The 71,681-nt window shown below is 46.3% G+C and overlaps 2 protein-coding genes across 2 annotated transcripts in view; one reads left to right on the top strand and one right to left on the bottom strand.

Moving 5' to 3' along the window:
* The window catches only part of DNAJA2 (DnaJ heat shock protein family (Hsp40) member A2), a 13,981-nt gene extending 5,540 nt beyond the window's left edge, over positions 1–8,441 (top strand). The window contains exons 6-9 of the mRNA XM_060130372.1: positions 1,573–1,769; positions 5,628–5,772; positions 5,895–6,022; positions 6,592–8,441. Coding sequence (XP_059986355.1) covers positions 1,573–1,769; positions 5,628–5,772; positions 5,895–6,022; positions 6,592–6,783 — 662 coding nt within the window. The 3' untranslated portion in view covers positions 6,784–8,441. The remainder of the gene's footprint in view (positions 1–1,572; positions 1,770–5,627; positions 5,773–5,894; positions 6,023–6,591) is intronic.
* A 22,520-nt stretch (positions 8,442–30,961) lies between these two features.
* GPT2 (glutamic--pyruvic transaminase 2) lies at positions 30,962–65,662 on the bottom strand. Its single transcript, XM_060129854.1, has 12 exons — positions 65,508–65,662; positions 65,010–65,273; positions 57,549–57,638; positions 55,373–55,481; positions 50,940–51,073; positions 48,563–48,806; positions 44,578–44,657; positions 42,613–42,749; positions 37,885–38,059; positions 36,003–36,158; positions 34,704–34,816; positions 30,962–33,429 (listed from the first exon to the last, which is right to left on the bottom strand). Exons 2-12 carry the CDS (start codon positions 65,250–65,252, stop codon positions 33,339–33,341), a joined length of 1,572 nt encoding a protein of 523 aa, XP_059985837.1. The 5' UTR covers positions 65,253–65,273; positions 65,508–65,662; the 3' UTR covers positions 30,962–33,338.
* Positions 65,663–71,681: the final 6,019 nt, after the last annotated feature.

Here is a 71,681-nt window from a genome sequence, read left to right as displayed (position 1 = left end):
AAAAGATGGGGCAAAGTTTTTTGTCCCTTTATATTTTAAAAAGTTATATTTGGTAAAAGAGAGCAAATTGTTTAGTTCTCATTCTGATAAGTGGAGAATTTTACTGTAAGCTTTAGTTAGCTTTTGAGGATAGATTATTGCAATTGAAGCTCTTTTTACAGAAGTAAATATTTTAGGCTTTGTGGGCGCATGTTTTCTGAAACTGCTATTCACTTCTGCCCTTTTAGCACTTTTATAGCCACAGACAATATGTAAACAAGTGGGCATGACTGTCTTCTAGATAAACATTACTTATAGAAACAAGGGCATGCCCATTTTGGCCTGTGAGCCTTAGTTTGCCAGCCCTTGTTCTAGAGCAGTGCTATCCAAAAGAATTTTTCTGTGATGATGGGAAAGTTCTGTGTATGTAATGTCTAGTATAGTAGCCACTAGCCACCTGTGTATGACTGAGGAACTGAACCTTTTTTTTTTTTTTTTTTTTTTTGCGGTACGTGGGCCTCTCACTGTTGTGGCCTCTCCCGTTGCGGAGCACAGGCTCCAGACGCGCAGGCTCAGCAGCCATGGCTCATGGGCCCAGCCGCTCCACGGCATGTGGGATCTTCCCGGACCAGGGCACGAACCCGTGTCCCCTGCATCGGCAGGCGGACTCTAAACCACTGTGCCACCAGGGAAGCCCTGAACTTTTAATTTTAATTATTTTTAAATTAAATAGCCACATTGGCTAGTGGCTACCACATTGGGCAGTTCTAGAACATCCTTTTCCAAATTGCTTCTGGCAGAGACAAGATAATTTGGAGAAGCTGCATATCATATTCCCCTTCTGGAGCGTCTCAGGGCATTTTACCTTATTAAAGTTGCTAACAATTCCCACTCTCAAGAAATCAGAATTGACTGAAATCTTTTCCCATGTGCCATTACCATTTTAAGGAACTGGTGCTTTGCAGAACATGCTTTGCAGAACATACTTTCCAGAAGCAGTGTTCCTGAAGTCACTTATACATGTCATCTGAGCATTAAAGTGTGCCACTAATCAGCCATCAGAAATTGATGGTATTTTTTTTCACAGTATACTATATGTACAGCTTTTGTTTTATTTTATTATAGCACTGATCAAATATTTCAGAAGAATACATAGAAGAAAAAACTGTTAGAGTTATAAAGGATGTTTAAATCTTTATTTGGGTTGTCTCTCTCCATTGTTAAATTTAAATGAAACTAAGACAAAAAAATGAAAAAGCAGTTGTAGAAGTTCCAGCATCCGACCACCCATTTTGTTTGCTTGATCATTAGGCTTTGTTTTAACTTAGGAAGTAGAGTCAGGAGTTAAGAAAATATTGTTTAAGATACTTTATACTCTGGAATAGAGGAGACTAGGTAGCTGGGTCCTTTAGGTAACCTGCAGTAAGATGTGAGTTTTTGTTATTAAGAATGATATTTCAATCAAAAGTTCAGGTAGCAGTTTAAAGACATTCAGGAAATTTATTTAGTGAATAAAGGCATTATCAAGACCTATCTTACTTAAGAGTGCGGTAGAGTACCCTTGCTGGAAGTTTGAATGACCTCTTTTTCCAGGGGAGGTAATTAATGAAAAGGACCGCTGTAAAAAATGTGAAGGGAAGAAGGTGATTAAAGAAGTCAAGATTCTTGAAGTCCACGTAGACAAAGGCATGAAACATGGACAGAGAATTACATTTACTGGGGAAGCAGACCAGGCCCCAGGAGTGGAACCAGGAGACATTGTTCTTTTGCTACAAGAAAAAGAACATGAGGTAATTTCCTTTTTGTTTGTTTTATTTTTGCCTCAGAAGACCAGAAATGGGTCTTGTATGCAAGATATAGGTTAGATCAGTTTGAGTTTCCTGAAGCAACACTGAACATAGGTGAAGTTGTTAAGTCCTTAGGCTGAGTTCATAAGAACTGACTTCTTTAGTAGACCAACAAGACAGGTGCTGTCAGAAGCACTGTAGAAGGAGTTGGTCTGGGTCCCAGCTCTGCCATTGACTGGCAGTATAACCTTAAGTAATCCTGTTGTGTCTGTACCTCGGTTTCCTTATTTATGAAAATAAGGGCATTGGACCAGATAATCTAGGCAGCCTAGGTTTCACTGTGAAACTCCTTGGATGGTTGGTGAGGGCTTCAGTCCTCAGTACTGCTCTGTTGACTTGTTTTACATATTGGGTATCTATGTGAGCTTTCTTGAAAGAAAAGGTTCTGCGGTTTTTTAAAAACATTTTATTTTTAAATTTCTTTTTTTTTTTTTTTTTTTGGCTGTGCTGCACAGCTTGTGGGATCTTAGTTCCCCAGCCAGGGATTGAACCTGGGCGCATGGCAGTGAAAGCACCGAGTCCTAACCACTGGACTGCCAGGGAACACCCTATTTTTAAATTGCTCATTGACTCTGTATTGTATCCATTAATGTACATGGCAAAATGTACTGGGCTGATGATGTGGCCTGGTATATGTTATTTTGATTATACCATTGTATCTGTATTTTTTAAATGTGCGATGGAGTATATTTTAAGTTTTTTGTTTGTTTTTTGATTTGGACCATTTTTAAAGTCTTTGTTGAATTTGTTACAATATTGCTTCTGTTTTATGTTTTGGTTTCTTTGGCCACGAGGCATATGGGATCTTAGCTCCCCGACCAGGGATTGAACCCGCAACCCCTGCATTGGAAGATGAAGTCTTAACCATTGGGCCACCAGGGAAGTTCCCTAAATTCTTGGATGTAGAAGCATTTGACAGGATTCTGGCTTTGTACTTGATCGCACTGCCATTTTGAGTTCCTTTGGAAGCATTTAGATTACAAGTCAGCCGCCTTTTTTAGTTCACACCAGAATTTTCTCCCATTTGATGGTGATTTCTACAAATGAAGTAAATTTTAAAAATCACTTCAAGAATCCAATAGAGATTAAAGCCATATTGAGATGCAGATTCTGGGAATTTGATTTGATTCATTCCCTCATTAGATTGTGGCTTGCTCTCCTAGACAAGCCTTTCTCAAGGTATACTAGTCGAATTCATTGCCTCAGCAAAGCTGTAAATTGCTATATATCTTGGCCTTTTGTGAATATTGCCAAACCTACCAGTGGCAAGGGTCCCTAGATTGCTTTTGTTGTTGTTTTTTTTAAGGAGTAATTTCTAGAATTCTGCCTTAGAGTGTTATGGATTAAAATATTCTGTAAGAATTTGGGATTTTAAAAAATAGAAATCACTGACCTTGGAGACAAGGGACTTAAGTTCTGGCTCCCATTTATTAGCTTTAGCTTCCCTGGGCTTGGCTTTGCATACTAAAAAAAAAAAAGTCATCCCTCAGAAAGATGGTATAGAATCAAATGAGATAATGAATAAGCTGCTCTTCTTTCTTGGGGCTGTGAGGAGGAGGCATTTGGAAGTAAATCACCTCCAAAATTATTGGCAGCAGTGGAATTGCATGGAATTTCCAACAGACAGCAGATGTTACTGGTTGTCTAAAGTAGAAAGTAGAAGATGATAAAGGTTAGAATGGAAGTTCATCTAGTAAGAGGTCAAAGATTGTTCCTTCTTGGTTTTATTGTGACCGGTAAAGTAAATTTGAGCCCAAAATGAGATTTAGGTATCTTGTTTTGTTTATACCACTGAGAATATTCTTAACCTTCTTAAGAAAAATTGATTAGTTTGACTAGTTCATGAACATACTCGTATTTTGTTTGAAGCCCCAAACACTTGTGCTGAAGGAATTGTGAGGCCGTGAGATCAGGGTGGGTACTGTAGCTGAAACAGTGTAATCTTCTGATCAAAAAACAATTCAATTTTGAGAGTGCTGTGTATGCATGTGTATCATCTTTCAGTACTGGTGTGTGTGTATTTTGGTAATCTTGCTATCATGGTGCATTTGTACAGCAAAGAAGCACAGTGGTGGGTAAGATATGGTGATGTTAGTCTCTCTTCTATACTCTTTATTTTTCAGAAATTATTACAGCTTTTATGTGTTTTACTGTCTGGTTCTTGGTAATTTCTCCTCATTAGTCTGTTTTTTCAAAATATCCTGGCCATTCTTGCCTGTTTATTCTCTGTTTGAATTTTAGCATCAAATTGTCTAATATAACCATCCTTCCTGCTGGTCCCCTGCCCCACCCAAAAAAAACCCTAATACCATTTTTTATTGGAATTACTTTAAGTTGAGCTCTCCTATACAAGAACATAGTATCCCTTCATGCTTCCTACTTTTTTTTTTTTTTTTAATTTATTTATTTGGTCTCACTGTGCAGCATGTGGAACTTCCCCAACCAGGGATGGAACCCGTGTCCCCTGCATTGGGAATGCGGAGTATTAACCACTGGACAACCAGGGAAGTCCACTCCCTACTGCTAATATAGCTTTAACCAAAGGATATTTGGTTAAAGATAGTTTTTGGAACAGTAATGTAATGATATGTTCAGAAACACTTTCATTTTATGAACGTGCAAAAGCATTGAAAAGTGCTGCATGAAAGAAACCGTATTGAAGTTAATTTTTCCACCCATTGTGAGAAACAGCTGAGTAAACTCTCATAGGAAATATACATTCAGTGGTTCTCAAACTTTAGCATACATTAGAATCCCCTGGAGGGTTTATTAAAACTACAGATTGCAGGTCCTCACCTTTATAGATTCTGATGCAGTGGTTATGGGATGAGGCCCAATAATGTGCATTCCTAACCAGTTTACTGGTGCTGCTGAGGCTGCTGGTCCAGGACCACTGGTCAAGATAATGGTTTGAGATTAACTTTTCTTCATAGGTAAATTTAGGAGGATAATTTAGGAAAAGAGGATATCTTTCAGATTTCCTCTCTTCTCTGACTGAACCAGCCAGGATGATTCTTTAGAAGAGATAACTATTGTATTGAAAAAAAATTAGGTGACTTTTCACTGCAGTTAATTTTATTTCAGCTTAAATTTCAAAAGTTAACTATAGATATTTGTGAATTCTAATAAGCAAACGTTTTAAGTTGGGCATGTGTGAAATTGGATGTATTTTTCCCTACACATTGAACGCTCATTTTTTAATGTTTATTGAATAACCTTTGCATTACCTAGTCCATAGGCTTATGGTGTAATAATAAGCCAACTTTAGCATTTGTTTTACATTCACCTAAGCAAGTTTTGAATTTTAGGTGAGGTAAAATTTGTTTGTATTTGTATGAAGCATGGGGTTTGAGCCCCTTTACTGGCTGAGCATTACTGGTTGAGCTTTTTTAGTTGAACTTGGGCTTTCACCTTTCCCTGTTAGAATCACATCTGGAGGAAACTCCAAGTGAACCTGTTCTCCAGAATCCCACTGGGCCTTGTACACCTTTTCACTCACAGGCAGTGTTTCGAAATGGTCCATAATTGTAAAATATACCTGGTTCTGTTTTTGAAGTTTCAGTTGTACCTTATGAGTCATTGTTTTCCCAATTCCAATTCTTTCGTGATAGAAGCTTTTAGCATATTACTTGAGAATAGCTAGGTTTCCTTATATAAATTTAGGAAACCTAGGGATGGTGGCAGTTTGGCTTTTGCAGTAAATGGTAGAACTAAGGTTTTGAAATTGATTCAAGGAGCACAGAACAACAGTATGCCTCCATAATTTTTTAAAAAGATGTTTCTGGTGTGCTTTATTTGTAGGTGTTCCAGAGAGACGGAAATGATTTGCACATGACATATAAGATAGGACTTGTTGAAGCTCTATGTGGATTTCAGTTCACATTTAAGCACCTTGATGGACGTCAGATTGTGGTGAAATACCCCCCTGGCAAAGTAATTGAGCCAGGTAAATCTTGATTTTTGCCTGATCCAAGATTCTTTCTACAGTAGGTGACTCAAAAAAATATTGTTGTGCACCTTCTTGGGTAAAATTCTTAATATTTTCCCCTTTATTTACTCAAATAATAGGATGTGTCCGTGTAGTTCGAGGTGAAGGAATGCCACAGTATCGTAATCCCTTTGAAAAAGGTGATCTTTACATAAAATTTGATGTGCAGTTTCCTGAAAACAACTGGATCAACCCAGACAAGCTTTCTGTAAGTGTTCTCTAAATTTAGGCAACAGATGAGTTAAGTTTAATAATAGTTGTATTTCTGTGTCACCTTCCCTTTGTTTTGGGTGCTAAGATTAGATTACACAGTTTATTAATTTGAGTGATTGATGGGCTGTCCTGGTTGTTTTTTAAGTGAGGATACCTGATGTAAAAGTTTATGGGGCCGAGTAGGGAATAGTGAAGGAGTAAAGCAGACTGCGTGTGAGGTGGTGGTGGGAGGATTGGGGCTCCCTGGAGAACAGATATCTCACCTGAAGAGGGCAACCCCCCAGCTTAGCGTCTACTGGTTGTTCATGCAGGAAGGCATGTCTAGTGTGAAATTTTCCAGTGTTTAAATGTTAGCAACTAATTCTGGTTTTTGTTTTCTAAGCAATAGATGGGTTGTCCAAAAGATGTCTACAGATTTGGTCTGTGGATCATCCATTTGTGATCTCTGGCTTAAAGTGCAAAGACTAACTGTCAAACATATACCTTGGATTGTATCAAAAGGGAACTTGATAGTGGATGAAGATAATCTTCCAGCTAACCTTATTTTTCTTTATTTTAATGAAGGAATTAGAAGATCTTCTGCCATCTAGACCAGAAGTTCCGAACATTATTGGAGACACAGAGGAGGTAGAGCTTCAAGAGTTTGATAGCACTCGGGGCTCAGGAGGTGGTCAGAGGCGTGAAGCCTATAATGATAGCTCTGATGAAGAAAGCAGTAGCCATCATGGACCAGGAGTGCAATGTGCCCATCAGTAAACTCTGCAAACAAATTGCACAGGTGGATTTTCTTTCCACACTTGCCTGGTTTGTTTTCAGCGATCCAGCTGGTCAACCCAGATGAACTGATGGACATCTGTTGGTCTATGTGTAACTTTTAAAATTGGTATAGTATCTACAGAGTGTATAATTTAAACTAACCACAAAGCTTTACATCTTCATTTCGACTGTTCTGTAGCAGAATAAAGCACTTGAAAGGAAACAAGACTCCCTTTCACATGTGGGTTATAAGTTTCAGTCCTGGTATCTGTGCTTGATTTTTATCAGTTTTGTGTAGATTTTATGTTTCATATTTTAAATTCAAATCCCACATTGTAAAGTTTGTGTACAATTTGTCCTGAAGCTTTGTGTTTGGCTGCACCTGCATAAGCTGCTACAAATAGAATAAAGAATTTCATAGCCTGTATCTATCATTTAGATGCATGGAAAAATGGGCTTTGCACACAATGGGTTTGGAGCTGACTGGGAACAATGGAAAAAATAACATTAGCTGAGCTGTGGTTGTAAAGTTTGGGGTTTCTCCCCCGGCCCTTTTTTTTTCCTTTTTTTTTCCTTTTTTTTCTTTCTTTCTTTTTTTTTTTTTTTTTTTACCATCTTGTGAAAGGTTTCTGAAACTCAATAATAAAAAGCAGTTGGTGTAAATTACTCTTTGTCTCACATTTTTAGAAGGAAGAAGTATTTTGAACTGTAAAATCTATCCTTAAACTGGAGAATGTACCCTTAGTTCTGGTTCTTAAACAGCCCTTAAAAACCCATTGGCCTGAAGCTTATGCCTCAGGCACATGCCCATTTTATAGTTTCAAAAGATAAAAGAGAGTTTGATATGTTGGTAGAAACAGGCTTTATTGGCTTCAATTAATGCTTTGTAGAGTCAAGGATATCTGAGTTATGTAACTTCTAAGTTATGATCCTGAGCACTGGGGCCAGGTTAACCTGGCCTGTATTTCCTCACCTCACCCCCTTTTTAAAAAAATAAGGTAACAGTAAATCAATATTAGAACCATGTCTGCATAGAACCTGTTAAAATGCTCTGTTTTCATTAAATGTTAAGTTAAAGATTCTCTTGTGTCCATTAAGTTGAATATTTGAGATTGGGGGGGAAGCATTGATTACTATTGTTTTATAGAAAAGTAAGACTCTTAGGCTGGTATGAGAAAAATCAGGTAAAACTACTATGAAAAGGATGTTGTATTGCTCTTCTTTCATCTTCTACTACCTTCTTTTCATTCCCAGAGTAGGTATTTTTAGAACACACTTTAATTTTAGGGAAAAGAGACATCATTTATAGATTTTACATTTGTAAAAGGACAAATGGGAGAAAGCCGAAAACTAAAAATTTTCAATGTATTATGCCATCCCTGAGCCTAATTGTAGTACTTGTAGTTTATTTCTAGGTCTACTAGAACCTGAATGAAAAAAAAAAGGTGTCCTGGCATTAATCAAGGCCTTGAGGTTTAAATTATTGCCCTATCCACTCTACCTCCATTGTACAAAAACTATTTTACAACCAGCCTGGGCACGATGCAACAGCATAGTAGTTTTGTATCCAAGGTTACTTCCCCACAACAACTTTAAGTAAGAAATGCAGTGGCAATACAAAGTTTGTAGCCTTTCCAATAAAGGTTTATAAAACATTAGAGCTGTTCAGTGTAGTCTTTCTTTCAGTTCTACCCAGGTTTTTGGACTACAGTAGAGAACCATATGGAAGGGGAATAAAACCTTGTTAAGGTCTGTTATTTCACTGAGTCTACTGGCTCTACGTTGTAGAGCATCTGTCTAAAGAATAAGCATATATCATCAGTACAAAGAACCTTTTATAACAGCTTTATTGAAATATAATTCATATATCATTAAATCTACTTTTTAAGGAATGTGTGCAGGGAATTCCCTGGTAGTCCAGTGGTTAGAACTTTGCTTCCACTGCTGGGGCCCTGGGTTCTATCTGTGGTCTGGGAACTAAGATTCTGCAAGCTGCGCAGCCAAAAAAAAAAAAAAGTGTGCAATTCAGTGGTTTTTAGTGTATTCACAGTGTTTTGCAACCATCACCACTGATTCCAGAATATTTTCATCACGCCAGAAAAGAAAAATCCGTTAGTATTTACTTGCAATCTCTAGTTTCTAAGTATTTGCCTATTTCAGATATTTTCTATAAAATGGAATCATGACAATATGTAGCTGTTTGTGACGTGTTCATTTAGTATGTTTTCAAGGTTCATTCCTGTCATAGCATGTATTGGTATTTCATTTTTATGGCAAAATAATACTCCATTGTATAGAAATACCATGTTTGTTTACTCATCCATCAGTTGGTGGACATTTGAGTTTTTTCCATTTGGAATAATGCTGCTGTGAACATTCATGTACAAATTTGTGTGTGGACATGTTTAAAATTCTTTTCGATAAACCTAGGAGTGGAATTGCTGGGTCACATGGTAACTGTTTAATCTTTTGAAGAACTGCCAAACTTCCAAAAAGGCTGCACCATTTTACAATACCACAATATATGAGGGTTTCAGTTTTTCCATGTAACTGCCAACACTTGCTGTCTTTTAGTATAGCTATCCTAGTGGGTATGAAGTGATTTTGATTTGCATTTCCTACTACTAATGATGTTAAGCATCTTTTCATGTACTTACTGGCCATCTGTGTGTTTCTGGAGAAATGTCTATTTCAGATTCTTTTCCCATACTTTATTCAATAGATTTTCTTACTTTATAACCTTTTTCTGTTCTAGGACACCATCTTACACTTAGTCATATCTGCATAGGTTCCTCTTGGCTGTAACAGTTCTGATTTTATTTGGTTTTGATTGGTGACCTAGACAATTTTGAGCAATAGTAGTCAGGTATTTTGTAGAATGAACAATGTAATATTAGTATTAACATGTAAAAGTTGATTCTGATAGTACTAGTTGCAGGAATGTATCAGTATGATGTTTAAAAGAAAAACCTGTTTTCTCTACTCATAACACTTGATACTACCTGGAGTTAGACCCCACAGGTTAAGGGCTCAGTCCCATAAGACTGGCTGGTCTTCAGACACCAATCACAAGTCCCAGATTGTCACCTGTACTTTTGACCAACTGGTTATAAATGCAGGGTACCCACAACCCCCTCCTCCGTTTCAGTAATTTGCTAGAATGGCTCATAGAACTCAGGAACACTTTTCTTACTAGATTGATTACCAGGTTATTATAAGAGATACAACTCAGGAACAGCCAAATGGAATAGGGTCTAGGGGTCTCCCCTTCCCAGTGGTCTAGGGGTGGGACCGAAAGTTCCAACCTTCTTACCATATGGTTGGTTCACTCTGGTAAGCAGCACCCCTCATTAATATAAACTCAGGAATAGCTGAAAGTGGCTTGTTATAAATTTAAAGACACATCACTAACCCCTATCAGGAAGTTCTATGGGTTTGGGGAGCTCTCTGCCAGGAACCAGGGATGAAAACCAAATTATTTTTCTTATTCTATCACAGTGTCACAGTGTTATTGATATTTCAGTGAAACGGCTGCATATTATAAACTCTGTCAAGGCACGTGTAAAAGTTATTTCTAATAGTCTTACTTGCATGAGTGAATCATTGTGTACTTTGGGAGAAACATGGGAAACTTTGCTCCCACCATCTGCCAACTTTTTGCTTAGTTGTTCAATTCCAGTATACACGTATGGTAGTATCAGAATTGTTAACCCATACCCACATGGGAAAAAAAAAAAACCTAATCAACTAGAGTACAGTGCTAAGCATAGTTCCTTTTATCTTTAATTTCACAGACTCCATTTCCAAAGTTACTTAGGAAAGGAGCCTTTCCCCCCACCCCCTTCCATGAGATTGTTTCATACGTTTGTAATATAGTTAAATTGTGTGATTGCATTCTACATTCTATCCTAGGAACCACCCCACCAACACCTCCTAAATGATTTTTTGAAATCTGCGTACAGGGAATTCCCTGGTGGTCCAGTGGTTAGGACTCCACGCTTTCACTGCTGAGGGCACAGGTTCAATCCCTGGTTGGGGAAGTAAAATCCCACAAGCTGTGCAGAGTGGCCAAAAATAAATAAAATCTGCATACATTGAGGGTCACTCTTTGTGTTGTGAAGTTCACAATGTCTTGACAAATGCGTAGTGTCATGTATTTACTAGTATGTCATACACAATAAAAAAATCCCCTGAACTTGACCTATTCAACTCCTCTCCCACTTCTGATTCTGTGGCAAGTACTTACTGTTTTGCCTTTTCCAAAATTTCATATAGAGTAATATAGTATGTAGCCTTTTCAGTCTTTCACTTAGCAATATGCACTTAAGATGTGTTCATGTCTTGGGGACTTCCCTGGTGGCCCAGTGGTTAAGACTTCACCTTCCAATGCAGGGGGTGTGGGTTCAATCCCTGGTTGGGGAGCTAGGATTCCACATGCCTCATGGCCAAAAAGCCAAAACATAAAACAGAAGCAATATTGTAACAAAAATTCAATAAAGACGTTAAAAAAAAATGGTCCAAATAAAAAAAAAATCTTAAAAAAAAAGATGCGTTCTTGTCTTTTTGTGGCTTGATAGCTCATTTCTTATTATTGCTGAAAAAGATTCCATTGTATGGCTATACCACAGTTTATCCCTTATCAGATTTATTTATTTGTTTATTTTTGGCTGTGTCGGGTCTGAGTTGCGGCACGTAGGCTCAGTAGTTGCGGTGCTCAGGCTTAGTTGCCCCTCAGCATGTGGGATCTTAGTTCCCTGACCAGGGATCGGACCCACGTCTCCTGCATTGGAAGGGGGATTCTTAACCACTGGACTACCAGGGAAGTCCCACCTTATCAGATATTAGATTTGCAAATATTTTTTCCCATTCCATGGGTTGTCTTCACTTTCTTGATAGTGTCCTTTGAAGCACAAAGTTTTTAAAATTTTCATTAAGTCCAATTTATTTCTTTTATTACTTATATAAAATTTTTAACCAAAGGGTATAACACCGGAAATGACCTTCAGTGTTCATTGAGGTATAGTAGCTGGTTTTTTACATACAGCAGTCATCTGGCTCTGGGAGTACGTAGGACATTGTAGACCTTGCTTGGTTATTAATAATTTACTTGGGAAGCCTACATGAAGTTACTGTTCAACAGTTACATCAATTAAGTCTTGGGTATTTTGCCCCAAGTACTGATTATATTATAAAGAAATATATTTCTTTCAGTTTTATTGAAATACAATTGACATACAGCACTGTATAAGTTTAAGGTGTGACAGCATAATGATTTGACTTTCATAATCATGAAATGATTATCAATAAGTTTAGTGAACATCCATCATCTCATATAGATAACAGTAAAGAAATAGAAAAATATACTTTGTGTGTGTAACGGGAACTCAGGATTTGCTGCCTAAACTTTTATATAATATATAGCAGTGTTAATGACATTTATTACGTTGTACATTACATCCCTAGTACTTATAACTGGAAGTGTGTGCCTTTTGACTGTCTTCATCCAATCCCCCACACACACACCTCTGCCTCTGGTAACCACAAATCTGATCTCTTTGGTATGAGTTTTTGAGTTATAATTGACCTACAACTTTATGTTAATTCCTGGTACACAACATAGTGATTTGATATTTCCATACATTTCAAAATGATCCTTTGATAAATCTAGTTGTCATGTGTCATTATACAAAGATAGTATTATTGATTGTATTCCCCACACTGTACATTTCATACCTGTACTCATTTATTTTGTAACTTAAAGTTCATTACCTCTTAATCTCTCTCATGTATTTCTCTCATCCCCCCATTCCTCGTCCCTTGGCAACCACCTGTATGTTCTCTATATCTATGACTCTGTATCTGTTTAGTTATGTTTGTTCATTTGTTTTGTTTTTTAGATTCCACAGGTAAGTGGATTCATACACTATTTGTCTTTGTCTGACTTATTTCACTTAGCATAATATCCTCCAGGTCCACCCATGTTGTCGCAAATGGCAAGATTTTCATTCTTTCTTGTGGCTAATATTCCACTATATATATATATATATATATATATTTATCCATTCATCTATTGATGGGCACTTGGGTTGCTTCCATATCTTAGCTATTTTAAATAATGTTACAAGAACACAGACGTGCATACATCTTTTCAAATTAGTGTTTTCGTTTTGTTTGGGAAAATGAATTGCTGGATCGTACGTATGGTAGTTATAGTTTTATTTTTTTGAGAGCTCTTCATACTGTTTTCCACAGTGGCTGCTACACCCACTCATTTTCTTGCTTTTCCTTGCTAACCTATTTACTTATGCCACACTTAGTAAGTTAGATCCATAAACCTAGTCTTCCTTTTCTGGCTTACTAGCTTGGAAGTTTTTATAGTATTTCATTAAGTAAACACATTTTATATTAATATAAATAGCTGGAGTTTGATTACAAAGGGATGCACGTAATCTAATAATAAAGACTCCAGGGAATTCCCTGGCAGTCCAGTGGTTAGGACTCGGTGCTTTCGTTGCCAGGGCCCTGGTTGGATCCCTTGTCAGGGAACTAACATCTCGCAAGCCAAGTGGCTCAGCCAAAATAATAATAATAATAATAAAGATTCCCAAAGTCTTGTGATTAAGTCAGCTCCAGTTGCAAGGGATTTGATAAAATTCTGAAGCCCACGTAATCTGGCACAGACTTCTAGAGCATATTGTTAGTGTGATTCTTGTTTTTAATTTCTGAAATTTCAGTTAAGTCTCTAGTCAAAGTGGGCCAAATGAGTCAAGCTAAAGATGCTAGAAGACCTGACTTCTCAGCTATAGGAAGAAAAGGGCCTGAGAAATCTCTTTAGCAGGGATAGGTTGAGAACTTTCTATCAGTTGGTGTACTTTTAATAGTCTATGTGTTAACAGCTAATCCCCTCTTGTGAGCCACAAATTATTTTTTCTGTTAAGAATGCAGTACATAGCCATTAAAAAATCAAACATTGGGCTTCCCTGGTGGCGCAGTGGTTGAGAGTCCGCCTGCCGATGCAGGGGACGCGGGTTCGAGCCTCGGTCCGGGAGGATCCCGCATGCCGCAGAGCGGCTGGGCCCGTGAGCCGTGGCCGCTGGGCCTGCGCGTCCGGAGCCTGTGCTCCGCAACGGGAGAGGCCACGGCAGTGAGAGGCCCGCGTACCGGAAAAAAACAACAACCAAGTATTAAAGGACTATGTGCTTGGAAATATGAGTAATCCACTGCCCCCATCAAATCCCATGCTCATGAGACTATCAATACAAATAGATTTGTCTTTATTCTTCAAGATTTTTTTTAATGCATATAGAACCAAATCTCCCATCTTTAGTCCTCCTCCCACAGGCAACCACTTTTATCAATTTCTTGTGTGTGTAAAAATGGGATACAACTTACTTTATAACTTTTCTTTGGTCTTATTATTCCTTTGCCATATTTGCATACTAATACATAAATATCTATGTCTTCTTTTTAGTGATCTCAAAGTTCTATTGTTTGAATGAACCATTATTCATTCTAACCATTATTCATTCTTCTATTGATAGATATTGGGATCGTTTCCAATTATTTCTTATTACAATGATATGCATAATATCTTCATAAATATGTTTGTGCATTTGTGCACAATGCACAGATTACAAAGTTAAGCTTCTAATGCAAAGAACACTGGCACATAGTAGAACCTAAATAAATATTTATTGAATGAAGGAAGTGACTTGATCTTCCCATATGGGCAATTGGTTTCAGCTGGACTCAAGTCTCTGCGGTTCTGACCTGGCTCAGGCATCTAAAAGGTGGATTCTACAGAGCTCACCAGGAGGGTTGAGCCACTTCCTTGAAGGCATAGCTGATCCTTTGTTCTCAATGCTCTTGATGACCAGGCTCTCCAAAGAAACCTATCAATATGGATGGCAGTGGCATGACAGGACAACATGGTGATACCCTAGCCCATTCTCCTTTCATCCCGTTGATCCAGGAGTGTCTTATTTAAAGCTCCTTTGGTTCTAAATCCTCTCTTGTTTGATCCTAGACCTAGGTACCCAGAATGATCATCCTAGGAAAGACAGGCAGTGTTGGATATTCCCTGTGTATCCCAACAGTCTAGAGACATCCACAATAATGGCCCCACTATAGAAATTTATGCTTTGAATACTTCATTTCTTGCTATCAAAACAAAACAACAACAAAAAAGAGAGATTCAGCTACTGGCTAGGCTCTTGCCATAGCTGATCCTTCAGAGGTGGGAAAGTTCAAAGACCAAGGATGAAGAAGCAGTGCTCCACTGGCCATCAGTCCTTTAGAAACCCTCTGACTCATTTTTAGGACGGCTTTGACTTCAAAGAGTTTGTCCAGAGTTTCCTTGTCCTTTGTATTTACTCACAGAGGACTATTGACTACATTTTTTTTTTTGCCATACGCGGGCCTCTCACTGTTGTGGCCTCTTCCGTTGCGGAGCACAGGCTCCGGACGTGCAGGCCCAGCAGCCATGGCTCACGGGCCCAGCCGCTCCGTGGCCTGTGGGATCTTCCTGGACCGGGCCACGAACCCATGTCCCCTGCATTGGCAGGCAGACTCTCAACCACTGCGCCACCAGGGAGGCCCAATGGTATTCATTTTTATCTGACCAAGACATTTCAAAGGAAATAATGGCTGATTACATTTCTGCTTATACTGATTAGTATGTATTTGCATCTAAGACATCTTGTGATTACAATGAACAAAAACATACCAGTCTTAAGAAGCAGTGAGGCACATCTGGAGGAGGAAGAGTCCATAATACATTGTATTGTTGAAAGTCCAAGAGTCTTAATCCATGGACAATCATGGGCCCAGGGGTCTGTCTGTTAAGAGTTGACACAAAAGAGATCAGCTTATAAAGAAGTAAAACCTCAGCACACAAGCTCCCCAGCATGAACTATTACACTTTTTTAAGGTCCTGAATTTGAACTCCTGATTTAGTAGATCCACAAACAGAAAGAACCTCTCCTTGTTCCATCCACATAGACTGGATCCCAGGCTAGTCACTTTTTTCTCTTTGTTTGCTTAAAGAGGACAAAAAAACCAGACTATGTCAGGAGTATTAAGGGCTTATAAAGGGCATTTAAAAAAATTTTAGCTACCTTCATTCAATCCCCTCTCTCTGGGTGCTTATACTCTGGTTTTCCTCTAAAGCCAGGGGTCTGCAAACTATAGCCCATGGGTCAAATCACCTACCACCTATTTTTGTAAATAAAGTTGTATTGGAACACAGCCATGCTCATTCTTTTACATATTTTCTATGCTGCTCTTGTGCTACAATAGCAGGGTTGAGCACTTACAACAGGGACCATGTGGCCTGTAAAGTCTAAAATATTTACTGTCTTCCCCTTTATAGGTAAAATTTGCTTACTTCTGCTCTAAGGGACAAGTACCTTCCTCACTCTCAGTTCTTGTGAATTAGAGGCAGTTAAAGTTGGGTTTTCTGTCACTTGGCAACCAACTGAGTCCTTCCTGACACAAGGGTGGCCCAGCCCAAATCACTCTGTCTCCTAGAATGGCCTAAATCACATGCCCAGAGCAATGGCGCTGGTCCATCCCCATCATAGATGGACAGGAAGTATGTTCCTCTGACCAGAAGCTGCAACTTGTTTTCTGTCCACAGGATCAAATATTTGAAATTGGGAGTTCCCAGAAAATCCCAGGTGCATGGTCACCATATGATGATGCCTCATTTATATATATATATGTTGACAGTGGAAAAAGACGTATATATCTATTTTTTTTTTTTTTTTGCGGTACGCAGGCCTCTCACTGTTGTGGCCTCTCCCGCTGCGGAGCACAGGCTCCGGATGCGCAGGCCCAGCGTCCATGGCTCACAGGCCCAGCCGCTCCGCGACATGTGGGATCTTCCCGGACTGGGGCACGAACCCGTGTCCCCTGCATTGGCAGGCGGACTCTCAACCACTGCGCCACCAGGGAAACCCAGATGTATATATCTTTGATGAGAGGGCAATAGTGTTGTGGACTAAGAGGCTTAGCAGGATGGAAGCTTGCTGTCTTCTTCTATATCTCAGGGTGCGGACAGTGTCATAACAGCCATCCAACAGCATGGAATGACTGACATGTGCCAGGCTCAGGGCTTAGTATTTTACATATGTTACATCACACAACAACGCTGTAAGGTAGAAATTACTGTCGCTCCAGTTTATAGGTAAGGAAGCCAAATCTCAGAGATATGAAGAAATTTCAGAAAGGTCACGTGGCCAAAAAGTGATGAAGGGAGGAGTCCAATTCAAGTCCAAACTCCAAGGCCCAGGCTCTTTAATACAGTGCTAGACAACCAAGTCAGCAAGCCTGTAGAAGCAGCACCTCTTTTTCCACCCTCCTAGCACAAATCCTGTGTGGGGCGCCCATTGGCCTGGTGTTGGTCATGTGCCATCCTCGAACCAATCACTGGGGTCAGGGGCACCAGGCTGGGTCCCGTGTCCAACTGTGAGCCTGAGGTGGGGCCATTCTCACCTAAATGACATGACCTGGGCAGTGGCAGTGCCAGCATTTTCATATAGAAGTGTTCGGGACTGGAAGGTGAGAGCATTTTGCGTGTTTGAGAAACATCAATTGTCCACATTTGTCAGGGGGTGGGCAGGGAGAGGCCGGGAGTTGGTGTGTTACCTCCACTCCTGGCTGTTGTGCTCTGTCCTTTGTCATCTTTGACCAGCTGGAATGTTCAGAGGTCATCCCTAGAGGACCCTTTCTGACAAAGAGATGTGTATCTACCAGGGAATAGAGCCTGGGGGACAGCACCTGAATTAGTATCTTGACAACCTCTGAGGCAAGTCAGTTGTTAAATATCTTGGTTTCCTTCCCTGCAACCTGGTGAAAGAGTCTGATCTGGCTCTCAAAGCCAGTCAGAGGGTCTAAATAACTACAAGATGGCCTACAAAATGAGAATGTAGCAGAGAGAATCACCTGTAGGCTAAAACCTGCCCAGTGGATGTTCACACCTGACTAGAGTCTGGTGTGCACATCCACCCACCCACCCAGAACCCATCCTGCCTGCCACTGCACAGAATCTCTACATTGACACATGTCCATAATGTCTATTTAATCCATTGTTTTCTGTCTTGGTAAGAGTGTTTCAAAGACTGGGGGCTCTGTTAAGTGTTCCTGAGTATCAGGCATTCTTTAGGGGCTGTGTGCCCAGGTGTTTTGCACTTTCATCTCATAAAGCTGAAATATGACACAAGAGATGGGCTCAGCTACTAAGTTCAAGGGCGAGGGTTTGCTTTTAAACACACACACACACACACACACACACACACACACACACACAGAGCCTCTGGGTATCGGATAGGTGACCAGCTCCCTCTGGTGCTTAAACATTTTTTCATCTGGGAATTCCCTTTCTAGTCCTTTATCTTGGGAAAATTATGACTGTGCAACAAGATGCAATACAAGAATGTTTATTGAAAGATTATGATTGTAAGGAATTGAAAATTACCTGAACATCCTCCCATTAAACTTTGTTACATCCATTCAATGCATAGTATGTAGTTGTTAAAAAACAATGTTGTAAAGGATGTTTTATGGCATGTCAATTATATACTAGAAAATGCATTCAATATGTTGCTGTTTTTAAAATATATGCCTGCATAACTGTTCTGATAGGATGTACGTGAAGTTGAAAATAATGATTTTTCTCTGCATTTGAAGGTTACAGGTGTTTAAAAATGCTTTTTATTATGAAAATATACACAAAAGTCAAATAATAAAATGAATCTCTATAATCTATTGCCCCTATTCATTAATTATCATCAATATTTGGCCACACTTGCTTCACCTATTTTTTTTCCAATAAAGAAATCCATTTAATCTTAAAACTTACACTACTTTTTTGAACAGTAACATTTCACACCTATTTTTAAAAACAGACCTCTCTCTCCTGAAGTATTTTAAAGCAAATATCAGACATCATTGAATGTTATCCCTATATAATTCAACATGCATCTTTGAAAAGGACATTTCTTATGTGTTTACAATGCCATTATCACACCTAACATATTAACAATAAACCCTTCAGTTTCTGCACTACCCAGATTATATTTGCATTTCCATGAGTGATTTTCTCTTATTTTTTCTTATCTGTGTTTGCTATTTTTTTTTACAAATAAACATAACAACTACTATTAAAAAGCCACAGTTTAAACAATTAAAAATCCTTTGAGCAGAAGCAAGAAGAACTACAATCCTGCAGCCTGTGGAATGAAAACCACATTCATTGAAAGACAGACAAAATGAAAAGGCAGAGGAATGAACCAGATGAAGGAACAAGATAAAACCCTAGAAAAACAATTCAATGAAGTAGAGATAGGCAACCTTCCAGAAAAAGAATTCACAATAGTGAGAGTGAAGATGATCCAAGACCTCAGAAAAAGAATGGAGGCAAAGATCGAGAAGATGCAAGAAATGTTTAACAAAGACCTAGAAGAATTAAATAAAAAATGCCTAGAAGAATTAAAGAACAAACAAACAGAGATGAACAGTACAATAACTGAAATGAAAACTACACCAGAAGGAATCCATAGCAGAATAACTGAGACAGAAGAATAACCTGGAAGACAGAATAGTGGAATTCACTGCCATGGAACAGAATAAAGAAAAAAGAATGAAAAGAAAGGAAAACACCCTAAGAGACCTCTAGGACAACATTAAATGCACCAACATTCACATTATAGGGGTCCCAGAAGGAGAAGAGAGGGAGAAAGGACCCGAGAACATATTTGAAGAGATTATAGTCGAAAACTTCCCTAACATGGGAAAGGAAAGAGCCACCCAAGTCCAGGAAGCACAGAGAGTCCCAGGCAGGATAAACCCAAGGAGAAACATGCCAAGACACATAGTAATCAAACTGACAAAAATTAAAAGCAAAGAAAAATTATTAAAAGCAACAAGGGAAAAATGACAAATAACATACAACAGAACTCCCATAAGGTTAACAGCTGATTTCTCAGCAGAAATCAAGTCAGAAGGGAGTGGCACAATATATTTAAAGTGATGAAATGGAAGAAACTGCAACCAAGATTACTATACCAAGCAAGGATCTCATTCAGATTCGACAGACAAATCAAAAGCTTTACAGACAAGCAAATCTAAGAGAAATCAGCATCACCAAACGAGCTCTACAACAAATGCTAAAGGAACTTCTCTAAGTGGGAAACACAAGAGAAGAAAAGGACCTACAAAAACAACCTCACACCAGTTAGAATGGGCAGCATCAGGAAATCTACAAACAACAAATGCTGGAGAGGGTGTGGAGAAAAGGGAAGCCTCTTGCACTGTTGGTGGGAATGTAAATTGCTACAGCCACTATGGAGAACAGTATGGAGGTTCCTTAAAAAACCAAAAATAGAATTACCATATGATCCAGCAATCCCACTACTGGGCATATACCCAGAGAAAACCATAATTCAAAAAGACGCATGCACCCCAATGTTCATTGCAGCACTATTTACAATAGCCAGGTCATGGAAGCAACCTAAATGCACATCAACAGACAAATGGATAAAGAAGTTGTGGTACATATATACAATGGAATATTACTCAGCCATAAAAAGCCAATGAAATTGGGTCATTTGTTGAGACGTGGATGGATCTAGGGACTGTCATACAGAGTGAAGTAAATCAGAAAGAGAAAAACAAATATCATATATTAACGCATGTATGTGGAACCTAGAAAAATGGTACAGATGAACTGGTTTGCAGGGCAGAAGTTGAGACACAGATGTAGAGGACAAATGTATGAACACCAATGGAGGGAAAGTGGGGGGGGCAGTGGCAGTGGTGGGATGAATTGGGAGATTGGGATTGACATATATAACTCTAAAATGTATAAAATAGATAACTAATAAGAACTTGCTGTATAAAAAATAAAATAAATAAAATTCAAACAGAAATTTAAAATCCTTTGATAGGGGCTTCCCTGGTGGCGCTGTGGTTGAGAGTCCGCCTGCCGATGCAAGAGACACGGGTTCGTGCCCCGGTCTGGGAAGATCCCACATGCTGTGGAGCGGCTGGGCCCGTGAGCCTTGGCCGTTGAGCCTGCACGTCCAGAGCCTGTGCTCCGCAGCGGGAGAGGCCACAACAGTGAGAGGCCCGCGTACTGAAAAAAAAAAAAAAAATCCTTTGATTTACACATTTTTTTCCCCAGGAACACAGATTACATTAAGCGATTAAATACTAAATCTGATGAATCCAGCAAAGCTCTAAAGACAAGTAAGGGCTTGCAACTTTTTAGCTGCTTAATGTTTCTTAAGAATTCTTCTTAAGGATTTGTCAGCTTAAGTATTTTAAGGCAGAACAACATTATGAGGGAAAATCCTTTGTCTTTAAGAGACAGACAGAGACACAGAGACTGAAAGAGACAGAGACAGAGCAAGTGAGAGAGACTGATTTCCATAATCAAATACTAATCAGAAACAGAGCTATCTCAAGGTTACCCAGGAGATCCCCACTCCCCGCTCAAAATCCACATTTCTACCTTTAAACGAAACTAGCCCCAGCCTCACTTACTGCCCTGATAAACCCAGCAACAGCTGTGGATAGCTGTGGTCACACTATTTCCTCCTCTCAGTTCCCTTTATTAAAAATCAAGCTGAGCAGTTTGAGCATCTATAGACCAGATATATACATACATACATATATATATATATATATATAAAAAACTTTTTTTCCCTTCAATTTTCCTTATGCATATACTAACATATGCTTTGTCTGCAGCAACAGGAACTTAACTCTGGCTAACATGGCCAAAAGGAGAATTTATTGGCACTTAGGATCCAATAAATCAGATAACCAAGCCACAGGAACGGCGAAGATGTGGCTGGGAACTTTGAAAACAACTGAAGAAATTCAAGGCAAAACCCGTGAAGGCCTTTGTGCCGTGGACTCTCATCTCTGATCTTCTCTGAATGTCAGTTCTGTTGTCTCATTGAAGACCGCTTTCCTCCATGAGACAAGATCCATGTTTTTCTCTGGGGCTTGAGTTTCATTTTTTAAAAATAATTTAGCCTTTCGAGAATTAGAGTATATTTCAAGTTAGACAATCGTGGGAATGGACTTACTGATCCATCTGCAGTCCAGGGGGTACAGACTCACCTTAGAGTGAGGCAGCTCCTGACGTGGGGGGAGAACATTCCCAGGAGAGGGTGAGTCTGATCAGACAATACTGAGATGTCCACCACTGTACTACGTACGGCAATTGCAATTGCAACTTCAATTTAATAGTGGATCTTGGATGACTTTTCATGTCAGTAGATACAGATGTACTAATCTGGATTAACAGTTGCATGGTATTCATTTGGAGGGATACACCAATCCCTCATTAGTGGATATGTAGGTTTTCCCCCTCTTTTGCTATGGCCAACAATGCTGCCAAGAACATCCTTGAATACTGTCAACGAAAATTCAATTAACTGTCAAGTTAAGAAGAAACAAAGGGCATTTTATTCAAGCCAAACTGAGGATTATAACTCGGGAAGCAGATTCTCAGAAAGCTCTGAGAATGCCTATTAGAAGTTGAAGGCACAGTCATATACATTTTTGAGACAAAAGATCGTACATGAAAATGACATACTGATACGTTACATAAAGTTCACCAAGGTTACATAGTCCAGGTAAGCACGTACAAAGCGAGAAGCAAGTCATCATGACCCCTACAGAGATGGGAAAGAACATTATTCTTCTAAAAATGTACACTGCTAGTGTCCGAAGAAAGAAAAAAGAAAGAGATCTTTATGGTTGAGCAGGCACTCCCATCTTTGAGGAGCTCTGGTTAATGTAATGTAGATGTGCGCTGCACATTAGGGAGGGGGTAAGGCGGCCCAAACAAACACAGAGAGAGAATTTTATCTTTAATTTTTTCTTGTCCTGCCTTAAAATATAAATTTTATTTCATATATATATATGTGTATATATATATATATATATATATATATATACACACACAAACACATCTTTCACAAGTGGGAAAACATTCTAGGATAAATTCCTAGAGGTGAAATTTCTGGATCAAGGGACACATGTATTCCCTTCCCAACCCCAGTAAAGTCTGTTGAGTTATAATTTACTTACAGTGAAATAAACAGATCCTAAGTGGACAGTTCTATAATTTTTGACAGATGAATGTAACAGTGTAGCACACAGCCCTATGAAGACATGGAACAGGAAAATTTTGCTCCAGGCTATGATGGAGTAATGGGCACTGGATTTACCCAACCACCTTAAAAAACTAAAAACTGAGTGGAAAAAACACAGGAAACAATATTTTTCAGACAATGGACAACAGGCAACACAAGACAGTGTTCCCTGAAAGATGGGGACCAAATGAAGGGAGCCCTAGGATGGCCCCAGCTTTCTGCCTCATGAGAGATTCCAGGCCACAGTGCAGGGAGGGGTTCCCAAACAGAGCCTTCACAGACAAGGCCTCTGTGGACATGTGTGGACATTTATTTTTCTCAGGGAAACACCTAGCTAGAAGTGGAATTACTGGGTCACTAAGTAGATGTATGTTTGACTTTGTAAGAAGCCAGCAGTCTTCCAAAGTGATTGCATCACCCCCGAGATTTTGGTTATTCCATGCCTTCAGCATTTGGTATTGTCAATCTTCTTCAGTTTAGTCACTCTAGTGACATCTCAGTGCTTTTAATTCGCATTCCTTTCAGTCACTGATGATGTTGGGCATCTTCCCATGTGCTCATTGGCCATTTGTATATCTTCTTTTGTGAAGTGTCTGTTCAAGTCTTTCCCATTTAAAAACAAATTTTTTTTATTGGCGTATAGTTGCTTTACACTGCTGTGTCAGTTTCTGCTGCACAGCAAAGTGAATCAGCCATATGTATACATATATCCCCTCATTTTTGAATTTCCTTCCCATTTATGTTGCCACAGAGCACCAAGTAGAGTTCCCTGTGCTATACAATAGGTTCTCATTAGTTATCTATTTTATACATAATAGTGTATATATGTCAATCTCAATCTCCCAGTTCATCCCACCTCTGTTTTTTAATTGGGTTGTTTGTCTTATTGACTTTTGAAGTTCTTTATATACTCTTGTTACAAGACTTTTATGAGATTTATGTTCTGAAAATGTTTTCTCCCAGCATGTGGTTTGCCTTTTAATTTCCTAATCATGTCCTTTTAGAAGGCGGAAGCTCTTAATTTTGATGTGGTTCAATTTATCAATTTTTTTAAGATTTGTGCCTTTTTGTCCTGAGAAATATTTATATCATAAGTCGCAAAGATTTTTCTCTTATGTTTTTCCTCTAGAAGATTTATCATTTTAGCTCTTAAATTTAGGTCTATGATCCACCCCAAATTTTGCACATGTGTGAGGCAGGAGTTGAAGTTCATTTGTTTCCCCATATGAATACCCAGGTGTTGCAGCACCATTTGTTGAAGAGACTTTCCTTTCCTGCTGGATTGCTTTAGCATGCTTGTCAAAAATTATTTTGTCAATACAGATGTGTCAAAGATACGTGTGTGTGTGGTCTCTTTTATGCCAAAGTGATAAATGTATGTGGTTCTATTTCTGGACTCTGTTCTTTATTTTTGTCTCTCCTTAAAGTAATACCATACTGTCTTGATTACTGTAGTTTTTTTTTTTCTTTTTAAATATTTATTTATTTATTTAGTTGCACCAGGTCTCAGTTGTGGTGGGCAGGCTCCTTAGGTGCGACTCACTGGCTCCTAATTTGTGGCATGTGGGCTCCTTAGTTGTGGCATTGGAACTCTTAGTTGCGGCATACATGTGGGATCTAGTTCCCTGACCAGGGATCGAACCTGGGTCCCTGCACTGGGAGTGTGGAGTCTTATCCACTGCGCCACCAGTGAAGTCCCAAGTTACTGCAGTTTTAAAGTTGGCATGTGTATATTTAATGTTGACCGTGCCAAAATGCTCTCCCCCAAAAATGGTACAGACTTATACTCCTATCAACAGTGTATCACTGTTACTTCTCTCACTCTTATCAGCATAAGCATCATCAACCTTATAAACCATGAGACCACGTCTTACTCACTGCTGGTTCCCCATCACCAAGCACTGTGCCTGACACACAGCTACTCAGCCAGTGCTACATGCGTGACAGACGTTGTTAGCATTTCTATGACTGTTGCCAACACTTATTAGGCTGCCCTGGTAGGTAACAAAGATGAGATGATCAAGCTAAATTCCAGGCAAATGATTCTGAAAGCACAAAAGATTATGTCATTAGGATTAGGGTGGAGTAATAACAACAACAAAAATAATAGCAAAATCTTACACAGTGTTTCTGCACAAGAAACACTTGTTGCCATGTCTCAGTTGTCACCCATGCATTCCAAGCAGTTAGAGGACAGGACAAGGAAGAAAAGGGACACAGGGCAGGTTTCTCCTAAGGAAAGTTCCCAGAAGCTGCCACATGACACTATTTATGATGTCCCATTAAATTTATGGCCACACATAGCCGCAAGGGAGCCTGGGGAATGTAGGTTTGACTTCTCCAGGTCTTCTTGACTTCTCAGATTTGGTTTTCTGTCATGTACAACCAAAAGAATCCTAACATATACACTCTAACTCCTGGAGTGGGGCTCTGTCACTCAAAGTGTACCATGATGCTGACTCAAACGACTGGGAGCATTTTGTTTTAAAGTTTTAAGGTGGAAACGGCAAATAGCAGCTTACTTTAACCATAAAGGCAAAAAGGTCCACAAAATTCCTTTTGGGAGAGGACACAACTCCATGTAAATACCAGTTCCTAACTGGTGCCAGCAGGTCAAGATAGACCTGCACCAAAAACAATGTCCAGTTTCACTAGAGTTGTAAAAGTGTTGTTTTTTATTGGACCTACCTCATAAGGAGTCTAGTGTAACTGGACCCAATGCATTTTTATTTCAGAAACTGTGACAAAAAAAGTTACCACTGACAGAAAAAATAACCTGTGTACTTTGTCTAGCAGAGTATGTTCAGAAGTATTGGGAAAGAGTCCTCACTTCCTCTACGTGTCATTTTCATATTGTATCTAGCATTCCAAGGGTGTATTTTTCCCTTCAATTTAAACATTTATCGAACATGTATCATATCAGCACTGCTCTAAAGATTAATCAGATTATCACAGAAAGTGGTCAACAAATGAAGCTACTTGCATGAGATATGCTAATTCCCCCCCACACACATACATTTTCCTATTCAGTGCTCACAGTTGTTCTATTACCCCATGAATAGGTATGATTAGTCCCATTTTGCAAATGGCAACACTGAGGCTCAGTGACCTCTTAGTTGGTAAGTGCTAGAGCCAAGGTGTGCACAATGATTTGCCCAGCTCTGGCTCTGCCTCAGGGGTGAAGGACCTGGCGGTTCATGGAAAACACCCACTCCTGAGCATGTTCCACAACAAGCCTTAAAACACAAGGGTGAGGGAGGGGAATACCCTCTCTATGTATGGATGTATTAAGTGGCATTATTTTTAAAAACCAGGAACTGTATATAATCTAAATGCTTAAGTGTGCAGTTAGCCAAATGACTATTTATTCATAGCATTGATGAAGTAGCCAACCAAACTGCTCATCAGGCACTTTTATTAGCATGTTCTAATGTTGAAGGGGGAAAAAAAAAAGGATCTAAACACACACATACGTCTCAACCATATAAAAATACTCTCAGGAAAAGGACAGTAAGGAATGTTAGGGGAATTCCTTGGCGGTCTAGTGGTTAGGACTCCACACTTTCACTGCCAAGGGCCTGGGCTCGATCCCTGGTCAAGGTTGGGGAACTAGGATCCCGCAAACCATGTGGCGCGCCCCCAAAAAAGGAATGTAGGCTTGATTAATTCTGGTTAGAGAATTACAGGGGATTTTAAAATTTCTTCCTTGACTTTTATTTTCTAGTTTCTCCACATGAACATCTTTACTCTGATAATCAGAATACTTTTTGTTTTACACTGTGATTTAATGTACACTTTTGTGCTCTGACATAAGCATCACTAGGATTCTCGATGTTTTTACAGTTATGAAATTTAATATCTTCAAAAGGACTTCAAGGTTATGCATTCAGAGCAAAGCAGACGAAACTGGGGAGGAGATTAAAAAAAAAAACGGGGAAGGGTGAGCTGTGACAAAGCGAGAGAGAGGCATGGACATATATACACTACCAAACGTAAGGTAGATAGCTAGTGGGAAGCAGCCGCATAGCACAGGGAGATCAGCTCGGTGCTCTGTGACCACCTGGAAGGGTGGGATAGGGAGGGTGGGAGGGAGGGAGACGCAAGAGTGAAGAGATATGGGAACATATGTATATGTATAACTGATTCAGTTTGTTATAAAGCAGAAACTAACACACCATTGTAAAGCAATTATACCACAATAAAGATGTTAAAAAAAAAACCCCACAAAAACATGAGAGTCAGCCCTTCATATCTGTGAATTGAACCAACCTCAAATCAAAAAATATTTTTTTCAGAAAATTCCAAAAAGCAAAAGTTGAATTAGCCACACACCAGCCACTATATACATTGTATTTACAACTATTCATGTAGCATTTACATTGTATTCGGTATTATAAGTGATGTAGAGATGATTTAAAGTATATGGAAGAATATGTGTGAGTTATATGCAAATACTGTACCATTTTATATAAGGGATTTGAGCATCCTCAGGTTTTGGTATCCTGGGAGATCCTGGGACCAATCCCCCATGGATACTAAGGGACGACTCTATATCTTCTAATTTTTTTAGTGACAGATTCTTTTTTTAAATTGTAGTTGATTTACAATATTATATTACTTTCAGGCGTACAGCATAGTGGCTCAGTATTTTAATAGATTATACTCCATTAAAAGTTACTACAAAATAATGACTATAGTTCCCTCTGCTGTACAATATATCCCTGTTGCTTATCTACTTTATATATAGTAGTTTGTATCTTTTAATCCCATACTCCTATCATGTCCTTTCCCCTTTCCCTCTCCCCACTAGTAACCAGTAGTTTGTTTTCTATATGATACTGTTTTGCTATACACATTCATTTTTTAGATTTCACGTATAAGTGATGCAATACACAATTTGTCTTTCTCTGACTTACTTCACTTCGTATGATATTCTCTAGGTCCATCCACATTGCTGCAAATGGCATTATTTCATTCTTTTTTATGGCTGTATTCCATCGTGTGTATGTATGTATATATACAACATCTTCTTAAGCCAATCTTCTGATGATGGGCACTTGGATTGTTTCCATGTCTTGGCTATTGTAAACAGTGCTGCAATGAACATTGGGATGCATGTATCTTTGTGAATGAGTGTTTTCATTTTTTCCAGATATATACCCAAGAGTGGGATTGTTGGATCATATGGTAGTTCTATTTTTAGTTTTTGAGGAACCTCCATACTGTCTCCATAGTGGTTGTATCAATTTACATTCCCACCAATAGTGTAGCAGGGTTCCCTTTTCCCTGCACCCTCTCCAGAATTTGTTATTTGTAGACTTTTTGATGATAGCCATTCTGACCAGTGGGAGGTGGTATTTTTTTTCTTTCTTTCTCTAATAATTAGCGACATCAAGCATCTTTTCATGTGCCTGTTAGCCATCTGTTACATCTTCTTTGGAAAAATGTCTATTCAGGTTTTCTGCCCATTTTTTTTTTTTTTTTTTTTTTGCTGCACGCGGGCCCCTCACTGTTGTGGCCTCTCCCGTTGCGGAGCACAGGCTCCGGACGCGAAGGCTCAGCGGCCATGGCTCACGGGCCCAGCCGCTCCGCGGCATGTGGGATCTTCCCGGACCGGGGCACGAACCCGTGTACCCTGCATCGGCAGGCAGACTCTCAACCACTAGCGCCACCAGGGAAGCCCCGGCCCATTTTTTTTTTTTTTTTTTGATTGGCTTTTTTTTTTTTTTTTTTTTTTTAACCTTGAACTGTATGAGCTGATTTTGGATATCAACCTCTTGTCAGTCAGGTCATTTGCAAATATTTTCTCCCAGTCAGTATGTTCTTTTCATTTTGCAAATGGTTTCCTTTGCTGTGCAAAAACTTTGAAGTCTAATTAAGGCCAATTTGTTTATTTTTGCTTTTATTTCTTTGGCCTTGAGAGAGAGATCCAAAGAAATATTGCTACGATTTATGTCAAAGAATGTACTGCCGGGCTTCCCTGGTGGCGCAGTGGTTGAGAGTCCACCTGCCGATTCAGGGGACACGGGTTCGTGCCCCGGTCCAGGAAGATCCCACATGCCACGGAGCAGCTGGGCCCGTGAGCCATGGCTGCTGGGCCTGCACGTCCGGAGCCTGTGCTCCGCAACGGGAGAGACCACAACAGTGAGAGGCCTGCGTAACGAAAAAAAAAAAAAATGTACTGCCTACATTCTCTTCTAGGAGTTTTATGGTTTTGGGTCTTCCATTTAGGTCTTTAATCCATTTTGGGTTTATTTTTGTAGGTGGCGTGAGGGAAGAAATGTTCTAATCACTGTTTTACATGTAGCTGTCCAGTTTTCCCTGCACCACTTATTGAAGTGACTGTCTTCTCTCCATTGTACATTCTTGCCCCTACGCCATAGATTGATTGACCATAGGTGTGTGGGTGCCTCTTATTTTTTCAAGTGGGAGAATGAAATAGGAAACTCTAACTGACATGTCCTCTTAAGGAAGAGAGTTGGGTGGGTGTCTGGCAGTGAGTTTCATCTTTCTTTTTCTTGAGGGGTCTCCTGGCTCGGTGGCAGGATGAAGCCCAAAAGGAAGATATATGGAAGACCTCAGAAGGCATTGTGGAAAGAGTAGAGGTAGGTAGAGGCACCCCCAACTAGGTAGAGAACAGCATCAGCCCCTCCCTCCTTTGCGTCACCCACATTCTTTTAAGCCCAGCCCTGTTGGGTGGATGGGATTTGAGCACTGAACCATCTGGTGGCCATTCCATCTGTAGGCTTTTTGAGGACAGTGACCACATCTTATTAGCTTCTGATTCCCCATTCCCTAGAAGTCTGTGGCTTATGCTTTCAAATCAAACATTTGAAAGCTTTCTAGGTGTGTTTACAGCAAACACTATACCAAAAATAGTCTAGAATAATTACTGTATTTCCCCATCCTTGTCTATTTAATAAAATCTTTGTAGAATAAACTACACCAAGTTTGCTCCCCAGACAAGAAGATGCACATGTCCCTGTGTGTGTGTGTGTGTATGTGTGTGTACAGTGTGTGTGTGCAGAGCATCTTCAGTCCCCTTGGTTATCAACCAGTAATGACTTTCAACCTGCCTTGAACACACCGCCTCCTTCCCCAGCCCCTCTCTATAAGAGCCACCTGTGGTTAAATGAGGTTTGTGGGTGTGGCACCACCTCCAGCCCCCATTTCTGTGGGGAGCAGCTTCTCCTCCAATGGCCCTGAGGGGTCTGGCCATTCTAGACCCTCCTCTACCACCGCTCATGCACAGGGCCAGCCAAAGGACTCTATTCTCAAGGGCCACAGTGACTGTTCAGAGAAGGGCATGTGGACCAAGGCAGAGCCCCTCCGTGGGATTTTTCGATGCAGAACTGGACAGATGGACAGGCAGGCTTTGCACTTAACAGTGCACATCAAAACTAAAGTCAGCATCCCTCCAGGATTTCAATAAATTCCTCTTACATGACACAATAAATTCTCTTCTGCTGAAGCTACTTTGAGTAGGTTTCCATGTCTTCCTCCTGAAAGAATCCTATTTTTTAAAAAATATATTTTCCAAATTTTCTATAATAAAGACAGACGTTTCTGTTTTAAGTGAAAAATAAAGTTCTGAATCCCAGAACCACACTTTAACATTGACATGGATCTGGGAAAGGCTAGGGAAATGAATGAAATCGCTTGTATAGGCAGCTCCCCTTTCCCCACTGGCCTCAGGACTGCTTCTCTGGCTCTCCCTGCCTGCCTGCCCTCCCCTGCCCCCTGCGAAGAAGCTGCTAGTTCCTGTTTCACTTCCACTAGAAAATCAAGGTCTGTTTTCATTTGAACAACATTCTAAAGAATCGGTGAAGTTTCCCCACCTCAAGCAATAAAAAGCAGCCCAGAGTCCTTGGAGTTGACACCTAAGAAGAAATGGAAACTGAAAAGCTGTGACTTAGGAACGTAAGAATGAACATAAGAGTGAAGATATACTATTAGTGATGTCCGCTTGATATTTAGATTTAAACTACAAAGCAAGTTAAACACAGTCACCATTTTGGACATATATTTTATTGTTCAGAAATTTCCACCAGAGCTTATCACGAAGTACCTTTGTCAGGAGATGCCTACGAGAATCCAGAACGGCAAACAGGGACAGGCAGGCCTGTCAGCTCTTCCTGCAAATCCACAAACATGGGGACAACCAGTCCGGCCTCAAGGTGCAAGGTGATGGACCAACAAGGTATAGCCCAGCATCCCCACAGGCAGATCTAGATGAACAGCAGAAAACTTCACAGGTGTGGATTTAAAGTGCGACCTCAAATGACAAACGACTTACTCTGGTGGTGCCCAAACAAGACATCAGAATCTGCAGAAAATCAAATCTATCATGATCAGCGTTCCTACCTGAATGAAGTTAACCTCCTAAACCAGCTGACCTTATTAAGTTTTTACTCATTTATTTTAAAACCAAACCAAGTGTATATGACATCTTTTTAAAAAAATCATGTAAACATTGCAAAATTTTTAGGGGTTATTTATAATCTGAAGAGATTTATTAAAAAAACTACTGGACTTGTTAAAACTACAAATACTAACCCTACCCCACCCCCCCATGAAAAAAGCAATTGTTACAAAAATATAAAAAATATACTAGCTTCTACTATTTAACCTTTCCACCAAAAATCTCACAACTCTGGGACACATCCTGGTTTTTATACCATCAACAAGCACAAGTGCAATTTTCTCAAATTTTTAAGGAAGAAAAAGTCCCCAAACATTCCCTTTGTTACTTGAGATTGTGGCTACTTTCTTCATAGGGACTGTAATGCTAGTGGTAAGGACAGTTTGAAGTTTCCTATTGCATCCCCTGCATGGACCCGCCATGGGAATTATAGCACAGGAGGCTGCTTTCAAAGCTCACTCCTTTAGCCTTTTCAGATTTCTCTCCAGTCCCTTCAATTCCACTTTGGGACTTGCTGGATCCCCAGACTCCTGAGCTGGCCTTGGCTTCCCTAACCGCCCACCAGGGAAGGCCCACAGTAGGAAAAGAGGGCGTAAGCCTGCTGCCACCCGTAGTGCCCACTTTCTGGGGGCACAGGTTGGGCCCTGCACCCAGGTTTGCTCATACCAGGGAAACTGTGCACTTGGTGGATGATCCCCCAACTCCCACCCCCTCCCCCGAGAGATGACTGATGCTACAGGACAGTCTGCAGAGTCTGGGAGGGGAGCCAGAAGCAGATGTGGAGGCAAAACACTTTGCATATAAGGTAAAACACTTCTATAAACTTTGAATCGGATCACATGTACACAGCAGCCACGCTACCAGGCACTTTGACCAATTAAGAGCTAGGAAAGGGACCAAATTCCGCTTGAAACAACTCAACAAACACTATGGGAAGGGGGTGTGGTTTAACTGTCTTCATGTCCTTAAGGATACCCCTCCCTCACTAGAACGTTTTCAGTGTTTCCTTGCCCTACTATCACCTAAAGGCTCACTCAAGCCCTTGGATGAGACTGCTTGTTTGCTGGGTAACAGTGGGATGGATCCACACACCACCAGGTAGAATCCCTCTACGTGACTGGGATATTGCTGGGCTGAACCCTGTGCCCCTGGAGTCCAAGGAGATCCCTGGACGGGCGTCCCAGCCTAAGCGTGCCCAAGAGAACCCTTCACCCAAAGCCCTCGTGTGTGCAGAGTCCTCACTACCTGCTGTGTGCTCCCACGTGGAGGCCCGGTTCAAATCGGAGCCTGGCTCACACCCACTCCTCCCCTGCAGGACCCTCTGACCTTGGCCATAGCCCCCGGTGCCCGCCACCACCTAGTCTGGCATGCGGTCCAGCCCCATGCGCTGCTGCCCTTACCATTCTTGTCTGAGAGCAGGCTGCCTGCCTCCAGGTCAGAAGGGCGGGCCCTCTCGGAGCCTCCAGTGGACTCTAGGCTCTCCTGTTTGAAGGACTAGATTTTCATACTGCTAAAGGTTTTATTTCACAGATCATGGTGGTGAGTTTGCGATTTCCAGTCCTCACCATGGTTAAGTTATACATTTCCCGACACCTTGTTTCTCCAGATCTGAAACAGCTCACCCAACACACCCTGGTTGTTTCAACCCCAAAAGACTTTTCCAAAAGCAACAACAACAGATTCAGAGAACACCACCATATATGCTGAGCAAGTCCCCTCTACTTTGGTTGCATCAAAAAACAGGGCTTCTGAGACAACCCCAATTCACATTTGCTCAGAAGAGAGGTGCTCCCAACATCAAGGCACAAAGAAAGAAGTCTCCTGGGGCAAAATGACGATGAAAGCGACCAGTGGCCTTCGTAAGGCCTGAGGCGGAGTCGCTGGGGGGGCGAATCCAGTCTGGGCTGGGTGGGCATCAGGAGGAAGGCTGAGGGCCAGGTCTCCCTCTGGGGCCTGAGGAGTCGTCACGCGTACTTCTCCAGGAACTTTATGTGAAAGTCCTTCACCTTCTGTAGAACTGTCTTTAGCTTCTCCACCGGAGGAAGAATGGTCATTCTGTCAGGAAAGAGAACAGCGTCAGTCAGAGACAAGTGGCTCTGGAAAAGGGGAGAGAAGTGAACCTGGCAGGTCACTCCTCCACCTGCAGCTGCAGAGACCAGGTGGTGCGGGCAAGTTGTGTGGGGAGGGACAGGCCTGTCTTGTCCACTGCGATGGCTCCAGGCTCTGGACAGCACCTGGCACTTGTTGAACCACTTTCTCCCACCATTCACACATTTTTTTACCCAACTCGTATATGTGAACAAAAGCAATAAGCTGGTGGCAGCATCTCAGCTCACTAACACATCCACCCATAATCACAGAAGGTCTGCCCAACACTCTGACAGGTACATAGAACTTTCTCCAGCGCACGACTCTTGGTATTTCCTATGGCTACAGAGCGAGACTCCATTCCTGCTAGACAGGCCTTTTCCATCTCCACCATCAGTCTCACAGTGAGAACCTCCAGTCATAACTTTCCTCCACAGGAATTCCCACATTGCCATGGTAACTAACTCCTCCCTCCAATACGGTCAGCCTGCTTCCCAGCCTTAAGGGCAGCCCTGGAGAAGTAACCACCTCTTGAATGACCTGGGAATTGCCAAGGTGAATCCAACAAGGGTGGAAAGGCCATCCACACCACCCACACATGTTTGTCCACTGCGGGGGGTGGGGGGTGGGGGGTGGGGCCCTACCCACGACCTTCACTGCCTCAAGACTTAGCCCCAGGTGCTAAGCCCATGACATTTCTTTTTTTAGCATCTGCTGCAGGAAACATCTAAGAGTGCTGCGCATGGAGAGGGTGCTGTTTGGAACAGAACTGGCCTCAGCGGAAGACCTGGCTGACCTGCTCCGGCTCACCCAGCAGAGTCACATGCCTGTGAAAGGAGGCACAGCAATTCCACCATGTCTCAGAGGCAACATCTCAGCAGGCTTTTGGTGCAATGGACAAGCTATTGAGCTCCTGGATGCTGTATGATACCATCACAGAGTTGAAAAGGGACAGGGGAAGGAAAAGAAAACATAGCACGGGAACACTGCAGATGGCATATGATAGATGGGGGCAGTGGAGGGGAGATAGAGCAGTCAAGGAGATGACCTTGGCGTCGCCCACAGTCTTCCTTAGTCCCTAGCGCAGGGTCTCAGCTACCTCTGCAGCAGGACAGAATGGGAGTGGGATGGGGGGACAGGGGCTCCACACATCCCAGTCTCTGTAGGTGCCTTGATGTTAAGAAGCCCAAGTTTCCCAAGACAAACCCGGGACCAGCCCGCCGGTGCAGAGGAAGTGGTACCTGAAGTGGTAGGTGCCTTCCCTCTGCCCAAAGCCACTGCCGGGCACGACACAGATGCCCGTCTCCTCCAGGAGCTTCATGCAGTAGAACATGTCGGGGGCCATCTTATGGGCCTGTGGGAGTGGGACAGAACTTAGGATTCATTCCTGGTTTCGCACTGTACAAACATTACAATCTCAAAGCCAAATACACTTGACATGGCAGGTTCTTTCCCATGGCAGGGCCCTTCTGCCCTCCCTTCCTGTGAGAACCAAGGCAGGATGCTGGGTGCTGTAAGCAGCTGGGGCCAGGAACAAAGAACCCAAAGGCCACTGTGGGACAGCCATGGGCTGCGGGGCTTCTGCTCTCCAGTGGGGAGTGCCAGCCTGTTGCCTGTGTACCCTACCCCCACGGAGCAGCTCCACAAGCATTGGCTGTGTCCTATACGCCAAGCCAGGGCCCTGAGGTCTCTGCCCAGGGGGCCTCAAGGAACAAGCCTCTCAGGGGCCCTACTGTTGGTGCTTCTCACACTTCGGTTTGCACAATCAGGCCACCTGTTAAATAGGTTCTCAGGCTCCAACACCAGAAATTCTGATTCAATCGGCTGAGGGGTGGGGCCAGATTTTGAATGTTTAACAAGGTATCGAGGAGGTAAGCAGGTAGAAGGACACTTTCAGAGATACGGCTCTGGCCCTTGATCCTCAAACCAGGGTCTGTGGCACCACCTGAGAACTTACTAGAAACGCAGAATCTTGGGCCCCTCCAAAGATTTCTTGAACCAGTATCGGCATTTTTAACAGGACCCCAGGTGATCCACGTACACACTCAAGTCTGAGAAGCGCTGCTCTAGGGTACTGTGGCGAGGTGAAAGAGACTGCTCTTGATGCTTCCCCAGCATCTGTTCAACAGGCAACGGACGCGCAGGCTCAGCGGCCATGGCTCACGGGCCCAGCCGCTCCGCGGCACGTGGGATCTTCCTGAACTGGGGCACGAACCCGTGTTCCCTGAATCGGCAGGCGGACTCTCAACCACTGCGCCACCAGGGAAGCCCTCTGTTCAGTTTTAAATGCATCATATCACATGTGGGCACCTGCCTTCAGCACACCGCTCACCTGGGGCCGGCCTCACACCTGCCGCATCAACACAGCATGCTGCAGGGCTGGGTCTCTGAGAGCCCGTCATCTTTACACACTAAGTACCATCTGACCAACGGATACACAAAGTTCAGAGCCTCTAGGGCCAACACTTTAGCTCCCCATGGCAAGAAGCAGTCCCATGTGAACCCAGTGAGAGAGCCAGCCCTGACCTGGCACCCCTGACCTGAGCTGCCTCCATGGCTTTGGCAGGGATGAAGATTCGAGGAAAGGCGTACATGGCCCCCTGCAAGGGGTTGCAGTGAATTCCTGGGACTTGGTTAAACAGGTCTTCTGTCAGCTTAGCTTTTCTGGCCAGATTACCCAAGACAGACTCTTTCTCCTGATGAGACAGAGAAAGCACAGGAGTTAGCATCTCTGGACATCATGGCTCCAGACCCTGGAAACTATCCCTTCAAACTGGGGCGTCAGGGCAGACTGGTGAAGGTGAGCTTGCGTGTGCATAAGCACAGCAAATGGGGGAGGTGGGCGAAACACACGTCCCTCTGCAGGAACTTCTTCCATAGACGCTCAGCCCATGAGGCTGCCATGTGCCCTGGGGCAGAAGCACACGGGCCACAGGTAGGTCCTAGGTAGCCTGTGTCATGGGTTCTACTCTTTTTTTTTTTTTTTTGCGGTCCGCGGGCCTCTCACTGTTGTGGCCTCTCCCGTTGCGGAGCACAGGCTCCGGACGCCCAGGCTTAGCGGCCATGGCTCACGGGCTCAGCCGCTCCACGGCATGTGGGATCTTCCCAGACCGGGGCACGAACCCGTGTCCCCTGCATCGGTAGGCGGACTCTCAACCACTGCGCCACCAGGGAAGCCCATGGGTTCTACTCTTGTACCAGGATGTCATTCCTGAAAATGAGAAAAGCCAGTCCCTGCCCATTGGTCTGAATGAACTTGGGCCTGGATGGAACACCCTAGAACATGCTTCTAGGAGACAGCCCCACCACTTCATTTTGGGGAGTCACCCTTCCCCCAATCCATGTGGTGTGTTTGGGGCACGTGATCCAGGCAAAGCACATCAGTGACAGGCTCAGAGCTGGACATGTGTCCAAAGCTGGAGCAAGCAGTCCAGCACTTCTGCAAGTACTACTGGAATGTGTGGGTGAAGAGCTGTGGCCTGCGGATGAGCGGATCAGCAAAACGTAGCATGTACACACAGGGGAATGTCACTCAGCCTTAAACAGGAGGCACAGTCCGACACATGCCACAACAGGGATAAACCCTGAGGACATCATGCTAATTGAAATAAAGTCACAAGAAGACAAACGCTGTATATGAGGTACCTAGAGTAGTCATATTCATAGAGAGTAGAGTAGAGGTTACCAGGGGCTGGGGGGGAGGGGGAAATGAGGAATTATTGTTTAATGGGTACAGAGCTTCAGTCTGGGATGATGAAAAGTTCCTGGAGATGGACGGTGGTAATGGTTGCACAACAATGAGTGTACTTTATGCATTAAACTGTTCAGTTAAAAATGATCCAAATGGTAAATTGCATGTTCTGTGTATCTTACCACAATTTTTAAAAAAGGTTGTGAATCTAGAACAGCTGGGAACTGACTTCTTGGTTATATGACCAACAAATTCCATTTCTGTTTAAACTACTTAGAGTTGGGTTTTTCTCACTTGCAGTTAAAAAGCTTTGACTGCATCACTTCAAGCTGCAAGGACAGCCTGCAGCTGTGGCCCGTGGCCTAGAATCAATGCCATGCTCATCCATCTCCCCCTTTTAGTTTAGTAACAGAATCATTCCCCTCCCACTCCCACCCAGGGTGTTCTCAGGACACAGGCCATTCCCTCTGGGCGCCTGCCCATCCGTGGTGCTCACAGGCGAGAAACAGGAAGGGGTGCACCCCGCCCCCCCCCACATGCAACAGTCCTCCCACTTCAAATACAGCCCAGCTGCATCCTGAGACTTAACCTAATTGGGGTGAGTCAGGCGCCACGTGGAACCACGAGCACCCCCGGGAGGCCATCTAGACAGAGGCTGGCCATCGAGACAATACATGGTGAACACTGGCCACAGGAGTGATGCAGACAGGCCGTGGGACAAGCTGACTCACCCTGCTGAACTGCTCGAAGGATTCCTCTCCTGGCACCGGGGGGTTCACAACGATGTCCATGGCAGCCTGCCCAGACACTGGCGGGCACAGACGCACCGAGAGCAGCTTTACCAGCTGGCCCTTGATCTCAGGGTGCAGGTTGATCACCTCCATGTAGCCTCCTCTGTAGCCACACCTAAAAGGTTGAAGACGGGGAGAGGACCCACCAGTCACAGAGAGACCTCTACTAAGTGCATCCAGCCGGCCAGAATCTTCTGTAAACATCCCCATGCCCAACACTGAGTTTCCAAGTGTGGCTGAGTTCTTGCCAGTGGAAAGTGAAAGGGAGTGATATGTGTAAATTCCACATCACTTCCTTAAAAGCATGCTCTCTCCTTCCTCTCTCCCTTTCCCCACTTCCTGAGGAATGCACACACCAGAGCAGCAGCCTCAGTGCCCCATGTTGAGAAAACAGAGCCAGCCCACCAGCCCATCTCTGAATGACCTCACGGGGCAGAGCCAGTCCTGGACTCCCCCTACCTTTGGGCTGTTATCACAGAGACACACTTCCATCTTGTTTGAGCCACTGTATTTTGGGGCCTTTTGGTTAGAGCAGCTTAGCCTGACTCTTAACTTATACGCTAGCCCTGCTCCAAAGGGGCATGTGATTCAGGCTGGGTACCCCCTGCACAGGTTCGAGAGGTGGGCATGTGAGCAGTAGCCTGAGGATTTGGCTAGAACTTTCTGATGCCTGAAAACAAAGCCAACCCAAAGGAGAGCAAAGCAGGGAATTCCCTGGTGGTCCAGTGGTTAGGACTTGGCACTTCCACCGCCGAGGGCCAGGGTTCAATTCCTGGTAAGGGAACTAAGACCCCACAAGCCACGCAGTGTGGCCAAAAAAAAAAAGGAAAGCAGCGCTGAGAAAGAAAACAAGACAAGGCCAGAAAGCAGAAAGAGATCTGGTGACACTTTTAAGCCCCCTGATTAAACTTTACTCTTTGACTTTTTAAATTTTATTTATTTATTTTTGGCTGCGTTGGGTGTTTGTTGCTGTGTGTGGGCTTTCTCTAGCTGCGGTGAGCAGGGGCTACTCTTCGTTGCGGTGCGCGGGCTTCTCATTGCGGTGGCTTCTCTGTTGCAGAGCACGGGTTCTAGGTGTGCAGGATTCAGTAGTTGTGGCTCGCGAGCTCTAGAGCACATGCTCAGTAGTTGTGGCGCATGGGCTTAGTTGCTCTGCAGCATGTGGGATCTTCCCAGACCAGGGCTCAAACCCGTGTCCCCTGCACTGGCAGGCGGATTCTTAAACACTGCACCACCAGGGAAGTCCACTCCTTGACTTTTTTTTTTTTTTGCGGTACGCAGGCCTCTCTCACTGCTGTGGCCTCTCCTGTTGCGGAGCACAGGCTCCAGATGCGCAGGCTCAGCGGCCATGGCTCACAGGCCCAGCTGCTCCGCAGCATGTGGGATCTTCCCGGACCGGGGCACGAACCCGTGTCCCCTGCATCGGCAGGCGGACTCTCAACCACTGCGCCACCCAGGGAAGCCCTCCTTGACTTTTTACTGATAAAGATTAAAAAAATTTTTTTTAAAGATTTATTATTTATTTAACTTTATTTTTGGCTCCGTCAGGTCTTAGTTGCGGCACGTGGGATATTCGTTGAGGCGTGTGGGATCTTTCATTGCGGCGCATGGGCTTCTCTCTAGTTGTGGCGTGCGGGTTTTCTCTCTAGTTGTGGCGCATGGGCTCTGTAGTTTGTGGTACGTGGGCTCTAGTTGAGGCGTGCAAACTCAGTAGTTGTGGCGCGTGGGCTTAGTTGCCCCATGGCATGTGGGATCTTAGTTCCCTGGCTAGGAATCAAACCCACGTCCCCTGCGTTGTAAGGCGGATTCTTTATTTTACTTTATTTTTTAATTTTATTTTTGGCTGTGTTGGGTCTTCATTGCTGCACGTGGGCTTTCTTTAGTTGCGGTGAGGGGGGCTACTCTTCACTGCAGTGTGCGGGCTTCTCATTGTGGTGGCTTCTCTTGTTGTGGAGCACGGGTTCTAGGTGTGCGGGCTTCAGTATTGTGGCTCGAGGGCTCTAGAGCACAGGCTCAGTAGTTGTGGCGTATGGGCTTAGTTGCTCCGCGGCATGTGGGATCTTCCCCGACCAGGGAATCGAACCCACGTCCCCTGCACTGGCATGTGGATTCTTAACCACTGTGCCACCAGGCAAGTCCCTGTAAGGCAGATTCTTTACCACTGGACCATTAGGGAAGTGCCCTGATATGGATTTTTTAAAAAGCCTCTTTGATGTAGGCCAGTTCAACTTGAGTTTCTGTTACGTATTTCCAAAAGCATCCTGACTGATATACAGTCAAATCTCATGAAAATAAGCTAAGATCATACAGTCAAAAACAAAAACAAAAACCTTTCAGAACGAAATCAGCTCCATCAGCCACACTTTCTGGACTGTGATTGATAATATTCAGACTAATAAGCACAGAAACGCAGGCATCAGCTCCTGCCTTCCTCTGTACGTGTACCACACCCACACAACCTCAGAGCAGCTGATATGATGAGACACTCGATAAAACACTTTTGGGATCAGGCTGCAGAATGAACTGGCAGAGACAGATCCCCATGTGATCCCTCAACTCGCTTTTCCAATGAGGGAAGATAAATTCTGGCATCTCGGAAATGTTTCCTGTAACAAAGCTGAAAGAAGAAACTTTCTCCTTTATTCTCTGCTGATGAGCAGAATATCAAATTGGGCAAATCAGTCTGATCCTAGGTAATCAGGATCTGAGGGCAACAGGATACCACCTCAGGTTACCAACATCCAGGGTATTACCATTAAAACAGTCATCAGTAACACAGATGGAAAGATGGGTGGGTATGTGACAAACACACTTGAGTTTGAAAAATGAGTTAATGGAGAACATATTTGTTTAGGAAAAGAGCTACACAACACATGAAAGCCTAGCAAGGAGACAGCATCACTACTGGGGTAGACCAGAAAGACCAGCATAGATCAACCCCTGCCCACATCAAATATAGCCAAGAACAGTTGGGTGACCATCCCAAGGGGACAGCTCCCTTGACCTGGCTAAAATATTTCTTGAAGCTTCACAGTTACACTGGCCTCCACACCTCCTCCTGACACCTGGCATAAAGCAGAACTCCCACAACGCTGGGGAATGAATGTCCTTAGCTGTAAATACACTGGCCTTTCCATCTCAGTCTAGTTTGTAGGTTCCTCCTCTCCTCCCCTAACTGCTGAGCAGGGAGGGCCTGGGCCCAGTCCTTGGACCTCTTCTCTATTTATACTCACCCCTGGTGAGACATCCAGGCTCAGAGATCTGTCTAACAACTCATACATTGACATCTCACAAACTTTAATCTCCAGCTGGATATCAGCCCTGAGCTGCAGACTCACACATCCATCTCCATCTGGACATCCAATAGGCATCTGCAAATTCTACACATCCAAAACCAACTTCTAATTTTACCCCAAAACCTGCTTCACACACAGCAATCCTCATCTATTGATGACAACTCTATCCTTCCTGCTGTTTGAACAAAAAACTTGGGAATCATCCGAGACTTCCCTCTCTCACACCCACCTTTTCCATCAAGCAACACCTGTCAACTCCACCTTCAAACATATCCAAGATCAAACATCTTCTCCCCACCTCTACCCTGGCCCACGATATCTCCCCTGGACCATAACAGCCTTTTGACTCGAATGCCCACTTCTGTCCCTACCCTCATCACACAGCAACCAGAGAATCTGGTAAAACATAAGTCAGGAGAAGTCACACCTCTGTGTAAACCCTCCAAGGGTTCCCATCTCACTCTGAGTAAAAGTAAAAAATAACCTAAGTAGCCCGGGTGATCTGGCCTCCTATGACTTTTTTTGGTCGCAACTTCTGCCACTTTCTCTCTCACTCCTTTCTAGTCTCCTTGCCACTCCTCAAACAGCTGCTCCTTCCACCTCAGGGCCTTTGCACGTGCTGTTCCCTCTGTCTGGAATGCTCTTTCCTCAGACATCTGTGTAGCTCCCCACAACCCCTCCCTTGGGTCTTAAGTCAAAAGCCAACTCCTCAGTGACTAGACCCCACCTCTCGGCATTCCCATCTCTTCTCTAATTATTTTTGCCCACTTGACATGTGATATTCATTTGTCTATTGCCTCTCTCTCCTCACTGAAGCATAACTCTGTGAGGGCAGGGTTGGCTGTGGTTTGCTCACTGCTATAACCTCAGTGCCGAGATCAGTACTGGACTCATAGCATGTGCTCAATAAATATTAGCTGAATGAATGAATACAGGATTGAAGCTGACTCTGGCCCCAGAGGTCACATAGTGCTGAGGCAGGGTGCATACAGAGCTCCTGCACACAGAGCTTGCCCTACTGGCCTGACAGCATTTGTCCACTCAACCTGCCTTCCCTGGCCCTCAGGGTTCAGTCAATGTCAGAGCAACAGCGACATGGCTGGCAGAAAACACTAGCGTTGGAAGCTGCTGTGAGTCCTGTTCTCATTTTCATCACAGCCTTATTTTACACGAGCCCTTGCACAAGGTCTGTCCTCACACCACCATGCTCCCTTTGGGGAGGTGTGGTCTGTCTCCTCCTGCTTCTTAGATCAGCAGAGTCGGTGGATAAGGGCAGCTGTCTCTGTCCAGCAGACTGAGGTGGGGCAGGGCGGAGAAGCACAGGGACCAAGCAGGCCCAGGGGCAGCGGGAGGGAGGTGGGGGCCCACATACTCGCCCATGTAGCCCTTGGAGGTGGAGTGGAAGGAGGCGAGCTCCACGTTGCTGGAGTACTCGGGCCCCATCTCGTAAAGCACCTTCTTAAAGGAGTGAAATCTGCAGTCTGGAGAGTACACGTTGTCCTGGTACACCTGCAGGAGGGGACGGGATGGAGACAGTCATCGCCAAGTCCCCCAGAAGCCTGAGCCACCTAGGCGCTGGCTGAGGGAGGGCACAGGTGCTCCAGGCCAAACTGCAGCCAGGCAGCCTGCCGTGAAGCCCAGCCTCGGACACCACTGCCAAGCCAGACATGCCTGAGGGAACCTTACAGAAGAGCAAGGAGGGAAGGCCTCGGGATGCATGCCCACTGGATTCTCCCACCCAGTCTCCAGATCTCCTTTCTGCCTCATGTGCCAGTGATGACATCAAGTACCCCACCTGCCCAAGCAGGTTTCCTCCCGGAGTGTGATGCTCACTTCCGTCAATGAGTGGTGAAAGCAGTTCGTGTACCTGTCCTGACCTCCGCACCTGAAGTGCTAACTGTGTACCCTCCGCACGTCACGGCACTCACCCAGCTCTCTGTCCACCATTGCTGTCAGCGCCCACACTGGACCCAGCAGCCCCCACACTGGACCAAACAGCACCCACACTGGACCAAACAGCCCCACACTGGACCCAGCAGCCCCCACACTGGACCAAAGAGCGCCCACACTGGACCAAACAGTCCCAACACAGGACCCAGCAGCCCCCACACTGGAGCGAGCAGCCCCCACACTGGAGCGAGCAGCCCCCACACTGGAGCGAGCAGCGCCTCCCTGTCCCCACACAGTCTAGCGCGCCGCAGGCAAGCGTCCCATCTGCCCTTGGAGATGAGCGTCCCATACCCAGTTTGGACATCAGGGAAACCGAGGCTCTCTGGAGTGCTGTGGGTCAGCAGGAGGGTCAAGCCAGCTGCACCTTCAACAAGCCAGGCAGAGCTTCCTCCTCCCCCACCCCTCCCTTCCCAGCCCCTGAGGGAAGAGGTTTGTGCACCAGGTCACTCTGCTGTACGTTCTCTCCTATAGAAATGAACATTTTAGGTCCATCTGCTATTATCACGGCAACAATTTGGTGGGTAAGCTCTGTGTGTGGGGCGGGGCGGTGCAGGTGCTGAGAAGCAAAGAAATGAAGCTTGTGTGTTAGAAGCTACGACTAACTAGAAATCATGCAGCAATGAAGAAATGAAAACAGGATATGACGGGTCTTTCATTTCTTTCCTTGCAGGAAAAGAATGGGCATGCCTTGTCTCCAGAACTGGGGTTCAAGAAGCAGCAGCTGTGGGGGGTTAATTAAGACTCCCCTCCTCACAGGACATAGCATCAGGCCCACCTAGCACCCACTTTCCTTGCTTGAGAAAGAGGCCCTGAATTTGCCTCAGTGAACAACACCCCCCCACTCTCTGCAGGTTTGGGGGCACAGGGCAGAGACACTGCCCCGTGTCCAGGCCTGGTCAGTTTGCATATTGCAACCACGGGGCCACAGTAATTGGCTCAGCAATGGGTATTTGACCCAAGCTGCACCAGTGAAGCTCAATTCTGAGACTTTTGCTGGAACCACCAGGAAGAAATGCTCTCTTTCTAGACTGCGAAGATAGCAGGCCCCTGTGTGAGGCCAAGGCAGCAGGACGGAATGAAAGGAGGTGGAAGATGTGGTTTGAGTCCCTGGATCCAGCCCCACTCCTGAGACCCTACCACCTTTTTACTTTTCAAGTTTAAAGTAGTTTGGGTTAGATTTCTGAAACTTATAACCAAGATTCCAAACCAATGTTGGGATGATTTTTGGTCAGTCTCACAGGGTGTAACACTGAACATCCTCAACCTTGTTAGAATCTCTCTTTCAAACACCTAGAAAATTCTCTCTGGCTATAGAAAAACCAGGCCTGGCTCCCTCTCCCAGAAGAGAAAGTGCACCCTCACCTCTGAGAGCCAAGGCTGCTCTTACCTCATCAGCCAGGAGAAAGAGCTTCTCTTCCCAGGCAAAGTGAATCACGTCTTCTATGCACTTTCTGCTCTGCACCTGACCTAAAAAGTCCCCAAACAAAAGCAGAAGGTAGGTTGTAATGCTGTTTAAATTGTCCCCAGGTAAGAACCCCAACCAGAATCGCTCAGGTATCTGTATTCCCCAGGACCCTGTGGGACCACCCTCCCTAGCTGCTGTGACTCGGGGGGTTCAGTCAACCTCCAGGGAGCCCCGACGGTCAGCCCCGTCCCTCTGACTCACTTAAGCTGGGTACGTGGAGGGAGCAGTGTTTCACACCCAACCTTCTTGCTATTCTTATTGGAGGTGTGTGTGTGTGGAGGGGGTATATTTGTATTAATCTGTGCTGGAGGGCAAGAAGGCACGACAACATCATAAAGAGCAGGAAAGTTAAACTGAAGGAGTTTAATCATTCAGCCCCACTCTCCTCCTCACCCCACAGCGGCAACACCAGGAGAACTGCACTGGCTACACCTTCTGCCCACACAAGCTCCGTGAGGCAGGGACAAGGTCTGTGGGCTCGGTGCTGACCCTCAAAGCCAGCACTCAGCAGGGCCCCGGTAAATACTGTGGAATAAGCTCTAAATGAGATGAGCCTGCCTGCTAGCTCTGGCTTCTCCTGTCAGCAGCTACATGGGAGCTGCCCTCTGAGGATGCTTCCGGGTACCCGCAGTGTCCCTGCCAGGGTCTCCCTTCAGGGCTTGACTCAACATTTCATCCATCTTAGAGAAATGAGTGCCAGCCAGCAGCAAAATATTCATCCATCAGTTCACAGGAAATACTGTGGGTTTAGGTGGGGAAAGGAACAAATGCAACAAGGTAGAAATGAACCTTTTCCCAATATTTCCTGAGGCCCACTGTAAGTGTGGCACTGGCTTGTCTGACGTGCTCACATAGCCTCTGGGAAAGCACTAGTCAGGCATGCTGACTTCTCACAAAAGGCTGTTTCTTTACTATACATAAATGTGCATCTATGGATGTTACATATATGTATATATTTATGTGTGTATGTATGTGCACATGTTATTTATATATGCATCTATATCTTGATGCAAACCAGTATGTAGAGTATGTTACCTTCTTGTTAAAAATAACTATATTCTTGTTCATGTAAGAATAACAAGAATAAGTCTTAGAAAAAATATACAGATGTATCTTATAAGAGTATGGTATGATTCAGCCAGAATTTCAGACTTAAACTGTCTAAGCAATGAACCAATTCCTTTCCTAAGGGACCAACCTGTCTCCTGCCAAGAAAGGGTCAACCGGGCTTCCTATGAAGCAAGCTCATGGCTCTGGGAATTAGGAAGGGTAGTAGCCCTGGATGCTACAAGGAACCAGCTGCTGTTCCCACAGACAGACAGGAGCTGCCTATCCAGGGGGCTGAGCCTGCCTAAAAATGCTGCTGGTCTTCTCTCCCAGGGCTGCCATCCCACAAAGTGTATCCTGTTAGAATGCAAGCAAAGGTTTGAGCACCAAGAGCATCAAACCATGTGTACATACTGCCAGGGGGAGTGCTGAGAGAACTGAGTAAGGGCCAGGCCTCAGGAAGCCTGTAGCTCGGGAGAGCAAAGGAGACCTGCTGTGCGCAAATAATCCCTGTGATATGAGCGATGCAAACTGTAGGACAAGGACAGAGCTTACTTCTCTCCAGTCTTCGCCTGGGACGAAGGAGTCAGTCAGAACATGCCTGCTGAGCCAATGGATGGACAAACACACATGGTGGTACAGGAGGAGAGTCACATAGGCTCTAGAGGGGCAGGGCACAGCTGTGCCCAGCAGGGGGAGACATGAGCCCACTGCACAAAAGAGGTGGCTCTGCTGTAGGCCTCAAAGCTAGGGAGAGGTCTAAGTGCCCCTTCCCAGAGGCCAGGCCAAAGGAATTTCCCACAAACTAATGGCGATACCTGTTGCTTGCACCAGCCCTGCATTCTGCCCTTTTTTGAGCAACAACACTCAGCTGTCCCAGGGAGAACTCCCTCTCTTTAAACTCCAGCAAGGGACATGGGATACAGACCCAGCCAATCAGCCTCAGTGATTTAACTAGGTCAGGCACGGGCAGGTTGGTCAACGTGGGCCAATGAGAGTCTGGCCTGTGGCTTTGGCTGAAACTATAGGCAAGGCTCTCTGTGGAGGACGCTTAGGTGCTGGGCAATGACTGGAACTGCTGAAGGCCACTCCCAGGACAGATGCTTCCTGAGAAGGATTCCAACCCAGAGAAGAGCAGAGCTGGGAAATGGCCTGGGGTTCCTATGACAATGACGCTGATTCAAGTGTGCTGCTTTACCCTGGACGTCACAGATCCACTCCCTTCAAGTCTTAAGATGAGTTTCTGTCTTGAATCCCAAAGAGCCCTGTTAGCCACTTATATCCCAGTCCATTTTGATACCTTTTAGCCAAAGTGGTCACAGTGTGTGGTTCAGGCAAGATACATGGTTATCACAGGTAGGTTTCTATTTTTCCATCCCCCATCTTCCAATAGCTGATTTTCACCCATTAAGACCCCAGAGAGGGAATTCCCTGATGGTCCAATGGTTAGGACTCAGTGATTTCACTCTCAGGGCCCAGGTTCAATCCCTGGTCGGAGAGCTAAGATCCCACAAGCTGTGCAGCATGGCCAAAAAACCCAAAAAAACTGCTTATATTAACATATACTCACATGACTCCCCCACCTTTGACCTAAAACAGGAAAGTCTCTAGTGCAGTTATTTCTCCCAGGACAGCCAGGTGAAGATTTATGTTAGCACCTGGCCAAGAAGTCACCAACCCTATGATATAAACTAGGTATACAGAGTATTTCCTAAGATGTAGGGCCTACTACTCCAAGTTTGGGACCAGTAGCATCAGCATCACCTGGGGGCTTGTTAGAAATGCAAATTGTCAAGCCCCACTCCAGCCTAATTACATCAGAATACCTAGAAGTGGGGCCCAGCAGTTTGTTTTTTTCTTAACAAGCTAAAGTTTTAGAACGATCATCCTAGGGCAGTGTTTCTCATCCTCAGCTGCACAGAATATTGATGCCTGGGCCCCATCCCCAGAGATTCTGAGGTGCAGCCTGGCCTTTAACATTTTTAAAAGCTCCCTTTGTGATTCTAATGTGCAACCAGGATTGAGAACCCAGCTCTGTCATTTTCCTACTGAACCAGGGTTAGACCCTTCATCCCTTCCCCCAAGCAGTTGGCGTAAATAAACCAGGGTGGAGGGCAGCTGCACCCATTTTCTGCGCTCAGGAATTCAAGTGGCGCTTTCAGCTGATTGAAGCATCATTTGATGTTCCCAAGAAACAGATTCCACAATCAACTCCACCACGCTTTGGCCCTGACCCAGTTTATCTCAACAAAGGAGGAGAGAGGAGCCCTTGTTCTCTGCATCCGAATAGCATTGGGGGCACATGAAGCCAGCAGCCTGGAAAGATCAAAACAGGCAGAACTGTGCATTTTTTTTAAAAAAGAAAAATACGCAAAATTAGGAGTGATTTTCAACTTCTGGAATCAGGTTTTTTTGGTTTGTTCGCTTTTGTTTTTAATATGGCATTTCCTTTTCAGGCCTCAAAGTACACAGTAATGCTGTGTCAAAGAAAAACAACGCACACACCAGCAATCTGAAAACTGGTTCAGAAAAACAAGTAGGAGTAAGGGTAAAATGAGGCCTATGATTAATGGTGACGGTTTGTGCGTGACCTCAAAGAGAAGATTCTTTGCAAATGCAAGAACAGGAGAAAAACTGGTCTTAATACAACCCTGCCCAGGAAAATGCCTGCATTTGCTCACCTCCTAAGGTGGTCTGCAGCAAATTTTATGGCTTTAGGTTAGCAAATCTGAAGTTGGATTGGGAACCTGGGAGCAAAGAGGACTTCATCATTTCTTAGATCTTTAGTGTCCAGACATCCAGTACTCCAGCCACCCGGCCCCTGCTCCCCAAGAAACTGGCAAGGTAGTAAAGCACAGACCTGTGGGGTTCCCGGGGTTGATGATGCACAGCACCTTGGGGTCACAGTGCTCTTTGGCCTCCCGCACGGCCCGCCGGAGCTCATTCACGTTTAGGGCCCAGCAGTTGTCCTCATCCAGGTAATAGTTCACCTGGATGGCATCGAGTTCAGAGATGACCGCCGAGTAGAGGGGGTACTGCGGGATGGGTATCATCACACCCGTCCGTGACTTGCCACCCCCGGAGACCAGGATCTTCAGGATCGTCTGCAACCGAGAAGTCATATCTTGCAAGGCCACTGCCACTTCCCACCCGCGGGGGCTGACCAGCAGCAGGCAAGCTGGAAGGCCCCAACCCTGCCTTTCACCAGCCACTCCACTGCCTGCCTCCAGTGCAGCCCCATGGGAGTGGCTGAACTTCCCTGAGCCTCACTTTTCTCATCTGTAAAATGAGGTCTGCTGTGAGAAATAAGCAAAATGTTTTAAAGTTCTCAGTACAGTGCATGGTATGTAGTTTAACACGCAATACTTGTTAGTATTTTTTAAAGAGGTCTTTTAAAGCAGTAGTCCACAAACTGGCCCTGTCTCAGAATTATTCTGACCTCACCCCTGAAACTCATTCTGTATGTCTTGGGTGGAGCCCAGGAATCTGTCTGGTCGGTAGCTATCAGTGCCCAAGGCTGGACAGACCCCTGAACAAGGGATTGCTGAAATGGGATAAAATACCCAGCTATGGCCACCAGGTGGCGCTTCAACCTGGCTGTTTCCAAAGCTGAGCGCGCCCTAGGTTCATAGGATTCCTGAGAAACCAGGCCTGGGGAGTCCTGTGGGGCACTGGTGGAGGTGGCAATAATTCACTGGATTAATAAGCCCAAACTCTTCTGGGCAAGTCCCCACCTTACACAGACTTAGCTCCTTTCTCAGGTTCGGCTCCTTGCTGCAAGAATGCCACTGGATTAAAAACTGCAATGACTTGATTCTTTCACTAAATCTTGAGGACCCCTCCCCCAACCCTCCTCTGGAACCTATACCTATACCTGGGCTTATCTGGGAATAGAGACGGGCCTTGGCAGAACACGGTGGAAGATGCCATGGTTGGGAGCCTGAGTCCAACACTAGAATCTCAAATGCCACAAGAGGCTGACTTAGAGCAGGCAGACCACCTAAGGTCTCTGGGCCTCAGTTTCCTCCTGGGTTCCAGGAAGAGTTTAATGCATTTGAAAGGCTTTAGGAAAGGACTAAAGCATTTAACAAACAACAAAAACAGGAGCCTTGGAAGTCAAGAGACACAGACAAAGATAACTCCATTACAGGAAGGGTCAGACAGGACAGGCTCCCTGAGTAGGGAGAACAAAGTGAGTGGATGGCACTCAGCACTGACTGGGCACGGGGGCAGGGTACTGGAAGGGAAGGGAGGCTGCAGGTTCCTCAGGCCCTGGGTTCAGCCCCTTCCGCTATGGAACACTTGATACCAGCCCCTCGTCACCTCTTCCACGGCTGATCCCCAGCCCAAGCCACCTTTTCTCTTGCCTCCTAAACACTCCCTTACATCTATTATGCCCCCTCCTGCCACACTTAAAGCTTAAGAACCTAAATATAATTATGTCCCTCCGCCTACTTCAAATCCTTCAGTGGCTCCCAGGCTCTCAGGACAACAAGGCCCCACCTGCTTCCCAGCCCACTGCTGGTAACTGGCCCTCACCATGTGTGCTCGTCCCCCCGATGCTGTTTCCAGACACACAGCCTCCTTCCAACTCAAGGCCTCTACATATGCTGACCTTCTGCTCCGAACCTGTCTCTCCCCTGCCTTCCTGAGTTCACAGGTACGCAGCTTCCAGATCTCTATCTGTTCAGCCTTCCTTGGAGAAACCTTCCTGCCCTCCCCAGCCCCCCAGGTCAGAGTCCCTGCTGCTCCCTCCTGTAACACTTTGTCCTCTTCCAGAAGAGAAACTGAAAGCTTAAGATTTGACATGTATTTATGTGCTATTAATGCCAGTCTTATCCAGCACTGATGTGTAAGCAGAGGCCAAACGTGTTTGTCTCCCCAGCACCTGGCACAGTGCCTCGCAGAGCAGATACACCGTATGTGCTGAGTGAGAGAAAGGCCAATGTCGCCAGGAAGACGGGCATCCTCGAGTGACCCCTGACTCCTCCCAGCTGGACCTGCTGGTGCCACTCTGGAGGGAAACTGAGGCTGCAGGGGTACCCAGGTTCATGAAGACTGAACAAGGTAAGGAGAGCAGGCTACCAGGGTGGGGCAAACAGCAGCGACCAGAGGGAGGCCAACCTCTCCTCCCAGGCTGTCCCCCTGCTAACAGGCTCACACACTCGGCCCTAACATGCAAGGCTGTTCTTCACGTGGGTGAACAGTGGACAACAACAAGCTACCCTCACACGTACGGAAATGCCGTCACTAGCTCCAGTGGTCAGGTAAATGTTGTCCGGGTCTGCAGGTACACCACCATCTCTCCTGGTGACATAGGCAGCCACATCTTCACGGATGCAGTTGACGCCCTGGCTAGCGCTGTAAGATCCTGTTAAGACAGCAAGCAAGACAGTGACTAGAGGCAGGATGTCTGGCTCCATAGCGTCTGTGATATCCATATAATTAACTGGGAGTGGGAAGGAGGGGGAGGTCAGGGAGGGCTCAGTGTGGCCCTATTCTCACTACTCTAGGCTCTGGAACTGTGGCAAGCTGCGTAACTACCTATCTGGGCTTCATCCACCCATCCCGTCATCCATCCATCTACCCACGTAGCTGCCCACTCACTCAACCATCTGTCCATCTGCTACCCATCCATTCATCCATACATCCATTCACCTGCCCACCCACCCACCTGCCCTTCTGTTCATCTGTCCACCCACACACTCATCCATTCATCCCCCCAGTATTTGCTGAGAACCTACTTACACATCAAGCATTATTCCAGGCCCTGGCTTCTAACCAGTTAAATGGTGCCCATACCTGCTTTACCTACCCTACTGGAGTTTACACGTTCTATGACAGTATGTACCATTACAGCTGGGACTGCTACGCTTCCATCACTGTTGCCTACACATGGTTCCACAAAACTTGAGAGAATGGTCACCCCAAAATGGCACCGCCTGCCAGCCCAGGAATCCAGAACCCTCACCAGCACTAACCACAGATCCCCTGGGGCTGTGAGGCATGACCCACCTACCCCCACCCCATGCCAACAGCATGCTCAGGCTGCCAATTTGGATCAAAATCCAAACCACCATTTACATGAAGTTCAAAAACAGTGGTGACCACTTTGGGCTTGGGGGTATTGACTGCAAAGGGGCACAGAGGAGCCTTTTGTGATGCTGGGAATGGTCAGTGTCGTGATCTGGGCAGGGGTTACACAGGTGTGCACACATAGGTGCTGTACATTAATATTTGTGCTTTTTACTGTTTGCATAAAAACTTTTTCAAAATGTCAAGCCACTACTTATGTTTTTAAAAAGCAACTGAAAATAGGTACCTGCACATGCACAAAATCTCTCTGAAGGAGACTCAAACTGGTGAGGTGAATTCTCTGGGGAAGTGAACCAGGAGGCTTGGGGTCAGAGATGGGAGGCAGATCTTTCACTCTATATCCTTTTATACCATTTGAATTTTATACACATTTAAAGAAAACCAGCTCATTCCTTCTAAGACTACTGCAACAGCACCACCAGGAGGCAGGATGGAGCTCTGGAAAGTGGCCAGCTCTTCTCTGGGTCTCAGTGCACAGCATCCAAGGCCCAGCACCCAGGAGGTGCTGGGTTTCAGGGTCTGTGCAGCACTGGGCTGGCCTTTCCCCTCTGACCAGTTGTAAGTGGGGGTGGGGGAGGGGGGAAGGAGGCTGGACCACTTCTCTAAGGATCAAGTGGCAAACATTAACACGTATCAAACCTGGGTGGTGAGTACAGAGCCTTGTCACATTATTTGGGGTATTGAATGCATCTGAAATATTTTGCAAATAAAAAAGTGGGGAGGTACAGAAGCCGGTGTTAGAGAATCCTTCTTCTACTGGATGTCTTATTTGATATTTCTTGAGCTCCCATGCTCAGAAAGTTTCCTGGGCTCCCTATTTCCCTCTGCCTTCTTTCAGTGCCCTCCCCTCCACTCCATGAGGCCTGGCCATTTCCACACCAGCTAAGCCTCCTCTTCTTCCTGCCTTTAGTTCACCTGCTTCCCTGAATTCCCAGACGTTCCCCCACGGGCAAGCTCCCTGCTCCTGCCAGCCACAGACTTCCACCTTCTGTTATGCTCTGAACCACACTGATCCTTCACAGCTCAGACCTAGTCTCTCTCTAGGAAGCCTGAGATAGGGCCCCACCCCAGCCTTTCTCCCAGTCTGTGATTTCTCCAGTTATCTTATTTTATACAGATGAACCCCTGCCTCCCCATGTTGACTTGAGGGCAGGGACCATCACCTATTTCTTCTGTTCATCGCTGTAGAGCACATACCCCTGTGTAGGACTCTGCCCTGGGACCCATGGCAACCTGCCTCCCACTGCCCACAAACTGGCACCATCTGCCAAACCCCCAGCGCCATCGCACCCAGACCCTTTCACTCGATCACACTCAGCCTTAAACCTCAAGGCCTTTGCACACACCATTTCCTCTGTCTGGTGTGCATTAACAGAATCTCTTAGTCATCTTCCACATGAATTTGAATGCCAGTTTCTCCTTAAACCCTCCCTCTACATTAGAATCCCTTGTTATAACCCCACAGCTCTCTGCTCTTTCTCTAAGAACTCATGAAAACTGGGGATTATGTTTCTGTGTTAATTCTTTTTAATGTTTGTTTTTCCCAAATCTGACAGTGAGCTTCACAAGCACAGAAACTCCACCTGCCTTGTTCACCAGTGTCCCTCAGGGCCTAGAGCAGCGCCTGGTACACGGCGTGGGCTCAGAGAGGAGCCTGACGAGGGCGTTATCTCCTGGCTCCCACCTCCCCCAGGTGTGTCTAGGTTTCACCTCAATCCTACTTAAGATCCGGGACACAGCCTGAGAACTGGATTACTCATCAAACAAAAAATAAATGGAGCCCCAGTAAGAAATAATTTTAAAGGGCATGATAAAAACACGTACAGGTGAGCCCTAAGACCTTGTGTACACATTTTATAATCTCTCCGTGGGCCAGGGTAGCCCTGGGCATACTGACATTTTCCATTTCCTTTATTTTTGTGGGCAGGTGCTCAGGCTGCCCAAGCCTTAGTTGACAGAGCACCACCCCCCCATTGTCCCAGTCTTGGCCAGGACACTGCCCCTCCCCCAACGATGGGCAGGAACAGGTAGTGACCTCCAGGGCGGGGCTTCTCCACACCTGACAAGGGGCACAAATGCCAACCTTCCTGCAAGCCCGGGAGGTGGGTACAAAGTATCTCCTAATTCAAGGATGAGGAAAGAGGCTCAGAGAGCACCTACCTCACCTGTCCTCATGAGCTCCCCAGACAGAACTCAATGCAGGTTCCCAAAACCCCAAAGGCCAACAGTCCTGACTCACACGGACATGGCCTCCCAATGCCATTCTCCCAGCCCTGGCTGACACAGAACAAAACTTGTCGATGAGGCTTAGTGCATGGAACAAAATCCCCTCCCCGTTCCCCAGACACTGACATCAGATATGCAAGAGCAAACCCCCTCCCTCCACCTCCGGGTTGCAGTTCCTGGAGTCTCAGGCCCACTGCCATGGGTCTTCGAGAAGCGCCTTTGTCCTCTGGGCTGGGCAGAGGGTGCAGGAGGAAAGGAGCCTGGAGGCCAGGCCTCTGGGCTGGCCTCTGCCAGCTTGTGGTTCAGTCCTTGCCACACAAGGTGCTGGCCCACACGCCAAGCAGGCTGGCGGGCAGGGAAGCTGGCCCCTTCCTGAGAGGGACACTGTGAAGGACACAAACTTGGACAGAGGGCTGGTAGGGTGACCACAGCCAGGAAAGTAAGCATAGGACTCTCCATAAAGGGACAGAGCAGAAAAGGGGGAGGGGAAAGGCAGGGAGGTGACAGAGATGCCAATTGTGGCTGATCCCCTGCTGAACAAGCCACAAGAATCCCCGTCCCATGTTTTGAAACATTCAGGCACTAGTCCTAAAAAAGCCCTAAGGACAACGATTTTCCTCAGGACAAAGGAAGCTGGATTCCCTATGTAGGCACTGGGCAAAGGAATGAAGCAAAAATAAACAGGAAAAAGAACGTGAGATGAGAACAAAGAGCCAGAGGCCCAGAGGCTGGAAATCCATCTCAGCAGGGAAGGGAGAGAAGATCATTTTCACATCTACAGGGCCTTCCTCCACGGAGCCCTCTGGTGCTGGGGGCCGAGGCTGGGCCTGGGCTTCCAGCACAAAGGAGCACAGTCCGGTGACGGGAACATAACATACAAGTTGGGGGCGGGTGGGCGGCACCTTCAGAGCAAGGAAACCACCAAAAGGGGGCCACAGGCACCTCACAGCGTGGCCACAGGGAAGTGAGAAGCCGGGCCAGCGGGGCATGTGCCTCCCTCTGGCCTCCGGCTTCGGAGGCTGTCTTGGGCTCAACCTTCTGCTCTGAGGGTGGGCTCAGCATCAAAGCCAGCTCCCAGTGTAAACCCCAAATCCCGCCAAATGCAGGCTCTTGCGCCTGAAGTGCCCCAATCCACCAAAAGATGGCATCGACCCCATAAGCTCAGCAAACAAGAGGCTGACAGAGCACAGACAAGAAGAACATTGTCATTTACTCTGCACGTCAGCCACCACACACATTCACACACTCACTCAACGTGTAACCCTTCATTCTGGGCCGAGGCCCAGGCCCACGCTGAGAACACACGTTCTTTTCATGCCCGCTGGGACCTGGCAAGTCGGGGCCTCACCCAAGCTGTTCCCGCCACAAGCCTGTAGGATCCGCCGGGCTCGTTTCTTAGCATCTTCTGGGAAGCTGGGGCTGTCCAACAGGTTCGGGTAGGTACAGAGTGCCATCACCTGGAGGAACAGAGGCATGGGCTGGGCTCCCAGCACCGCCCACCCCGGAGGGGCACAAAGGACTCTGGGCAGGCGACGGTGTGAGATGACAACTCTGAGGGACAGTGCCCTCACAGGCCTCTCCACAAGGGCCCCAGCCTGTGGGGGCCTGGGGACAGGCGGGGAGGAGGACAGTGGATGCTCTGCAGTGGAAGGGAGATGGTGAGGAGGCAAGGTCCATGATGACCTGGGCCTGGGCGGAGGGTGGGCCACCACCCTCCGAGGAGCCAGGGGACAGAAGGAGGCTGCTTACTCTGCCCCACCTCCTCCATAAAGGACAGCAGCTCACATACCCAAGGCCACAAGAACCAGGGGTTCCAGAGCAGGGGGCTGGGGCTGAGGAGGCAGGTGCACCCCAGATGACAGGATTGCACAGACCTCTGCCTACAGCCTGAGCACCCCCCCATCACCCCTTTTCCTGGCCAGAACTGAAAACCGATTCAGCTTTTTCACCTCTGTAACACAGAAAATCACCCTAACCTCACAAATTAAGAGGATTAAGCAAGGAAATGTTCGCAAAAGTGCTGGCAAACCCCCGCTCACCAGGCAAGTCTAAGCTGGAAGCTTAAGAGCGATGCCAGGAGCACTGAGGCAGGCTGTGGCTCACGGCTGGGGGACTTTGGGCGGGCGCAGGCTTCTTGGAGCCCGGCTTTTCTTCAAAAAGATTTGTGCAATAGGCAGTGACCCAGCCTGCCCTCCTCCCTGGGGTGCTTGTGAAGGCTGGAGGAGGCCAGCACCAAGTGGCAGAGGCCGGGCTGCCACAGCCGGTGGCAGGGCTGGATCCGGGAGTGTGCCAGCCAGCCAGAAAAGGCTGAGGCAACAGGAGGCGCCCCAGGCACGTGTGGGGACCCTCTGCAGGGGGAAGCCACCTTGGGCCTCTCCTCTCCTAAGCTGTGTGCTTCCAGGACGAGCTTCCAGGACAACCAGGATGCTCTGACCTCCTCTTGCTCCACTTCCCTGGCAGAGCCTCTCTGTCTTGTCTGATCCACTTCCTCCCCACGGGCCCAGCTTGGGGCCTCTGACATTCATGGGCAGCTGGCACGCTCCTGAGGTCGGCAACAGTGGCCATGGGAGTCCATGCAGTGGATGTTCCTGAGGTCGTTGCCAGCCTTGGTTCTTCTCCCCCATACCCTGTGTGAATTCCCTGAGGGGCTGAAGGCTGAGGCCCCGGGGCCCCCAACAACCCTCCACCCAGGGAGCAGGGTAGGATCGCCCCTCCTGTGTGCCAGTCCCTGCAGCAGGAAATACGGGCAGGAAAAGACCAGGGCATTCAGCACTCAGCTTTGCTGCCTGCCCCAGCCTGCCAACCTTAACCACACAAGGACCAAATTTTGCCCCATTCCTTCTCCAGGGAAAAGCTTTCGCTGTAGCTGGTCTCCAACCTCTGTCTAGCAGGCCCTGGAGTACTCTCCCACCTTATCTTTTCCCCTCTAGCCCACCAATCCCACAGTTTTGGCCCATGCAGCATCCTTGCAATTGGCACTCAAACTGAAACACTGCAATGTGCCTCTTGAGGGCCTTCACACTCTCCATCTCATGGAGTCCCCCAGCAGTCCTCTGAGGCAGTGTCTGGTGATCTCCACTTGCCCAAAGCCACCCAGCTGGTAAGCAGCAAAGCCAACACTCAAACCTGGGGATTCTCACTTGGGAAGCCATACCTGGACCCCCACGCACCATCTCCCAGCCCACTGGGCCTCTACCTCTCCCATCTACTCTCTGATGCCCTCACCAACCCAGCTCCAAACTCAGCATCCAGGACCATGCACCTGGGAGCCTTGTATACTAGAGCATCCTCAAAATGGGTTTAGGAATTTTAGACAGCTTTGGAAGGGGAGGAGACAGGGAGAGAACCAGTGGGGACATCAGGCACTGGAGGGGCTGCTACTTCAATGGCACCTCCCTGTGGGATCCTGGTGTCTGCTGTGTCCTGAGGGAGCTGGACAGGCAAGGAGGCAGAGGTAATGTAATGGGCCTGGCTGGCTGGTTCCCTGCTGTCCCAGTGGCCTCTGTTCCTGAGGGCCAGCTCACCTGTCGGAGGAAGGTGATTGGCTGCTGGCCCATGGCTTGGGCATCCCCGATGTTGGCACGGATGACCTCAGTGAATGGTTTTTTGATACCCTGAGTAGAGAGAAAGCAACAGGTGTTACTTAGTGACTCTCAGACCCTGGATTCCAGAGGCCAAGCAATGCTCAACAGGATATTAATAAGCAGCCCTATTCTGAGCCTTGCCAGGTGTCAGGCCCAGTGCCCTTGACATGCTTGGTCCCATTTGACCTTCACAACCACCCCTATGAGGAAGGGCCAGTATTGGGTTGGCCCAAAAATTGGTTTCGGTTTTTCAGTTTTTCATAAGATGTTATGGAAAAATCCGAATGAACTTTTCGGCCAACCCATATACAACCCTTTTTACAGATTAGGAAATTAAAGCTTCAAAAGGTTACCCATTTTCTGAGAAGGCCAGAAGAGCTTCCTGGGCTGCCAGAGCACCCTGAGGCAGCTGCAGGTCCACGCTGACCCTGGGGCAAATGTGGTGGGAGGGAGGGAGGGGTCTGCAGCAGAAAACATCAGGGAGAGGATCCCACAACTGCCGGCTCCCTCCCCCCAAGCGCAGCTCCACCTCCACCCTAAGTGAATGACTGGGGCACTGCAGCCACCCTCCCCTCCAGAAGACACTGATCAGCAGGGACCTCTTGGGGGTCATTCTCTTGCAACCCTGTCTTTGCAGGATGAAGAATGTGGGCTGATTTTCATATTGAAAAAAAAAAAAAGCGTCAGGGATGAAAAGACTGGCTGAAGAGCAAAACTGAGGCCACTGCCTGAGCAATGCGTTTAGCACAGAACAGAGATGGCAGAGAGAGGAGGAACTTGGAAACCCTGGCAACAATGTCACTGGGGAGGTGACTGCAGGACACCCCGGCTGCTGCTAAGTAGAAAATGCATTTTGGATGGAGAACTGTGGGGATCTGGAAATGTGGGAACTCCACGCAGCTCACTGATAAATCCAGAATTAGCCACTGTAAGAGTTAGAATCAACAGCAGGTTCAAGGACCTCCCAGGGCAGCTGAAAGGATTATCTGAGACAAACAGTATGAAAGCACTTGGCAGAGTACAAACATCATCATCTTACAAAGCTGGACCAGGAACAAGGTCACAAGGGTCATGGTGGAGGAAGAAGGCAGTGGGGCAAGGGGTGGCAGTACCAAGGGGGTCTGGGTGGAATGCCTGGCCACCTTTCCATATCTCCAGCTGCCCTTTCCCCAAAGGCACCCTAAATACAAATTTTAAAGGTACAATTCTATGGTTCTGACACTTGCCTTCTCCATTTCACACAATGTGTGCATAAAAGCAACTTTAGAAAACTCTCCCTTTTTTAACTCAGTAATATACCCCTTAAGTAAAGACCAGTGGGCTTAAGGGATGAAAGCAGCTGCCTGCCGAACAAGTCTTCCTGACCCTCATCTGCCACTCCTCAGCCCCTCCCATACAGAAATTCTCCAGCTGCTTCGGGAGCCAGGAGGTATGGGGCGCTGAGGAGGGCACCCCAGAAACAGCACTGGACCGTCATAAACAGGGCCTGATAAGTCTCCAAAAGCTACGTTTGGTGGCGGGTAGCGGGGAGAAAGGCCTTTTAATTCCCTCCTGCTCCTTTTACCAAGTTCTTCAGGGCTGACCAATATGGAAAGACGTCTCAGGGGGCCAAGGCAGGGGGACAGCACCACCTGCTGCCCAGGGCTGGGCTGGGGTGAGGGCAGGCACCCTGGAGACAGGCTTCGGGGCATGTGGCCTCAGGGCTCGTCCCACAGGTGGAGCAATCCAGGCCACTGTGTGCAAAGGGGCAGACCTGACCCACTCCTTGGCACTGGCCTGGGCTCCTGGCATGGGACGCTCTGTCAGCCTGACTCAATTGCCACGGTCCCCCAGGGCTGGCTAGCTGAACTCAGGTGATTTCCATGGTGTGGGCACAGCCCATTCTTCGGTAGGGAGTAAATGTGTCACAGTCAAGGGCCAGGAACTACAACACACAGCTGCGGGCCCTCAGCCAGCCCAATGCAGGGAGAGAATAATGCCTGGAACAGATCCCTGGATGTTCCTTTCCTGTGCCCTCACCCTGCACTGCTCAACCAATCTGGGGCCTGCCAACAAGCAGCCTAGGAGCATAGAGCATCTCCTCTCTCGGGTCTGGGTACCTATGGTCTCCAGACACTTCGCTATGATGGACAAGCTGCAGGGTGGGAAACTGGCTCCTCTGAATGGGCAGGGAACCAGCCTGCCCAGCCAAGGGCCACCATACAAAGGAGACTCCTGTATCTAGGCACTTGAGATCTACATGGGCTGGGAAATACCAAGGAGTCAGGGGCAGGCTCCTGCCCACAGTGACTCATCCAGGCCTGCACGCACACCCAATGGCAACCTCACCTCAGCCCCGCCCTCCGGGAGCCTGCCAGGTCAGCACATAGCTTTCTAGTTTCAATTCCCAGCATCCTAGAGCCCACCTGTTTAACTCATCTGCACACATCCTGCCCAGAGCTGCCTCCCTGTGGGGCACTGAGATGAGAGCCAACACAGGGGGGCTCTCTTCCCACAGTTCAGCTCAAGGAGGGCTCAAGGAGAAGGCCCCCAGGCTCTGGGGATGGCATATTTCAGAGGGTGTTAGCAGGGAGAAGGAAAAAGGAGTTAGCATTGTCCTTCCCAGCTCACAGGCCCAGCATTAGGACAATGGACAATTCTAACAGGCACAAGGCAGTTTCCTCAAGGTAGGGGTGGCTCCTGTCATTTCATGTGACATGCGAGCGGGAAGGTTTGGTAGGACGGTGAGTCCCTAGAGAGCCTCTCTCTCCTTCAACAAACACTTATGAATCATGCTCTGTGACAGAAGGGGGCAACACAGGAGAGGCTACCACCTTCAGAGCCCAGGCTGATGAAGAAGTGGACTCAGAGAAGGGAGAGAGAGCACAGCTGGCTCCAGGCCAGGAAGGCCACGTGAAAAGACCCCAGGGCCATGAGCAAGACTGGGCAGGCAGGAAGTCCAACAGAGAGCTCCAGACGGAAGCCCCAGAGACAAACCCAGCTAGTCCCCAGGGTCCCTGAAAACAGGTGCGCTGCACAGCTGAGGAAACCGAGGCTCAGCACAGGGTCTGGCCCCAACCATTATGACAGGCAAAGCTGAAAGAAACCGAGCCAAACCTATACAGGCCTGTGATTAAGAGATGAGGTGGGGGCTTCCCTGGTGGTGCAGTGGTTGAGAGTCTGCCTGCCGATGCAGGGGACACGGGTTCGTGCCCTGGTCCGGGAGGATTCCACATGCTGCAGAGCGGCTGGGCCCATGAGCCATGGCCGCTGAGCTTGCGCGTCCGGAGCCTGTGCTCTGCAGCAGGAGAGGCCACAACAGTGAGAGGCCCGCGTACCGCAAAAAAAAAAAAAAAAAAAGAGATGAGGTGGGAGCTCCAAGGGCTGAGTTTCCTAACCATGGAAGCAGGGAAGGCTGGACGTAGGTTCCTGAAGTCTAGGGGCCTGTGGGAGGGTCAACCGTAGAAGCTGAGGTTTGCAGGGATGAAAGCTGAATGAGCTCCAAACAGGATAATTCAAGATAGCAAGGTTAAGACCCAGGCAGGAGAGCAAACCCCACATTCCTAGACCCAGAGACTCAAGGGGAAGGCAAGGAAAGAGTGACCCCTGGCACTCTACCCAAGCAACTCTCATTATCTTGAAAATGAAGACTCTTAAGAGTTCTGACTGGGGAATTCCCTGGCGGTCCAGTGGTTAGGGCTCCACACTTTCACTGCTGAGGGCATAAGTTCAATCCCTGGTCGGGGAACTAATAAGATCCCAAAAGCCATTTAGTGCGGACCAAAAAAAAAAAAAAAAAAGAGTTCTGACTGGTTTCTAGCTGTTCAAAGCATCATCACTAAACATCTCCAACTAGTCTTTAGGAGAAATAAATTGGGCTCATTTTGCAGAGGAATAACTGAGGCCAAGGTGCTCTGAGTAACTTGTCTGAGGCCCACAGCACATAAAGGCAAAGCCCAGGATGCAGGTCCTTGGTGACTTGGGCAGGGTGGGTGGGTGGAGGGTTCCAGATGGAAGCCTACACTACAAATTTCTTTATTTTAAGATAGCATCTAAGCTCTAAAGAAAATTACCGATGAGATTTCACCTCTTGTGCTTGGCACATCCAGAGTTTCCAGACTTAGTTCTTAGCTAACGATAAGGAGGTGGTACAGCATTCTCCACTTTTACTGTTTAGATGCAGCACACACTGATGTTAACAGTATTCAGTTTTTCCCTTCGTAAATGTTTTGCCCTGACTCTGTGTACTTTTACAAACAGAAGCCTTCCTGTCTCCACTTATGCCAACCTCCTCCCTTCCCCCAATAAAACAAGGGAAAAAGAAGTAGGTTGAGGAGGAACAGACAGATCTTTTCAAAACTCCTACTAATGGCAGCTTATTTTTAAATGCTGCTCCCAATGAACACCAGGATCTGAAAAGCTGATAGGTTCTCCCACTTAGAGCTGCTGTCAGGGAGAAACAGGGCCTCCCTGAGAGCACACAGCCCAGGCTGGAGGAGAATGGTCCCTTTCACACACCCACTTAGTCAAGTGCCCCTCCTCCTTCAGGCTCTCCTGAACATTCTCCTCCACTCCTACCACCAAGCAAGATAGACGAGACTTGCCTGGCAAGCCACCCCACAGTCAAAAACCAGAGCCACATTGACATATATACACTACTAAATGTAAAATAGCTAGTGGGAAGCAGCCGCATAGCACAGGGAGATCAGCTCAGTGCTTTGTGACCACCTAGAGGGGTGGGATAGGGAGGGTGGGAGGGAGACGCAAGAGGGAGGGGATATGGGGATATACATATGCGTATAGTTGGTTCACTCTGTTATACAGCAGAAACTAACACACCATTGTAAAGCAATTATACTTCAATAAAGAGGTTAAAAAAAAAAACCAGAGCCACGTGTCCAGCCAATCAGCCGGTACTATTTACAGAGCACCTGGTGAAATGATTCCATAAGGCAGCTTAAAGGTCTTCAGATGGACAAAAAGGCACAAAAGTCAGGACCTGGGGGAAAACCCTGGGCCCACCCGACCTTCCTTTTATGGACTAGGGAAACCAAAGCCCAGAAAGGATTGAAGATTTACCCCAAGTCACTCAACTCTCTACAAATCCCATCTCTAACCAAATCGAACCCTTTAAAATAACATCAGTCCGGTTTTGATCATTAGAGTTCAAAATGGAGGTAGAAAAAAACGAAGCTGTGCAAAGCCAACGCAAGCCAAGCCAAGCCAAAAAAAAAAAAAGACTGGGAAAATATGGCTCTCTCAGAAGGGCCACTGTCTAAGCTAGCAGAATGCAGAGGCTGTCTCTAGAGAATGAAAGGTTTAAGCAAGGCTATGCTGGCTTGGCTGGGGCTATTATCTCCAGCACCAAGAATCAGGCAACTGAGATTCGACCAAGTGAGAAGAGAATAAGAAGGGATGAATTTGAACGAAAGCACCGGAGAATGTAGGTGGACAGAAAGAATGTCTCAACGTACTCAGGGGTAGAACATGGCAGTGGGGCCATCTGTCCTAGAAATCACAGGGTGTTTCCAGCCCAAATGACCAAGAAATTTCTCCACCTCAATGATGGAGCCATACCCTGTTGGAACACCATCCTGGTTCCCCATTGCACACTAAACTTTGCACCATAAAGTCCTGAGCCCAGCACACAAGACTCCAGTCCCCCTTTTCCATCTTATTCATCTACCATATCTCTCTGCCAGACAGTGCTCTCCAAATAGCACCAATTCCCTTCCCCAAATGCCCAGAACTTCCCAACCTTCTGTCTTTGCTCACAGCCCTCCTTCCACCTGGAATGCTCTCACATTTTCTGTGCCTGCTAAAAAAATCTCACCAATCCTTAAAGAATTGGGGGAAGAGAAGCTCAGGTCCAGAGGACAATATGGCAATCAGATCCCTGAAGGCAAAGACAGTGTCCCCTTCTGCCTTAATCATCCTTGTACTTCATGGAGCCCACACGCAAGCTGCTATTTAACAACAGGCAGAGATAATCCGTGGAACCCCTACAAGTTCTGGAACCAGAAAAATCAGTTGTAAAATGATAAACCGGAAACAATTTAATCTCAGCCTTATCAGGGAGACTGTTGTCTTAAGGAGGGCCAGCTAGAGTCTGCCAGGTATCAGCAAGGAGCAGAGCAGCAAAAGCCCGTTTTCTCTGCCTGTGGCCCACCTTCGGGACAGGGAGGCACAGAAACCGAGCCAGCCTTCTGTGGGCCAAGCTTTAAACTTAGCCCTGCAAGGAGTCAGAGGGAGACACTGGACTCTGACTTGTCCAACTCACTGTTTTGAGTCAGCAGAACTGAGTGTCCCAACAAGGTCTCAGCGAGCCATGAGCTCATCAACCCCCCAAAGTCCCCACGTTAATGTAACGGTCCCACCACGGCTTCCTCCCATGCATTCAAAGAACATTAAGTGGCCAACTCACCCCCAAGACATCCAGTTCTGGTGCCTGTGAGAGCGAGATCAAGGAACCCTCCCCCCTTCTGGGTTAGAACTATCTTAGGCAAGCAGCTGGGTGACTGCTGTCATCAGTTCTTACAAATCTTAGGAGTGTTTACTTTTTTTTACATTACCCTCTTGACTCCGCCTCCTGAATTCCACCTGGGTTAGAACTCTGGTATCCTACAGGGGCATCTCTTACACCCACCCCAGCCGCCCTGGTTGCAGGGAGGCAGAAATCACTACTGGGTGTGTGGTCACTTTACACACAGCTATGAACTCAAGTTAAGGTCCCAGCCAGCCGGCCACCAGGAGGAAGAACGTCGCAGGGCCACCCTACCAAGGCCCAAAAGGCCCAAGCCTCTGCTACCCACTGGGAGAACAAGATATGACTGTCAGTCAGGGTTCCAAAGGGGGCCTAAGGGAAGGAATTGTGCAGGACACTCTGCAACAACTCCACTTTTGTCAGGGAATCATTACTGGCAAAATGACCCAAAAGGTCTCAGACAGAGAAAGAAAATCTTCGTGAGCAAACCTAAGTCTCCTCAGAGCCTTCCTCCCTCCCCTGGTACCTAATGTGATCTCTGAAATTCTGGTTTCTTTCTTTACTGCCTGTTGTCGTCCTCACCCCCACCCCTACCCCCCCATGGATCTTGGTTCCACGCGGGTAGGACGGCCACATAGCAGGCAGTGCCTGGCACTAAGGGCAGCTCAATTATAACTGATGAATTCAATTCAACAAGTGAACCGTATCTGAGGGCCTTTCTTTGTGCCAGGTGCCAGGCACTGGCGGGTAAAGGGATGGGGGGAGGGCATTCTATCGTTTTAGCCAAGGTGGGCCGAATGAAAGAGCTGGCCACGCGGGTGGGAGGAAGTCCAGCGGGCGAACCCCAGCAGGGGACAGCTGCTACTCTTCCCCCCCCACCAGTGCCCCCTAGCCTCCCAGGGCCCTCCCGCCCCACGAACCCTGGAGCCAGCGCTCACCCTCTGCAGCTCGAGCTCGATCTCGCCGGCCTTGAGCACGATGGGTCCCCGCACCGCGTACTCCACCGCCTTCACCTGCGGGTTCATGGACTCGAGCGTAAGGATGCGGTCGCGCCGGCTCCGCTCGGGCCGCACCTTGAGCACGGCCGAGGCCTCGGCGGCCGCGCTGCTCTGACCACGGCCCCAGGGGCCGAGGGTCCGGGGGTAGCAGCCCCGCCGGACCAGCGCCGCCGCCCGCTGCATCGCGCGCCCGCCCAGAGAAACCTTGGGACAAAAAGGAGAAGAGAACACACACGTCACGCACAGCCCAAGGCGGGCACGCCGACACCCGTCCCCAAGCCCAGCCAAGGGCTCTTTCAGCTAGCGGTGCCAGCCTGGCTTCTGGGACGGGTGCCCATCCCCCGTCGACTCGGACCCTGCACCTCGCCGCTGCAGAGCCAAAGCACCGCACGACAGGGGTTTTGCAAAGTCTGCTCCCAATGCATGCATGCAACGTGCCTGTCGCCACCTGGCCACCCCCTCTTCTAGTCCGGCTAGAGCGCGCGCCTGGAGCTGCTCCTCGGCTCTGGCGCCCGCAGCCGCATCCCAGCTCCCGCACTACACGGCTCCTGCGCTCGCACACCCACCGCCGGCGAGTCCGCCCGGGCCTGCCAGCTGGCTCCTGGGCCTTGTAGTTCCCTAGTCTGTTTTCGTAGCAGGTGTGGAGAGCTGGTAGAACTACAAGTCCCATAGTGCCGCGCGCTGGCCTGATCGGGGGCCGGGCAAGAGGCGGGAGCGGTGGTCTGGCTCTGCTGTAGGCTGGGCGGGCTCTTTTGTCTGGCAGAGGGGATGCGGTGCCCGGACGGGTCCTGGCGGGGTCTGCCCTTCTCAAACTTCTGCGAATTTAGAGCTATTTGCAGCTTCTCCCTGGAAGCGCATCCTGCATTCCCGCCTACATCCCTTCCCCCAACACCTGCAAGGACACAGGCTGAGAGATGGTGCAGTCCTCGCCCCGGGTTTCATCATCCAGGGCCCGACGGTGGCAGTGGCCGCTCTACGGGGGCTGGTAAGAAGGGGGCTGGTAAGAAGGGGGCTGGTAAGAAGTGGGGCTTAGGAGTTTTGGACTTGACTGCCACTCTTACCCGTCTCAGCGTCGGTTTCCTTGTCGTCAAAACGGAGATCAGGTCACAGCCTCTGAGGAATGTCGTGAAAATTAAAGGACTAAGCAGCTGGTATATACCAGGTGGTCAGGCTTCCTGACAGCTCCATTTGAAACGCTACCACACCTCCGTTACCTGTGTTAATTTCCTTTCTACCCCCATTAACCACGAAAGCTCTAGAGGGCAGGGGCAGCGTTTTTCTTGTTCATCATATTCACAACACCTCTGAGTGTTCGCAGTACATAGTAAGCACCCAGTAAACGTTTGCTGATGAATGCTCAGCGCATGGTAACTATTATTTTGGCTGAGGTACCTGCAGGAAAAGGCATCCTGGCTTACCCAGAGTGAGTGCAGGGCAGGAGTAGGAATGGAAGACAACTGTTCTGAGACAACAAAATCGACAGAGAGGATGTGGGAGAAGTCACTTCCTGTCTCTGGGCCTCAGATTCTCTATCTGCAAAATAAGTTGGATTAAATGACCTCTGAGGTCCCTCCTGGGCTTGGAAATTCTGTGTCTAGGTGTTTTCAGGCAGATAAACAGTCCAGAGCTTCCTCACCCCAACAAATACACACACATTAGATTCGTGAAAGTGGGGGGCAAGAGGAACTTAAAAAACACAGCAGTGTAAGGGAGAAGGTACTAGAAAATCTGGGTTTGAATATAGATGCATATAGCCACTTACCACTTGGCTGACTTTGAACATGTTATTTAGCCTTTGTAAGCCTAGTTTCCCCATCTGTGAAAAGGGGTAACACACCTACCTAGTGGGACTCTGGGGAAAGTTCAGTGAGGTAACTGTAAAAGTCAAGAGTTTGGAACCTAGTGCTGTGGATCACTCTTGTTCATCCTTATCAAGGGAATGCCATATACTTTGATTAAATAAATTGATTACCAATGAAGGGGAAAGGGGGATGGGGAGAGCAACAGAAACCAAAGATCGCGCTGAGAATTCCTATGTTAGCAAACTGTCTTGGCCTGCCGAGGTCCCTGGAAAGTTATTTGGGCTTCTCATCACTGGTCCCATCCCCAGCACCTGTGTCTGCACTAGCTCCTTCCTAGCCTCTGTCTCAATGGCTAAGTATTCAGTCTCCAGGTTAAAGATTCTCCCCTGGGGAGCTTAGCTTCTCTAAGGACTCCACTGCCTTTAATGTCATATTCTTACTCGCTCTGCCCACTTGGGGAGCCACACACCCACATGCTCCTTTCTACCTCCAAAACACGCTTAACCTTGACCTCTGTATGCTGTAAACACAGTCCCTTCCTGCTGTCTCCACCCCTGATCAGAAGGGACAGTGAACTGGGAGGTAGGGCGGGCTTAGGTGAGCACAAATCCATCTGTGTAACTGAGAAAAACAACACCCAGCACATAGCCCATCTACGCCCAGCACATAGTCCATGTACGTGGGCTCCCACGTCACCATTGTAGAAAACTAGTGTCCCAAATATGTCCTTTGCCAACCTGTCATGATTGCATGAGAAGAAAGCTCCCTTACTTTCCTGTGAACCACACTTCACAATTTGCAAAGCACTTTCTTGCCTATCATGGAGTTTGAACCTGATAGACATCAATGAAAGAGAAAGGGCAGACATTATCCCTATTTTACAGTTGAAGCTCAGAGAGATTGACTTGTTACTTAATCTTTTCAGGTGGCACAGTTAAGTGTAGAGCAGGAAGTGTGATTCCTAACCCAGTGCTGCAGCCCATACATGCAGAGACCAGGCTTGTGTAGCTCTCTGGGTTTGGAAATTGGAGCTGCCCATTGCAATGCACTGAGCCCTTAAAAGGCTTTTGGGTGGTAGTCGTGGTGATGATGATGGTGGTGGTAATAGTGTGAACTCTGCCTTTATTTTGCCTCTAGACCAGGTCAAGATAGGGCAGGAGGCAGGCTCCTAAATATCAGAGATAAAACCTGATTGAAATAATCATAAATGCCCTCCCTGTGAGCTAGCTGAGAGATCCAAATACACAGCAAGCTCTTGAGGACCCACACAGTTGTGAAAGTCATATGTGTGCAAGACATGGTACCAATCTTTATTTCTTTCCTCAGCAGGTTTTTACTGGGTACCTACCAGGGGCCAGGTGCTGGCTGAACTCTGGGTCTATAATGAGTCTCACAGACCTTCCTTGCCTACACAGAACATATAGTTTCTTAGGGAAGGCAGACATTGATTGCACACACAAACATGATTACAAACTATGATAACTGCTGAGGAGTTTTATGAGCACTTATAGCCCAAAGGTCTGAGCAAAGCTTTCCCAGAGGAAGTGGCCCGCAAGCTGGAGCTGCCTGGCAGCCTGGCTGGATGATGAGGGATAGCAGTACTGGCAGGTGTGGTAGACACAGAGATGTGCCCTCTCACCTGTCAAGGGAGAACTTGCCTTTACCCAAGGGGTGCGGTCAGCAGACAGCCTTGCACAGCACCTGCACAGAACCGCCTTGTGAGATCACCATCACACCCTAACTGGAGAAGCCTGTGGGACATGCTGGAGCAGTATTTGCTCCAGGCCTTCCCCAGGAGGTTGGCCAAAGCTTTGGCAGACCTGCATCATGGTTTTTCTTTCTCTGCCTGATACTGCTTCCTCCCACTTCCTCTTACAGGAGTGGATTCCTAATATCCATCTTGTACCTCACACTCCATCTCAGTGTCAGTGGTGAGGTGGACAGCATCCCAGGCCAGGGATCGCTGAAGGCTGAGAGGTCTGAAGACCTCCAAGAAGGCTAGGGTGACTGCAGGTCAGACAGTGAGGGAGGGGCAGGGCTGAAAGACAGGGGTCAGAGGTGAGCAGTGGTAGGACAGGCAGGCCAGGTCCTGAATGTAAGAATTTTGGTTTTCATCCTAAGAACAATTAGAAGCCCCTGGAAGGCCTAAAAAACTAGGGAGTGACATGATCATATTTATGTTTAAAATTCTGCTGTATGGAGGATGTATTGGAGGGGGGCAATAGAGGGTGCAGGAGGATGAACTGTGGCACAAATAAGGTCCAGGGTTGGCCTGGACTAGGGTGTGGGGTGATGGGAAATGGACAGGCTCCTCTGCATCCCTAGAACCTGGAATGATACCTGGCACACAGAGGTTCTCAGTAAATTTTTGTTGAATGAATGAGGAAGTCAATTCTACAAGGTCCATGCTCTCAAGGTGTTTGCAGTCCAGCAGGAGATGGGCAGCACGTGAGTGCTGAATAGAGACATTTCACAAAAGCAGTATTTGCAGTTCAGTATTGAATTGATAACACTTCAAAACAGATGCAGACACGTTGTGGTCTTAGCAGCTGACTCAACAAAATCCACGTATTGGAGAACAGGGAGAGGGAAGAGTAGAGGAGCGAAAGAGAAAGAACAGTTGTATAAGCTTCAGAAGCAAATGCAACCTCCTTTATTCAGAGTGTGTCTGTTGTTCCACATTCCTTGATTTCTTGCTCCCTGGTCTTGCCGGGATATGAGGACTCTTTGACTTTACTTCTTCCATGGAGGACATTTGGGAAAGGTTTCAGAAACAGTCCAAGGGATTAATATAAAGAGAATCCTTAGCAGCAAACTCAATGACCTCAGCTATTCAGTGCCCAAAACAGACAAAATATTAAGCAATGGCTCAAATCAATACTTCCAACTGGTTTACCCTCTGAGTTTTACCAGATATTTTCTTCATGAAGCCACAGAATCTTTCACCTAGAGAAGATTGCAAAATAGTTTTGGGACTTAGGAACTTAAGAGAAAAAAATATTTGTGCAATACCATAAGCCCTTGTCATTTGTTGTTCTCATTTACTCCTTTAGTTTTTGGAGTTTTGGATTCTAATTCTTTTAATTATTATTATTATTATTATTTTGTGTGTGTGGGGAAGGAAAACGCAGCATTTATTGTAAAGGTGTCAATACAAGGAGGATGGGTGACTAGTGCTCTAAAAACCCTGAACTCCTGGATTCTAGTTCTTAAAGAAAGGGAATCTGTTTCCTATTTTATGCCTGGGGAAACAGGCACAGATTATCTGTGATTTAGGTTTAGTATCAGGGTGGCCTGGCCCAAAGCTTTCTTTATTAGTAATAATATTATTAAAATTATAGCTAGTAGTTATTAAGCATTTTTAATGTGTCAGATACTGTGCTTAGTGCTTTACTGCATCATTTCATACAAGCCTCAGAGCAACCCTAACATATTTACTACTATGATCCTTATTACACAGATAGCAAAACTGATGTTCAGAGATTGGGCTGCTTATCAAGATCACACAGCTAATAAGTGGCAGAGCTGAGACCTGAACTTACGGTCTCAAAGGTTAAAGGTTCAGTCCCATAAGACTGCCCCCACTTGTGACACTAGCCACAAATGGAGTCCCCAGGCTACCTGCCCTTGTGCCCGACAACTACAAACTCAAGGGATCCCACAACCCCTTGATCAGATTCAGTAATTCTCTAGGATGACTCACAGAACTCAGGGAAGTTCTATACTTATTATAACAATTTTATTATAAAGGATATAACTCAGGAGCAGCCAAATGGAAGAGATGTGTAGGGCAGGTATGGGGAGGAGAGCAGTGGCACGAGAAGTGGAGGAGGGCATACCATCCTCCCAGCACATGGGTGTGTTTGTTACCTTACCAAACTTGAGTCCACTTGCTGATGCACTGCAAAGCCAATCTACTGACACCAAGCTGTGGGAAGGAAAGTACAGCGTTTACTGTAGGGCATCAAAGCAAAGGAGTGGGGAGACAAGCCTCAGACCCATTCCTACTTGGTCTTTGAGTTCAGGGTTTTTTTAAAGGGGAAGAAAAAAGAGGCTGGGATTAATCATCGTCTTGCGACATTTCTTGATCATAGTTTCAGGAGTCAGGATGTCTCTGGTCAGGTGGTCCATGGCCTGGGGGGGCTCATCCTGCCCTGGAGAAACAACCTGAGTTTGTTGTTAATGATGAGATCTACAACCGATTTTTGTACATTAACAATGTTATCTTAATGATGTTACCTACAACAGCAATTTTAGTCATCTGACTCTGGTTGATTAGTGTTCAGTTAGCACAGAATTGAGGTCAGAGGGAAGAAAAGAAATAATGTTTTGGATAGAGAGATTAATCATAAACTCGGTAAGGGATCTTGGTTTTAGGGGGACTTGGTTTCGCGTTCACCAACCTATGAGCTCCCCAAGGCTCCCTGTTCAAGAGTTTTTAATCAAGGCTTCATTACATAGGCATGATTGATTACATCATTGACCACTGGTGATTAAACTTAACCTCTAGACTCACGCACCTCTCTGGAGTTTGGGAGGTGGGGCTGACATTTCCAACCCTCTAATCAAGTGCATGGCCTACTCCTCTCTTGAAAATATCTAAGGGCTCACTTTGAGCCACCCTGTTAGCGAAAAACTCCGATTCCCAATTCTCCCATATACACAGCACCTTTTAAATGTTTTAATTTCCCTAAGTGTCTCACCCTGCTTTTTAAAGGGATCTAGGTGGTATATTGTATTCTTCAATCAGTAATCTTCTGCCCCAGGCATATGTGGGTCTGTATTCCCCCTGTGGCTTTCATGAGCCATG

Source organism: Lagenorhynchus albirostris, chromosome 19 (assembly GCF_949774975.1).
Source record: "Lagenorhynchus albirostris chromosome 19, mLagAlb1.1, whole genome shotgun sequence".
Classification (NCBI taxonomy): domain Eukaryota; kingdom Metazoa; phylum Chordata; class Mammalia; order Artiodactyla; family Delphinidae; genus Lagenorhynchus; species Lagenorhynchus albirostris.
Note: the sequence above shows the minus strand (reverse complement) of the source record. Positions and strands in the feature narration are given on the sequence as shown.

What these genes read in the sequence shown, in the direction of transcription:
- GPT2 (XM_060129854.1), bottom strand. Translation starts at nt 65,252, where the DNA reads ATGCAGCGGGCGGCGGCGCTGGTCCGGCGGGGCTGCTACCCCCGGACC. An exon ending in GAGCTAGTGACGGCATTTCC is followed by an intron (nt 48,807 to 50,939) that starts GTACGTGTGAGG and finishes TCTCGGTTGCAG; the next exon opens with ACGATCCTGAAGATCCTGGT. An exon ending in CAACCCCGGGAACCCCACAG is followed by an intron (nt 44,658 to 48,562) that starts GTCTGTGCTTTA and finishes GGGACTTTTTAG; the next exon opens with GTCAGGTGCAGAGCAGAAAG.